We start from the raw sequence: 72,089 nt of genomic DNA, 5'->3' as shown, positions 1-72,089 counted from the left end.
TCCAAACATTGACTATGCTAGTTACTCTTATACTTATCAAGCTCTTAGTAAAGTGGTTACGGGATTTGTAGAAGTCACGTCATCACCATTATGGAGATTTGTGACATTTCATTCAGACACACAATTGGCAATGATATTGTCAAGCTTCAAGGGGAAAACAAATTCAAGGATGCAACTTACATGGTAAGACGTTTAAAATGTATATTTGATTAGTGTTGAAAAATTTATTTATGTACAAGTTAATTGAACTTTTATTATTTCATGTTATAGGCAAAAGTCAAATCTTCTTAACTGTGAAGATCAACTATTTATAAATGATTGTGAGTTCATTCATATTGATAGTTGGGCAAAATATGATAGCTATATGTCTATGATTTTTAATTGGGTAGACGGAAAGAGTCATAGCCAAATATTGACTTATGATGCTATTGTGAGAAAACTAACATATAAAGATAAAGCAACAAAAGGAGAGATAGTTAACATTTAACAAAAACCACAATTATTGATTAACTATCTTATAGACATATGTTCAAATGAAGGAGATTGGGTTCTGGATTTATTTTTTGGCTCAGTAAGTTTTATTATATGGAATTGAATTTCAATATGTTACATTTTAATTAATATGTCATTGTACTAATTTACTTCATTATTTATTTTGTGCTTGATAATTAGGTACAACACTAGCAAGTTTCCTTCAAAAAGGAAGAAATTGCATTGCAATTGAAAAAGATCCAATACAGTGCAATTTCATTCAACAAAGAATTAATGCTCTTCAATTTCTTCCAGATGCAATGCAAAAAATTGGGTTGAAGAAATGGGACTTTAGTGAATCATGTGTGGCCAAAAAGGCAAAGGAACCCCAACCACCATTACATGGAATGTTTGGAAAGGCATACATTGGGAGATTTGCAGACATCAAAGATCCATTAGAAGAGGAAAATGAGCAAAAGGAAGCAGAAAATATTGTGGAAGAAGATAATGATGAAACTCTAGAGGACAAAGAGTTTGGATTATGTGACATTGTTGATTAAATTTGAGTTATGCTTGGAAATCAAGCTCATTTTTTGTAACTATTAAGTAGTTGTACTTGTAATGTTTTGACTTTGACATTTTATGAGAAGAATATATACTTAATTAAGGTTGTTATGCGTTCAATATTTGTAATATATGATTTTCGCATTAATTTTTAAGTTAATTATTATTTTTTGAAAAAAAAGTGATTATTATTATTTTTTTGACATGAAATTCATAAAAAAACTATTATTTAACCATTTTAAGTTAAAATTTTCGTATAAAAATTGTGATTTTGACATGTCAATTCTAGCAAAAAATTATTAAAACGTGTAGTTTTTTAGTTATATTTATGTTAAAAATGGTTATTTTTATGTCAATTGTTAAAAATATTGTTTTTTAGAAACAATTATTTCATGTGGATTGAAAAATTAATTAATGATCTATAAATATGTAGAATATCAAAAATTCAAAATATTGACCTTCTTCTTTAAATATGCAAAACAATAAAAAACTCACTACAAAAGAATTAAAATTAAAATAAAAACAAGAAAATATGAAGAAAAAGACCACTTAAAAAATTATTAAATTTACAAAATAATTATTTACATTTCATACATTAAAAAATAAATAAAAAAATAAAAAAAAAAATCCTTTTAAAAAAAGGGCTTGGTGTAGAATTACCACTTTTTAAAATTATCATAAAAAACACTACCATTCTAAAAGGCAATGTACATAAAAAAATTATAGTGCCAAAAACTATGCTCTAAAAAAACATGTGTGTTCTGCATCACCCCTTTTCAAAATCAGGTCACTTTTTTGCTATCTCTACAAAACGGGTAACAATATGAGTTCCCGTTTCAAAGTTTACATTGTTTATAGATGTTCTCTTAGAGAATGAGGAAATAAAATGTCAAATTCGTGATCTTGTCCAAAAGGGCCACATTCAACCAAGATCCTCAACTTGTAGGAGCTCAATTGTGTCGGTGCAAAAGAAGAATGAGACATGGAGACTCTATATTGATTATAAAACCTTGAAAAAAATCATTGTTAAGAATATATACATGATTCCCCATATTCATAATATTATTGACCAACTTAACGCTACCAAGTTAAGTTATGAATATTGATCTAACATTAGGCTACCACTAAATTCCAATTGAACAAACCAATGTATGGAAGAAAACCTTCATAGATAAAGAAGGCATTTTTGAGTGCTTTCGCATTCCCTTTGGCTTGAATAATGCTCCAACTTCATTTGATGATGATGAATTATATCCTATGGTTGTTCAAAATCTCTTTGATGGTTGTATAATTGAATAAAATCATCATCTATAGGCACAGAACCTGGGAAGAACATTTGTAGCACATTTAGCAGGTCTTGAGCACCCTCTGACAACACAAGTGGTATGCCAATATAGTTAAATGCACATTCTTCAGGCAAAAAATCAATATTTGGGATAAATCATGAATGTATATGGGGTGCATGTGGACCCAGCCAAGATCCAAGTCATTTGGGATTCACTAGCGTGGTGACCCTAATAGAGCTTTGCAACTTCTTGGGTCTTGCTAATTTATACTGAAGGTTTATGTTGGGGCTGTCACATATCACTTGGACCTTAAGTCAAGTGACCAAGGGTGGAGGTAAAGAAATTTTTTCCCGGTCTAACCAATAACAAAAAGCATTTAAGGATCTAAAACATCACCTATACTCTGCACCAATCCTCACCATGTCAGACTTAAATGACCACTTAATATTGATATAGATGCTTGCAACAATGTTATTAGAGTAGTCGTCACTAAGAAGGACATTTAATGGCATATCACATTGGATCATACTCTTATATTATAAGGAGATACCCCACCTATGAAAAATAGATGTACATCATCATGTAGGCATTCAACAATGGAAGCATTATATTATGGGGAAGAAAACGATCATTTGCATCAAACATAGGCCTTTGCAATCATGTATACATAAGGAAATTTATATAATAACTACCATAAAAAAGGGTCCACATACCTATAGAAAATACATTTGAACATCACGTACAATAAGGGAAACACCAACTATGTTATAGATTACCTAAGTCAACCCCTGGTTGTGGTGCTAACCATAGTTCTTAACTCTTGTGGGAATGAGGCCTCTTGGTGACTAAAGTTATACAACAATGATTCTAACTTTCCATCTACACACTAGATGTTGATTGCAAGTAAACAAGTTCTATAATTACACCTCCAAGATGAACCCTTGTGCTACCCAGGCCACCTTTTTATTCATTCAAGTGAGTGTTCCAAGCTAATTTGGCAGGAACATTATGTCATTTGGTAAGGGAATTTGGTATCGAAAAGAAATTAGTATTATTTTAGAAGTAATTCTATTAGCCAAAGCTTCAACAAGGTGTCCACTAGTATATCACATTATGCACTTCTTGTGCCATTACTAAATCAACTATTGAGAAGAAAGGGTTGTACACCCGTATACCTACCCTTGAAAAAACCTAGGAGTTAGTCTCCATTGTTTACATGTTAGTTTTAACTTCCACCACACATGGTAATGGTTTTTGTTTGTGGTTGTCACTTGGTTCTTTAAGATTTCCATTCTTGCACCATACATGAAGAATATCACAACTAATGCCACTACTAAATTCTTCTTTAAGCATGTTTGGGTCCATTTTGGGATACCTTAGATCATTAATTTATATAGGGATAGTAGGTTCCTTAATACCTTTTGGTCTAGTCTATGGTATCTTATGGATACCAAGTTGGCCAAATCAACCACATTTCATCCATAACTAGATGGACAAACATAATTGGTCAACGAGATGATTTTGCATAACTTGAACATGTACAGCTCTAAGAATCCATGTACATGTGATGAAAGTCTTCCATATGTTCAACATAGCTATAAAAGAGCCATCCATAGCTCTATTGTCCACAGTCCTTTTAGGTGTGCTTAGGGTTCCAACCATTGGCCCCAATTGATGTAGTTATACCCATTGCATCTTCATCGACAAAGTCCTCCCATGATAATGTTGACACTGATAGAGTATTTTTTTTTTGAATGGATCCAACAACTACAACAGAAAATTCATGATATCCCATAGAAAGCCATTTCTAAGTAAAAGTAATGAAATGACCAACATTGGGTCCCGCACAAATTTTAGGTCAATGATAAGGTGTGGTTGCATTTGCAGAAATAACACTTCACAAAAACATATAGGAGGCTCAAACCACTCTAATATCTTCCTTACATAATCAAAAAAAGCTATGGGTGTTTTTTTTTTTGAATTTATTATTCCCCCTTTCCTTAGCTTGCACCTAGTTATTTAATGTGGAGCTATTTAGACCGTATTTTCCACCTCTGTTGAGGAACCTTAGCAATTGGCATCCATGGAACTCAATCCTCACTACATTGAATTGACTATTATTTATTGGATCATGGACACCAATATGAAGGTCATGCACTAGTAGAACATGCAACTCTATCGAGTTGTCAAAGTAGGGAAATTATTCACCAAGACAAGTGACTCACTAGGATCCAAATTCAACAAAATTTTCCTTGTATAATGAATTAAGTTGATGTAGTGGGTACCATTTATTCCTAATGATGGATGATTGTTCTAGGTGGATATTAGTGGTCACCCACCTCTTCCACTACCTCAATGTTTCCCTATATTCTTGGAAGTTGTCTATGGCTTTTCGGGTCCTATTGTGGTAAAATCACAACCCCACCATTTTTAATGTAACAATGGGGACCCTATATGTAAATTTTGGTCATATTACCTTTTAAATATTTCCTTTTGGTTAATTGTGCGACATTTTTGTGACAATTCCGTTGTCTTCGGATTTCCATTTTGATTATTTCAATGTGTTTGATTTTTTGCTAGCTTTCTATCGATTCGCGTTTTATCTCATTCAAAATCACAGTTTGCAAATAATTCTCATTCAAAATTTCAGTGATTTTTACTACCTAAACTAGAAAATATATATTATTTTAATTTTTATAAATTAATTAATTTTAAATGTAAATATTAATTTTTTATTAATTATTAATTTATTACTAATTGTGCTAAACTATAGCCAAAAACATATATATATAAAACTTTATATAAAATATATATGGAAATCTCGGATCCCAAAACTTTATATAAAATATATATGGAAATCTCGGATCCCAATCTCGGAAGATCATTTAAGAAAAAATAAGAAGTCCGAGATCCTGAAAACCATTGTTGTAGTTTTTATCATACGAAATAATATTAAAGTGGTACTAGTTTATTTTGGAGAGAGAAACCCACTCCACGTGGCTCTCCTCCCTCCTTCCATCCTCACTCCTCATCTCGTAACTCCATTCTTTATGACTCCTAAGACATACCATTCCTTTCGAGCTCATTTGAGATCTCCCTCCTCAGACCTCCTTCTCCCTCCTCTCCTTCACCTTATACATGTAAAAACCCTCCATTACTCTTTAAAGAGAGCCACCAATCCATTACTCCTCATTTCTTAAAATAAATTAAATCAATTTATACTAAATTAAATTATATTATATTATAATTAAAATTAAGTAATTAATTTAGTAAATTGTAATTATAATTTAATTTTATAATTATAATTAATTTAATTTCTACATTAATTAAAAGTCAATAATTAGTTAATTATAATGATTTCATTTATTGGAAATTTTTAATTTAATTTTAATTTAAATTTTTAATTAAAATTACCAAAATTTTGTTTAGGCATATATTCTTCTAAAATTCTGATAATTTTGACATTTTAACTTTGGAGAGTTTTATCTGGAGATCTACTTGACCAAATGAGGCCCATGATGGCTCATTGGAAAGCTAGAACCGAGGAGGAAGATATGGAAGTATCAAACCAACCAAATAAAAAGATTTACTATACCTAAAATTCAGTATAAAGTGGAGCTACGAAATTCTAACAAAAAATAATGCAACAAATTTTATTTGACTCGTTTTCATTTATCAAAACTTTTGTTGTTTCAAAATTGATTTGATAACAAATCCTTTTAGCCATAGAAGCTAAAGACCAACAAGAGCACAATTTTCCTTCTATTTTTTTATTTAATTTGATTTGATTGCAGAGTGTTGTTGATGCTTTTGTTGTTGGTGTTGTTGTTGATGCTTCTGTTGGTGCTTCCTCTTGGCTGGTCTCTTTAAACGAAGGCCCCAATTTAGGGACAAATTTGATGGTTTCTTGGCGGAATTGTGTGTAATCATTGAGCATTTTCTACCATTTTTCTGTGATAAAAAATTCTTGTCTGAGTAATTCAGATGTTGCTTCGGATGTCGTTTGGGATGGTCGTGTCATCAGTAAGGAAGTCCATTGTGTTTCCATGTCCTCACTTAGCTGTTGCAATGTCTCTAGGTGTGTTTGAGCCAAGGGACAAAGATCTCGGAGTATTTTCTTTGTCCCGACGGACTCATCTTCGATACGAAGAATATGGGGCTCCAAACCATCTATCTCTGCCTGGATTGTCTTCCTTTGACCTTGTCCTTAGTTTTATTGGCATCGGAGAGGATTTGATTAACCCAGTCGTGGAGAGGGTAGACCGGTTGGTTCTTCTTTGGAAGGCAGCCCAACAAGTTGTGAACTTGTTGTAGGAGAGTGTAGGCGTTGTTTAGAGCATTGGCAATGGAGTCTTTGAGGGTGGCTTTGATGGTTATCTTCTATTCTATTTCATTTGCATATGTCATGGCAGGGTCCGACAATGCACTTCTTATTGCAGTGATGGTTTATTGGGAATCACGATTTCCGTTAGACCAAAAACCGCAGGTGTTTGTCAATGATCACATCACCAGAGATAAGGATTCACGAGAGGCGGTTAGTCCATGTAATGAAACACACAGGGAACATTGGTTTATCCAACGTCCAACAATCTCCCCCACAATGTGAGCCAGGTGTGTATCTAACTTGTGACCTACACTTTGATACCACTTGTTGGGAATCACGATGTCGTTAGACCAAAAACTAGAGGTGTTAGTCAACGATCGCATCGCCAAAGATAAGGATCCATGGGAGGTGGTTAGTCCATGCCGCGAAACACATGAGGAGCATTGGTATATCCAACGTCCAACAAGGTTTTCTTGAGTTCTTGATTGGTGGAGATTAAATCATGGAATATGGCCTAGATATGGTCACAACATTCGACCAAAGTACAAGTTGAAAAGTCTTCTAGGGCATTAGTCACAACATCAGAAATTGATGGCCACAATACCTAGAATTTTGCGGTGATCTACTCTAGTTTCCCTTGGAGTTGTTGCTTATCTTGGTGGACCTGATCACGTTCGATTGTGAGTGCAGTAATTTGTTGTTTTTGTTGTTCATGCTCAACATTTAAATCCTTATGTAGTGCTATGGCCTTTTGTGCAACTTGTTGAATAAAAGTAAACAATCGAGTTGAGAACCAGCCCTAAATATCATCCGAGTGCATGGTGGAGGGATCTGGGATCTGACTCTACAACGGTTTATCATTGGCGACGAAATTGTCTGAGTGTCTATGGGGAGAGGTAGCCTACTATGACGGTTCAACAGATGGAGGAGAGGTTTGGAGGGAGACGGGGAATGGTGTAACTGGAGTAAATAGATGAAGTGGTAGTGACACTGGGTTGATAGTGGTGGTTAGTGGCTGGGTAATAATGGGTCTCGTTCCCAGTAGTGGATCTAACTCTAGAAATAAATACGTCATGGAAGTGGTGATGACTTCTCTACTAGAGATTGTCGTGATGGACTGGAGAATGGAGTCAACCTCCATGTCTTTCTCCATTCCCAATAGTGTCCCAAAGGGTATAGTGTCTTAGATGGTGGAAGATGTGGATTCAGTATGCGGTGATAGGTTGTGTGCACTAGGTGATGCAACTGAAGTGGAGAGTGGAATTTATTCAATGATGGGCAAGGTGGTATGTGATTGGGTTCTTCAATAGTGAGGTCGACAATGTCACTGGTAGGGTTCTATTTCTTCTTTTTGGCCCCAACTAGAGGTTTGGTAGCTTTTGATTTACATGGTTTTGGGATGGTAGGGTTGGAACATGAATGAGGTCCTACTACCGACATTGTAGCAGCTAGAGGGATAGTAATCAAAGGACCCTTATGTATTAATCCTTGAAACTTAGTAAAGGTAGAAACTGAACACGTTCATATCCCAATGTTGGCGATGGTTTCCTTCAAGGAGCTCATTTATTTTCTTCAGCTGTTTCATGAACAATTGTAGCTCCCCCTTGGCCAAGCGTTTTCTGGAATCCACAATTTTTTCTCCTGGAATTGGCTGAGGTCAAAGAAGTAGATGTGTTTACCTTCCCGAATCTCCCCTAAAATTCATGTCTACAAACCGACCTCTGTGTGGAAAGCTTCGACTGCCAGCATAAATTTGAGGGGACGCATGTGTAAAGTAAGGGGGTGAACATAGTGCGGCCTCACCCAAGTGCTGCCATGACTAACACCAAACCAAATATCTGACAAATATTCATCAAGTAGAGACCTTGGAACCCTTTCCATAGTGCTGATTACTCCCAACATTTTTATGTACCAACCGCTGAAAGAAGCCTCGTTTATCTCCTTGCTGCTTGGGCCCCTCAAAGTTCTCCAAGGCGCATACTTGAGGGAAAACGGGTGATCCTTTGTGATGGGAGCTAGCTCTTGGCCCTCTAGTGGGGAACCATTTCAACATTTCCATAGCAACAATGAGATATCCATAAAAAAAATTGGTGGACCGCTTGTAGACATCTTCACAGGCTTCGAACATTTCCTGGAGGAGGAAAGCACACCAATTCAGCTGGGCACCTTCTACGCAATGCTCTGTGATTGAAATTGTGTCCAGCGTGCACTCATTCTTGGAAATTTGGCACACCATCTTCCCCATAATAATGTAGCAAGAGAATTTTATTTTTGGTGAGTTGATCAAATCTATGTGTGTTCCCTTTCCTCCTCTCTTTGTATCATAATTAGTGTAGTAGTCATGATTCCTTGTCTTCCTCTGTATCTTGGATTTTTTCTAGAATACCGTTCAAACCACATCCCCTCCTGCCAATAAACATGTGAGCCTTTGAATGTCCACTGCATGAATTGGGTATTTGTCGAGCCAGAGCGATCCTCCATGAATTCTTCTGACCAATAACTTTGTGCATTGCATTGTTTACATTTTCGTGCCAATCATAGGAAAGCTTCTCAAATTCAGTAAGGTGAATCGTTGGATTCCTCTATAGTCAGTTTTGAATTTGATTGTTGGAATCCCATCTTCATTTGTGACCGATTCTATGTATACTTCTCATTACATGGATGGAAACTAGAAGGAGTCTGAGAGATGTTTTCGACCAACACAACCTTGTCATACTTTCCATAAAGTGATACCCTCAACAAAATTTTCTCATCCAACCCGAGCTCTGGAACATATACAATTTTCTTCATCATCTAGAAGCAACATTGATAAACACAAAACACAGGGGGCTACTATGAGTTTAGAACAATAGAACTTAGAACCAAACTGCAAACTAAATGACTCTACCACCTTGGATTCAAACTCTGAGGAATTTGGCAATGCCATGCAAATTAAGTAGACCATGTTGCCACAACATTTCTGACGATACCTCCTAACTAATTACTATGGTAATTTTCCCTATGCATACTCAATTTTGTTAATCTTGTCGTCGACTGAGCTATACCTAACTTGATGACGCAATTATGAAAAAGGAAAGGTGGAGTCGATGGGTAATAGTTTTATCATGATGGAAGACACTTAGGAATTAATTATTTCTACAATGGGAAGTATTTAACAGGAATTCAGGCTGACACCAAAATTATTGCCTAATTATTACGAAAAGGACTCTTAACATGTGTGCCCCCCCCAAAAAAATCAATTGCACTATGGTGAAAGGGAATCCACAATTGGGAATGACTTGGCAGGACTTTTATTGGGAAATGTAAAGAATTGACTAACCAATGAAAAAAAATGACTAACGCGACTAGTGACGACCCAACTAAATGACTCCTCCCTACTCTTACCCACTCCTACCTATGGTCTCATTTCAGATATCTAATCAATTATGAGTAAGATTGTTTGATTCATGGAAGGGTTTCAGGCATGCACCATTCACCCAACCTGGTAGCAGTACCCCATCTAGTTGTGAAAGCTTAACAATTCCTGACTCCCTCACTTCCCCAACAATAAATGACCCTAACCAATGCATTTGAAACTTTCTAAGAAACTTCAATATTTTTTTGTTATATAGCAAAACATGACCTCCAATGGTGAATGATTTCCTCTTAATATTCCTATCATGCCATTCCTTTTTCCTTTTCATTTCAGCCATTTGATGGAAGTCTACCATAAACCTTGCCTCATTGAGCTTTGAGAGTTCGTTTGGCCTCTTCTGAATTGATTCCTCCTCTATGATATGAGTGGACTAGGCTAAGAAAAGGATGGGAATATAAAATTCATCCCATACCACAGCTTCCCATCCATACATAAGATGGAAAGGTGTATGCTTGTGTAACCACTTAATAGTTATGTGGTATTCCCATAGAGTCGTTGACACTCTCTCATCCCAATCATCCTGATTGGTTGATCATATCTTGGCCAAACCCTTCTCCAATATCTTATTGAAGGCCTCTATGGTACCATTAGCCTTAGGGTGATATGGGTTTCTTCTGTGGTTATGTATCATGAAGTTTTGAAGGAGGAAATTGTTTAATTTATGAAGTGGGTCCCCTAATCACTAGTCAGACTCCTGGGGCACCCAAATCTAGATATGATATTCTCAAATATGAATCTAGTGGAAGTATCCATAGTACAGTCCTTAACCAGTGCTTCTTATGCCGATATGATGAGGTATTTTGTTGTTGTGATTATATACTTGGCATGAGAGTGACACGTCGGTAGATTGATAGGCCCTATAAAGTAAACTGCCCATTTCTCAAATATCTGCAGTGCACGTACCAGTTGCAATGGAATTTCATAGTGCTGTGATGGTCTTCCAACCCTTTGGAAAACATCACAGGTTCTGGCATATTCTTTCACATATTTGAAAACCATTGGCCATCATAGTCTTGCCTGCAACACTTTCCTTGCAATAGCCTTCCCCCCAACAAGGCCACTTGCAACTCTCAAATGACATTCCCATAGTACATCATGTCTCTCATGGTGAAGGAAATGTCTACACAACACCTGATCAAGGAATAATTTATATAGTTTCCCTGCAATCAATTGATAATCAACAACTCTGAAGACCATATGCCTCCTTTGTGTGGTTGTATAGTCATCTGGGCATCTTCTTGTAGCTAAAAAGGTTGCAATGTCTTCTAGGTAATTTGGTATTTCTTCAATCTGGAACAGATTGATGTCTGGTATATGATCATCTAGGGATCCTACACTTTCTCCTGATTCCAATCATGAGAGGTGATCAGGTCCCATATTCAATCTGACGGGCTTAACAATGACCTCAAAAGTGAATTCCTAGAATAACAACAACCACTTGGAAATTCTTCCTTCAAGCATAGGCTTGTTCACCAAATATTTCAAAGTGGAATGGTGAGTAGAAAACTTAAATGGTCCGCCCAACAAATAGCGTCTGAATTTTTGAAGTGAATATGCCATCCGCAGTGCCTCCCACTCCGTTGTGGTATAGTTATTTTCTGCTATGGACAATTTTCTGTTGGAAAAATAAATTGGGTGGTCGAGGCTCGCTTCCATCGGCTGAGCCATAACAACTCCCAGATTAATGCATGTTGCATCAATGTGGACATGAAACTGTTTATCCATTAGGGGTAAACCAAAATCCATGCACTCACTAGTTTTTATTTCATTATGTTGAGTGTAGCTTGAAATTCTTCCAACCACATGAATCGTTCAACCTTCCTCAGCAGTTTCTCCATAAGTGTAGTAATCGATGCATAGTTGCAGATAAATCTCTTGTAGTACCATGTATGTCCCAAGGTGGATATGAGCTATTTTACACTTATGGGTGGGTCCATATTCACTATCTCTGAAACCTTAGCATGATCTACACATACTCCTTATTTACACACTATGTGGTCCAAAAGCATGCCAAATGGGACTGCAAATATCCATTTCTTCAAATTCAGTGATATTTGTAGTTGTCTACATTGATCAAGCGTGATCCTGAGCAGACTGGGGTGTTTCTTCAGCAGACTATAGACTGGCCAGTCATCCGTATCGACTTGTAGCAACTTGTGGATGTAATCTCCAAAGGCGGAAATTACAATTCTTGAGAACGAATGATATAACATGATAGGCATAGGATCCCAATTCCGTAGTGAATGTAATTTATTCTTATCCTCCTCAGTGATTCTGACTTGGTGATAGCCAGAGAATCCTTCTATAAAAGAGTATGCTTCATTCCCTACTACATTATCTAGAAATTCATCACTAAATGGTGTAGGAAACGATTCATGCACACAAACATTGTTCAAACTGCGATTGTCCACAGAGACCTGTATCTCTGTAGCATATTTCTTGTTTTGTATCACAATCAAATTCACCATTCTACATCATCCACGGGAAATGTAAGCCATGTTGCTAGCATCCTGACTATCTCTTTCTTCACTTTCTCCTTAACCCTCATGTTCAATCTGTATGGTCGATGTTTTACTGGCTTTGCATCTAGTTTTAGCATGGTCTTCATCTCCCCTATATATCCATTGATACCTTTCAGTTTTGCAACCGATGAAGGGAACAAATCTTCATATTCTCTCAGGAGGTCAAAAATATATTTTGTAGTATGTTCATCCTAATAATCTCCAATTGAGGCCAACTTTGGTTTGACATCAGTCTTGATATTATGTTTCTGAAAATTTAGTGGGAATAAGTGTGGCACATCGATTATAGGTCCATCCTTGATGTCTTCTCCCCCTTTAGTTTCGTGGAATGATAGATGTAATTCCTCCATATCATCCTCATCCGGCTCTCTATACACCTTTCCAAGGGCCACTGCTTCATGATACCTAGACTCATAGATATGATCTAAGGTATTCTAATCAATGCACCCATTCATTAGCTGACCCGTTGTGAGCATAATCCTCTTGATAGCCTGCAATGCTCTAGTCATCCTCTTATCATTGTCTGAGAAAGAAAAGTTGCTAACAAACTGATCAGCAAAACTATCCCAGTCTCTCATTTGTCTCGTTATTTCTTCTTAGACATACCAATATTTTGGAAAGGTTCCCAGGGTGTGTATAAAACCATACACTCACAAATCCTTTGGAACTTCTTCCCTATTCCATTTGTCCTTACAACTTTTCAAATGTTGCCAACAGTCAAATTCCCTCTTATATTTGGCAAAATCGTGTGGGTACTCCCCCACTTTTCCGAATCTTACTTCCATGGCTATTTTGATCTTCTACCATTCTTGGAGGATGTTGTGGTGAACTCCCCACCATCTTTTTAGTGTCTCTTGTAACATGACATTTAGTAGAGGTACTTTATGTTCTTCAATAAAAGTTGCGTCAATATTGTTGATAAATGAATTTACTAACTCTATACCATTAAAGATAGGGAAATCCCTTACCTCAGTGCATATCCAATTGACCTGACAGATTGTGGCACAATGTCTAGTGTTGATCTCATATCCACTCTACTTCCAATCATCCCAAGCGACCTCTGAGCCAACCTCCAAAATCTGAATGTCCCGCCAGCTAATGGACCCTTCAGTCGTTGGGTTAATGTAGTCCTTCCTTTTTCCTGTTGTTAGTATATATAGTTGATCTAACATTCCTGGATCTTCTCTATCATCTATTAGTTCTATGAATCTCAGTCCCTAATACGGATCTAGAGGTTGAATCACCCTAACCCATTCTACCTCAAAAGTCATCAATTCCTTCTTCAAGTTGATTATGGCCTAGTTCTCAAAGGCCTAGTCTATCTTGAGCAGTGCTAGGTAGGGGTACTTATCTCCCATGATGTCTATTACCTTGAAATATACATGGGTCTTTACCCCTGCTACATCCATTTCCACGTCCTCTAGTTGCCCAAATGGAAGGATACAATATTGATTCACCATTCGCAATTGGATTGGTGAAATTTCAATTGAGGTTTTCCTAGTGCTTCCCATGTTTTCCTTGAAAATTGTTTGACATCGGAGCTTACATCCAAAATAGTGTCCTTAATCTGAAACCCTGCATTATAAGCATCAATCAAAAAATATCTTCTTGTTCTCTTCTTATTCCTTTGTACTCTCCTAGAGTGTCTTTTTGGTAGGTTAGCAGAGATGACTCCTCCTACAACCTCCTCTTCTGGGATGGCCGCTTTCAGACTCTTGTACAACTGCTCCAACATCTAGTCATCATTCACAATTTGCAGAAATAATCTGAACCAATCTTCAATGGGTCGGACTATGAAGGACTATGTTAGGTTTTGGCTCTTAGCTTTAAGATATTTTGGCTACTCCTTCTGTGACCCTCCAGCTCTAGTCAAATTGTCAAAAACTTTTTTTTCTTCCTTGTAATACTGCTTCTGTTTCTTAGGGTCATATGAGTGCTTTGGGGAGGTCAGTCTTAAAATTGTGAGTTGGTCTATGGATCCCTAATCAACCCCAGTCTTTTGCCTCCTTGTGTGACTATATTGATATTTGAGAGGGGGGTTTCATTTAATACTCTTGGCTCTACATTAATTAAATTGTATCCCCTTTGTCGATTCCTCTCTTCCCATCTTGCAATAAACTTTGTACAATCCTTTGTTGCATGCATGTTGACCCTTCACTAAGAGCACCATGGTCTTCTTGGTAGTGGTAAATCTAGCACAAAATTCCTTTCTTTATCATAGTTGTAACAATGAACTAGACCTCTACCTCTTGCCCTTCTGCCATTTGTTCCTCCTCCTCCTCACCATCGAGGAGTCTCATTGACTAGGAAGGTTGAGCAGTCTAACCTATCAACTAGATAATCTAGTTCCCTACACTGGTTGGTGTTGTGATTTGTTGAAGCACATAATTCATAGTAATTGTTGTTTGGAACATTGGAGTAGTTTTACAGTATTGGGCACAGACGAGGGGGGTGTCCATACCCCCTGCATACCTTACAATACTCCAATGGGTTATACCCAGGATATAAACCTTGTAACTGTAACTGTTGATTATTTGCATAGGATCCCATGCAGGTCTTAGTTACAACAACCCTTGTTGATTAGTTTTTGGAAGTTTAAATTCTTGTACAAATTCTCTTTTAACATCATCCACAATTGGATTCTAGTGTAACTCTGACCACTTTATGAACCATCTCAAGGCCCTTTCCCTAAGATTGGTCTGAAATTCAATTAACTTCACATCATCTTGCATCTGGAGGGCCCTTTAGATGGATTCACATAGATACCAGTTTTGTTTTATGTCGTTGTTCCCCTTGCCAGAGAACTCAGCATACCATGTCAATGGTCCTGCCATTTTTACCTGAGTTCATGCTAAGAGCACAAATCCTTGCCATCCAAGATGTAGCGATCCTTGTAAACTCGTAACACTATTACTAACTCCACTACTACTAGTACTAGAGTTATAATTAACATGCACACTATGAACTCTTATAGTTTTGATTAACTTAGACAGGAACTTGTCAGGATTGTGATCAAGTGTTTGGTCAATTCGATGTCCTTGACTTGGAAATCATAAATTGTCAACCAAGGTGCGCAAACTGACAAAGTATAGGTGCGCAGACTGACAAAGTATCTTACTATGTCGTTATGTATTTGTCACAGTCTAGTCCAAGGGTGGAGGTGATGTTGTTAGTTGAACTAATGTTGTCATTCTTAAGGATAAGTTTCCTAGGAATCAATCGTTGTTCAATCAGTTTGTGGATGATGTGAGGGTGGTTTTACTTATGTTAAGTTGTTTGGAGTTTGATTTTAAACCTCTTGCTGCAGCTCCTAATCTTCTAAGTGTAAAATAGAATCTTACTCTAGCATCTATGAAGGAATTACTTTTGAACTCAATTGTTTTAGGAGAAGTCTTCTCACTTGTTCAATTTCTATTCAAGCACTGTAATCCAAGCAACATTTCTGAATTGAACACACTCAATTATGCTGGATAATAAGAAAAGAAAATAACTGTGTAGTACCAGGTATAAAGCAAAGTAAACAATAGTCTAATCTAGGTATAAAGCAAAGTAGAATTCTTATGCAGGTAACGATTTGAAATCATTATACAACATATTCACACAAAACAGAGTAATTGAATAATTGAAAGAAATCAGATTGCATTCGATCAAAACCTGACACTGATTGCAAGGGCCCTCCACATAGCAGTTCAAAGCTTTAAACCAGTACAATACTTGCACACAGAAACCAAATTCATTCACACGGAAATCATAAATTGTTCAGAAAACATTTCATACAGCGCGCACCCAAATACCAGCATGGCCATTGAATTTATAACATGTCTTTTGCATAACTGTATGAGAATTCTAAGCCTAATATCTCTTAACCCTATCTAATATTATATTGTGAAACTGTTGTTTTTCTATTTTGAAAGAAAAAAGATAAGGTTTCATCTTATCTCAGCTCTTTGCTGTGTTAATTGGATGGTTGACTCAGGGTTTGACCGCAATCTCCTATGCCACCTTTGGAAAATGGTTTTAAGTGAATAGGAAGGTATTCATGAGGGAGTCACCTCCTATCCATCCACACCTTTTGTTACTGAACTGGATCTCTGAAACTTCGCGAACAATGAAGGCAACAACATAATCCTGGACTATGTTAGAAAATTATATATTACGGAGCAATGGAACACATAAAATATTGCAGAAATATAAACACAGAAAACACACAAAACAAGAGAGACAAAGATATACGTGGTTCACCCAGTTTGGGCTACGTCCACCCTGAACAGCCAGTCCTTCCTTTCTATTATCCAGCAAAATGAAGAGATACAACCTACAACAAAACCGCTGTAATATCCTCTGTTTTCTCTCACAGTCTCACCTCTATGTTTCTCGCTCACCGAATACACATCTCTATCACAGCCTCAAATACAATGCCCTCATATAAAGAGAGGGGTTGCCTTCTAGGGCAAAAAACCCTAAACTAAACATAAGTTCTACCGTCAGATCATCCGCCTAATGAACGGCCCAGATTGACTAGAAATTACTATACTTTTACAAGGCAATTTTACAGCTATTTTTAGCTTCGGGGGCGCTGCCCCCGAAACCCCCCCACCAGGGGGGGGCTCCATAAAGTCCCTGCCGCCCCCCCCTGGACCCCCCACGACAGCGATCATTTTACGGGCGGCGTTGCCGCCCCATTTTGAACTGGGGTCCAATATGTCGGTACTATAGAAGATAATCAGGCTCCACACCCAACAATCTCCCACTTGGAGACTGATCGTAGCAACTCCACCGCTGCTCCATTTGCTGGACAATGACTCCTCTTTGGACCTGGCTGTTTCTCATCTTCATCGTCATCCTTGAAGACCAACTGAAACTGAGCATATTCTCAGTTTCTCCCTGGTTACAACTTTTGTTAGCATATCTGCAGGGTTCTGGCTAGTGTGTATCTTTTCCAGCTTCAACTCTCCATCTTCCAATACTGATCGTATGAAATGGTACTTGAGCTATATGTGTTTTGTCCTGGAATTAAATGCTGAGTTCTTTGCAAGATGAATGGCACTTTGACTATCACTGTATAACGTGCCCATATCATGCTCCTTACCCAATACACCCATAAACCTTTGTAACCAAATCATTTCTTTACTAGCCTCTGTAGCAGCAACATACTCTGCTTCTGTTGTTGAAAGTGCAACAACACTTTTGATTTTTGAAACCCAACTGACAGTTGTTCCTCTGACAGTAAATACATATCCTGTAGTGCTCCTCCTATTATCTCTGTCACCTGCCATATTTGCATCAACATATCCTTGTAGGGATATGTTTGAACCACCAAAGCATAATGCCTGATTTGTGGTACCTCTCAAATATCTGAGAATCCATTTCACTGCCATCCAATGTTCCTTTCCTGGATTGTTCATGTACCTGCTTACAACTCCCACTACATGTGCAATATCAGGCCTTGTGCAGACCATTGCATACATTAAACTTCCAACTGCTGATGCATATGGAACTTTAGACATATAATCCATGTCTTCTTGGGTCTTTGGGCACATTTCTTTGCTAAGTTTGAAATGTCTAGCAAAAGGTGTACTAACTGGTTTTGCATTTTGCATGTTAAATCTTTTCAACACCTTTCGTATGTACTCATTCTGAGACAATGTTAATTTTCTATTTTTCCTGTCTCTAGTTATTCTCATACCAAGGATTTGTTTTGCAGCACCCAAATCCTTCATTGCAAATGAATTTGCCAATTTTCTTTTGAGCACATTTATTTCCTGCATGTTAGATCCTGCAACAAGCATGTCATCTACATACAATAACAATATAATATAGCTGCCATCATTTTGCTTTTTCAGATAAACACAATGATCAGAGTGACATCTAGTATAACCTTGTTCAGACATAAACTTGTCAAATTTTAGATACCACTGCCTTGGAGCCTGTTTTAAACCATACAAGCTCTTCTTCAACCTGCACACAAGTTTCTCCTTCCCTTTCACCTCATATCCTTGTGGCTGCTGCATATATATCTCTTCCTCCAAATCCCCATGGAGAAAGGTTGTCTTTACATCTAACTGCTCAAGATGCAAATCTTCAGCTGCTACAAGACTTAAAATAGTTCTGATTGAAGTCATTTTAACAACAGGAGAAAATATTTCATCAAAATCAATACCTTTCTTCTGTGCAAACCCCTTCACCACAAGTCTAGCTTTGTACCTTTGCTTTCCTCCATCTTCTTCCTTCAGCCTGTAAAACCATTTATTCTTCAATGTAGTTTTTCCTGTAGGCAACCTGACTAAATCCCAAGTCTGGTTATGCATTAAGGAGTCCATCTCTTCTTCCATGGCTACCTCCCACTTCTTCTTGTTTTCAACCTGCATTGCTTCTTCATAACATTCAGGTTCACCGGAATCAGTCAACAATAAATAATATAATGAAGGAGAGTATCGTTCAGGAGGTCTACCTATCCTGGTAGATCTTCTAACACCACTTTCAGGTGTTTGGGGTGCCTGTTGCTGTTGTTGTGGTTGTTGATTATTATTATTTTCAGGCACCTTTACTTTTTCAGTGATTTCATCAAGGACTGCGTATTCCTTGTTTTCTTTTTCCTGTTTCTTTTCCTGCAACTGATTCTTAAACAAGACCTTTTCATTGAATATTACATCTCTGCTCCTAATGATTTTGTGATTTTCGTAATCATATAAGCGATAACCAAAATCATTAACACCATATCCAATAAAGGTACATTTCTTTGACTTTGCCTCAAGCTTTGTTCTATTTTCTTTATCAATATGGACAAAGGCCTCACAACCAAAAGGCTTTAAAATAGAGTAATTTACCTTCTTACCTGTCCATGCTTCCTCTGGAACACCACCATCCAAGGAACTTGAAGGCCCTCTGTTTATTAGATAAACAGCAGTATCTACAGCATCTACCCAAAACTGTAAAGTCAATCCTGCATGCAATCTCATGCACCTTGCACGCTCCATGTTGTTCTGTTCATCCTTTCTGACACACCATTTTCTTGTGGTGTTCTTGGAACTGTCTTCTCTCTGCGAATTCCATGCTCTGAACAGTACCTATCAAACTCTTTGCTGCAATATTCACCTCCATTGTCTGATCTAAGACACTTCAATTTCTTTCCTGTCTCAATCTCAACCAAAGCTTTCCATTTCTTGAAAGTATCAAATACATCAGATTTATTCTTAATACAATAAATCCAAGTTTTTTCTAGTTGCATCATCAATAAAAGTAACATAATAACGAGAGCCACCAAGAAATGATACCTGAGCAGGTCCCCATACGTCTGTATGCACAAGCTCTAATTTTTCGTTCTTCTTTTCTTTCCCAACTCTGAGAAATCTGACTCTCTTCTGTTTTCCATAAATGCAGTTCTCACAGAAGTCCAAATCAACATTCTTCAAACCTGGCAACAAATTCCTTGAGTGAAGAATCTTCATCCCTTTTTCACTCATGTGTCCGAGCCTATGATGCCATAATGCTGCATCTACTCCTTTGGAAGTCAAAGCATTAACAGAGTTAGAAATACCATTGCATAAATACAATGTACCAACCTTTTCACCTTTTGCTATTACCAGGGCTCCTTTTGTGACCTTCCAAGCTTTATCTGTGAAAGTTGTCACACAACCTTCACTGCCTAACTGCCCTGTTGAAATCAAATTTTTCTTTAGATCTGGAACATGCCTTACCTCCTTTAGTAGCCATTGGTTTCCATTCTGCTGTTTTACAAGAACCTTACCCATTCCAACAATTTTACAGGGTTTGTCATCACCCAGACGAACTTGTCCAAAATCTCCTTGAACATAGTCATAAAAGTATTTCTTTTCAGGTGTGGCATGGAATGAGGCCCCTGAATCTACCACCCAGGAATCAGTAATATTTTCGAAAGAAAGAATCAAAGCATCTTGTAACACCTCACCTGTCACATTTGCTTCATGATTGTTTTCTTGCTGTGCATCTCCTTCATTTCCCTTCCGAGATCTACAGTCTTTCTTTAGGTGTCCTTTCTTTCCACATTTCCAGCACACTATCCCCGATCTGGACTTGGATATGCCTTTCCTTGATTTACTGCGATATCCTGAGCTCTTTCCTCTTTCCATTTTTCTTCCTCTAGACTCTGCACTCAAAGCATTTCCCGATGTCTCACCGAAGCTTTTCCGTCGCATTTCCTCGCTAAGGATAGCACCAACAACATCATCAAACTTTAAAGTACTAGATCCAGAAACGGAGTTACTAATGGCCATTACCAAACCATTCCAACTTTCTGGTAATGAGCGCAAGAATAATAGAGCTCTAACTTCATCATCAAAGTTTACCCCTACAGAACTTAACTGGCTTGTAACTGTATTAAAATCATTTAAATGGTTTGCAACAGATCCACCTTCCGACATATTCATATTAAATAGCCGTTTCATAAGAAATACCTTGTTTGAGGCCGAGGGTTTTTCATATAGTTTCGACAATGTCTGCATCAAACCCTCTGTCGTGGTTTCCTTCGAAATGTTGAAGGCGACTGACGCAGCAAGACACAACCGTATTGTTCCGAGTGCCTTTCTATCGAGAAGGTTCCATTCTTCGTCTTTCATACCCGTCGGCATCTTTGTTTTTCCGCCCAATGGTAGGTATAGATCTTTCTGATACAGATAATCTTCCATCTGCATCTTCCACAGCGAGAAGTTTTGGCCGTTAAATTTCTCAACCATAAACTTACCATCTTCCGCCATTGCTCCCACTCAAACCAGGAACCCTTCTTTCCTGCGAGTTTATCAGCCAAATAGACCTTCGGCTCTGATACCAGTTGTTAGAAAATTATATATTACGGAGCAATGGAACACATAAAATATTGCAGAAATATAAACACAGAAAACGCACAAAATAAGAGAGACACAGATATACGTGGTTCACCCAGTTTGGGCTACGTCCACCCCGAACAGCCAGTCCTTCCTTTCTATTATCCAGCAAAATGAAGAGATACAACCTACAACAAAACCGCTGTAATATCCTCTGTTTTCTCTCACAGTCTCACCTCTATGTTTCTCGCTCACCGAATACACATCTCTATCACAGCCTCAAATACAATGCCCTCATATAAAGAGAGGGGTTGCCTTCTAGGGCAAAAAACCCTAAACTAAACATAAGTTCTACCGTCAGATCATCCGCCTAATGAACGGCCCAGATTGACTAGAAATTACTATACTTTTACAAGGCAATTTTACAGCTGTTTTTAGCTTCGGGGGCGCTGCCCCCGAAACCCCCCGCTAGGGGGGGCTCCATAAAGTCGCTGCCGCCCCCCCCTGGACCCCCCACGGCAGCGATCATTTTACGGGCGACGTTGCCACCCCATTTTGAACTGGGGTCCAATATGTCGGTACTATAGAATATAATCAGGCTCCACACCCAACAGACTAGTTGCGAAAACACGTCAATTCGGTAGCTAATTGCAACTTTAATTAAAAAAATAGGGTATTCAGCTAAATATGAACAAGAAAACATACTAATGCATACCTTCATCAAAACCTTGGAGATATGGCTTTATTAAGTGGTGCATATATATGAAAAAGAGAGGATTATTGGGCAAAAAGGATGTCATGGTAGGGCAATCTTTAGACTCTACATTCCCCCAGACTGGAGATGTTGTATGTCCTCATACACTTCCTCTTTGTCTTCTGTTGTGTCTCTTGTTTGTTATTTCCCTTTTTCATTGCTTTCTTCTTTTTGGAAAAGATTGGAATTCTGGGCTTCCTCATTAAGATTTTGTACTTTAAACTGATTATCTCTCTCTCCATAATCTTGTTCTCCTTTTCTAGCTTCTTGTTTTTCTTATACCACAGGCTTAGATGTAAGATTAAATTATCACTCTTGGTGATCTGTATTTCACTTTGTGTCTTCAGGGCTTGATTTTCATTTTTAAGATATCGATTCAATGTTTCCAGTTCAAAGATCTCCTGCTTCAAGATGTTTGAGGCCGATTGTTCATTTACTTGGTTGCTTCCTTCTCTAGGGCTAGATATTGTTTCCTTTGTTGATGTCGCCTTCCTTTCCAGTGATTCTATGTAGTCATATATTTCATGTTGTGCAAGGTCAATACTTGGACTACGTATCAGGCTCCCTAGAGGTGAGCTGTAAGGCTGTGGTGATGATCTTGGTGACCCTTTTGGAGAATCCCCAGGGCTTCCAATTGGCTCATCCTCTATTGGTTCAATCTCTGTCGGAGTGTTTTCTGTTGGCTCTTCTTCAGTCGGCTCATTTTCCTCCAGGTTGATGTATTCTGTAATTTTTGGTGTGGTTTGTTGAGTTGTGCTCAACCTTGTGCTTCTTCTCAACCCTGGGGTTTGTGTTTTCTGCACTTTCCTCCTTTTATCCTCTGATTTTCCTTTTAGAGGAGAGGTTTCAATTCGTGAGAGTTCTTCCTTTCCTAGGCTAGCTTTCTTTCTTCTAGGGTTTCCCCTCTTCATTCTCTACAAAATCTTGACTATGGGAAGCTCTTCTTCTGTTACCTCTGTCTGAGTTTGAGGTGCCTGTTCTTTTGTCATTTCTATGGTTCTTTTTCTCCCCCTGAGGGTCCTGCTGCTACTTGGTTTTTCTGGGGATCTTTCCTCGAAATGATTCCTTATCAAGAAACTTTCCCAGTCATCCCCTGTACTTTGGAGGTGAAATTCAACCAATATTTTCACTAGACCATGATGGTACATGGTGTTTTCTATGCATTGAACTTTCTTTTGAACATTTGTAGCCATTTTCCTGAGGCTATTCAAGAGAAAATAGGGAATATTCATTCGATGATCCTCCAGGAAGTGTATCATCACTCTAATATGATAAAAGTACATCTACCCAAATCTACCCTCACAAGTGATAAACTTCTGAAGCACAAGCAATAAGTTTCTCCATTTACCTTTAAGAGCAGAGCTTGGAATACCTTTCTTGTAGACTGTCGTGTCCATGCTTGGATTCTTAAGAAAAACCCTCCAGTCTTCACTATCAATCCCTCTATTTTTAAACCATTTTTCTCCATGCCTTGGCAACTCAGTGGCCTCAGCGATCATAGACTCCATTACTGTGAGCTTGATATCCCCAATTTCGGCGTCCATTCCATCGAAGGAACATGTGAATGTCTTGGTTACCTCTTTGTGGAAACCGCTAAACTTCTCAATGAACTGCAACCATTGTCTTCTTTGTAGCAGCTCCCTAGTTTGTGGGTACCCTTCTAGGAATTGCTTTCCTACTGGCTCTGTTCGAACAATTACCCCCATGCTGAAGGATGCTTCACCTTGAAGATTGGTTACCTTGATAGGAAAATGGGACTGGTGGGGTTTGCTAACTGGCAGAAAGATGGAGTGATGGTGAACGAATAGAGGAGTGTAGGAATAGGGAAGAATGGATGGATTATCAAAAGGATTATGGAAATGGATTCAACTATTGGGCGCATTCAAACTTATGATTTGGTAATTAAGTTGGAAGATTTGGTGCAAGGTCATGATATGACTTCTAGAGTGGTGGCATATGATATTTTGTTAAATGGCCATTACCCTTAGGTTATAATGATTGCACTTTAGTACTGTATTTTCTTATTCATACATGCCATATATCTTTCCCTATTGTTAAATTAAAGTAACACGTACCTTTAATTTTCTATTTCTAACCTCATTTGCGTTCCTTTGATCTTCTATAGGTGCATCCTTGTCAACTGTCCTTTAATCCAGATCACCAAGCATTCTTTTATTTTTTAAAATTATTAGGCTGTAGAAATTTGTTTGGCTGCGGAAACTTGTCCAAGCTACAGAAAGCTGGACGAGCTGTGGAAAGTTGTTGTTCCTGCAACTTAAGAGAAAGAAAACTTTAGTAGATGAGATTTATTATATATATTTTTTTGAAAAGAAAATTTGAAGTGCCAATAAATTGGTTTTCACTTTAAATTTTTTGTATAAACATGCCAACAACATGTTGGTTTTCATGTTTATACATTTTTTTTTCACATATAATTTATTTATTATATTATGTTTTATATATATATATATATATATATATATATATATATATATATATATATATATATATATATATATATATATATATATATATATATATATATATATATATATATATATATATATATATACAGAGAGAGAGAGAGAGAGAGAGAGAGAGAACAAACTGAATGAAAAATTCTAAGGTGGAAAAGAAGAATAATTCTTCTTGACCATCTTCAGTTCTGAATTATCCTGAAATATTTTGACAAATTCCTCTCTTGTTAATGCTTTATGATAAATCTTGAGTCAATGTCCATTTACTAATAGAGGAGTTCTTTCTTCATCAATAGTTCTGATTCTAACTACACCATTATCAAAGATATTATCAACCTCATAAGGTCCAAGCCAATGGGTTTGAAATTTCCCTTGAAATTTTTTGAATTTTGAATCAAAGAGAAATTCCCATTCACTTGGATGAAACTTCCTCTCTTTAATATACTTATCATGCCATCTTGACCTTTGTTGTTTCACTAAGCTGGTCCTCTGAAATGCTTCTTGTCGGATTTCATCGAGCTCATTTAATTGTATCATCCTTTGCTTCTGGGCTTCTGACAAGTCAAGATCTAATTGATGTCTTATAGATCTGGATCTGGAACTCTATTGGAAGTAAGACTTGCTTCCCATAAACAAGTTCATAGGGAGTATGTCCTGTAGTGTTCCTCCATGTAGTCCTATAGGCCCATAAGGCTCCTGGAAGTTTTTCCACCTAGTCTTTCCTGTGTAGATGTATAGTCTTTGTAAGGATAACTTCAATCACTTTATTTGTGGACTCAAGTTGTCCATTGGCTTGTGGATGATATCGAGTTGACTTCCGATGTTTTATCTTGTATTGGTCCACAAGCTTCTGCACTAGTCAGGATGTGAACTGTGTCCCTTGATCTGTTACAATTTCTCTTGGCACACCAAAGCAGTAAAAATATGCTATTAAAGAAATGAAACTATAGTATTTTCAGTAGCAAAAGGAAGTTCTTTAGCTTCTACCCATTTAATGACATAATCAGTACATACCAAAATATACTTCTTTTGCTTTGAAGGTGGACTGATTGGTCCAACAAAATCTAGTGCCCATTTTTCAAATGGTTCAGTAAGTACCTGTGGTTGCAATGGAATTTCATTTGAAAGAGTAGGTTTGCCCATTCTATGACAATTGTCACATCTCTTAACATATTCCTATTCCTTGGTGTCCCTAAAAATTGAAGAATCCATGAGTAGGATGTGCTATTGTGGACTATTCTTCTTTTTTATTTGGGGGTTAAATGAAATGGCATTTTTCCTGTGGCCAAATAATTAGCAATTTCTACCAGGGAAAATTTTAAGAACCCCCCTAAATTTATAAATATAATAAATGGGCGAATCTCCATGGTATATAGGAAAAATGGAAGGCGATTTTATCAATAATATAATATGTATATATAATTTTTTGGCGAATCTCTCACCAGACATGGCGAATATTTTACTTAATTATAAAATCTTGTAAGATCTTGGCGAGTCTTTCACTAAATAATAAAACTTTGTAAATTCCCAGTGAATCTTAGCATAGGCTACACGCTGGTTTAATTCCCCCATTTAAATAGGCTACACGCTGGTTTAATTCCCCCATTTAAATAGGCTACATTCCAGGTGAATACCATGGGTCAATACCATGTGCCATTTTGGTGAATACCATGGGTCAATACCATGTGCCATTTTTGTTTTTATTAATTCTAATATTAGGGTTAATAATGGTTTTTTACGTGGTATTAATAGAAATCTAGTCCATGGTATTTGTCCCATAGTATTTTGGCCATAGGTTTCACCTAAATATAACCCATTTTTTGAGTGTTCGTAAATATAAGGTGACTTATGGAGTAAATATAAAAAAACGTTTTATTTGTTTACCATACATCTCGTTTATTTATATTTTTATTAATTTACCATACCTTTTTTACAAATATGGTATTTGGCCCATAGGATTCACTTAAATAAAACCTCTTTCTTGAGCCTTCATAAATAGAACGAGGGTTATGGACTAAATATAAAAAGAGGTTTTATTTAGATACGTCTAGTTTATTTATATTTTTATTTATTTACCATACCTCCACTTTACTTATATTTTTATTTGTTTACACCCTTACATGTATATAAGGTGACTTATGGAGTAAATATAAAAAATGTTTTATTTATTTACCATACCTCTCATTTATTTATATTTTTATTAATTTACCATACCTCTTTTATAAATATGGTATTTGGCCCATAGGATTCACTTAAATAAAACCTATTCTTGAAAATGGGCGAATGGATTCACTTAAATAAAACCTATTCTTGAAAATCGGCGAATGGAAGGTTGTAAGTCCTAATTTCAAGGGCTAAATTTACCTTTTTTACCCTCTCCCTTAAAATAAGGTGGGCTATTTGAGGTGATTTGTAAAAATGTACTATGATACAAAATATTCGCCCACTAAAAATTTAAAACCCCTTAATTTCGCCAAAGGGTGAACATTCGCCCCTAAAATTATCCTTGATTTCTACATACCAAGGTGATTTAGTAGATACTGTAAAAATATATCCATTAGGAAATTTATCTTCTACGGGTTGATCATTGTTTTCATTTTGTACTCTAGATAGAAAATCGGCAATTGTGTTTTGTTTTCCTGGCCTATCTAGAATGGTTATGTTAAATTCTTGTAAAAGTAGGAGCCATCTGGTTATTCTTCCATTACTAACCGGTTTATTCATTAAGTATCTAATGGCATAATGGTCTATGTGGACAAAAGTTTCATAGCCAGTTATATAATGTCTGAACTTATTAATGGCATGAATCATAGCTAAGAACTCCTTCTCGATTACAATATAATTCAACTCTGCAGGGGTTAAATTTTTAGTGGTATAATAAATGGAATAAGGAGTGAGATCTATTTTGTCCCAAAACAACTCCTAAGGCTGAATCTGAAGCATCTGTTGAGATATGGAAAGGTAATTTCTAGTTAGGTTCTTTTAAGATGGGTGATTTAGAAATTCTCTTTTTCAATGTTTCAAAGGCAACACATTCCGTATCCCAACTGAATTCACAGTGTTTTGTAAGTAGTTTAAAGAGTGGAGATGCAATTTTTGTGAAGTTTTGTATAAATCTTCTATAATATCCAGTAAAACCAATAAAACTTCTAATGTCCTTTTGACAACTTAGCACTGATAACTTGGAAATGATTTCTAACTTAGATGAGTCTACCTTAATTCCATCTCCAGAAATATGGTGACCTAAAACAATTCCTTCGTTAAAAATCATGAAACATTTTTCATGGCTTAATGAGAGGTTTGTTTTTTGACATCTTATTAAAAATTTCTCCAAGTTCCCTAGTGCTTCGTTGAAAGAATCCCCATAGACTGTGAAATCATCCATGTATACCTCCACACAATCATGGATAAGGTCATAGAAAATGCCAAGGACTACCCTTTGGAATTTTGCAGGAGCATTATATAACCTAAAGGGAAGTACTCGATAAGAATAAGTTCCCCATGGACAAGTGAATGTGGTTTTATCTTGATCTTCAGGGGCCACCTGAATCTAGTTGTATCCACTAAACCCATCCAGGAAGGAAAAATATCTATTTCTCGCTAGAGTGTCTAAGCCCTCATCTATGAAAGGTAGGGGAAAGTGGTCTTTTAATGTTACTTTATTCAATTCCCTGTAATCGATGCATACTCTCCATTTTCCATTTTTTTAGAGACGATTACCAGGGTGAAATGCACTGACTATTAGATATTGGATAAATCAAATTTGCATTCAATAATTTCTGCAATTCTTCTTTAACAATTTCTTTTAGATTTGGGTTCATTCTTCGCTGAGGTTTTCTAACTGGTCTTGCATTTTTTTCAATGTAGATATGATGTATGCAAGTTTTAGGATCAATCCCTCTCATGTTAGTATATTCCCATGCAAAAGCAGAATAATGTTTTTGTAAAATTTCTATTAATTTTTTCTTTTGAATGTCTTCCAAGTTTTCATTGATATTTAAGGTTTTTCCTGGAAAGATTTCTATCGAGGAATTCCCAAATTTCTCCATGGACAACAATGATACTTGTTTAGAATAGAGACATTCATTTTGACTACACTCATAATGTGAGGAAGATTCATTATTTTCTAACAAGTTTAAAAGTTTGTCTTCCTATTTTACTTGTTCAGTGATAAAAATAGGTTGGATGTCTTCTCCATCTTCCATCCATTCTTCAAATTTTGTATCTATTGTTGTTCTTGTAGGGGGGTATAATGTAAATTTCTTTGTAGAATTTCCATCTGATATAAACATATCTCCTGGCCTACAACCGATGAAAGTATATGATGTGGCTAACCAAAGTCTTCCTATAATTAAGGGATGTCATCCTATATTTCTCTTGGGTGTTAAGACCATGAAATCAATAGGATATTCCCAAGAATCTAAGGATACACAAACATCCTATAACACACCATCTAGTTTAATAACATATCTATCTACTAATTGCAACAAAGTTGGTGTGTATTGAATATTAGGAAGCCTAAGTGTATCCATCACCTGTTTGCTCATTATGTTTATAGCGCTCCTAGGTCAATCAGTGTGTTTGGTATTTCAGTTCCATTGATGTGAATTTTTACAATGGGGCTTCCTGGGTCTAGATACTTTTGGATTATCGTTTTTCCCATCATAATGTCTGCAATTTTTCTGACTAATTGAATTTTTTTAATATCTTTTCTTTTTCTTCCTGATCGTTGTGTACTTAATTCCTTAATTGTTTTTGCAAAAATTGGTATTTCTTTTATGGCTTGCAATAAAGGAATCTTAATACAGACATTTCTCAATTCATCCATCATATTATAATCAGGCAAGATAATTTGTTTCTCTACTCCTTCATCGATTTTTAATCTTTCTGGGAAAGGTGGCTTAACTGATATTGAAGGTTGTTCTATGATAGGAGTATTTATTGGAATTTCTTCTGTTTGTCTAGTTTCTTTTTGTGGAAGAGAGGTCTCTCCTTCTTCTGACTGATTCTTATATTTTTGAAGATCCGATTTTGTTTTCTGAATGACAACGGGAGGGTTTTTTGGTAATACCCTTCCAGACCTCAATTGAACATTGTTTAGGTCTAGTGGGGTTATTACATAAGTTTGAGGATTCTGACCCTCCATGTTGTATACTGGTTGTTGTGGTACTTTATTATTAGGATTTGGAAGTGGTTGAGCAAGTAGTTGATTTGATTTTTGTGGAAATGGTAGGGAAAGTTGCGGATTTTGACTCTGTACTGGGACTTGTGGTAATTGATTAGTTTGAGGAATTTGATTGGATGGGTTTAAGAATTGTGGTGGAATATAGGATGGCGAGTATTGTTGATATTGAGCATAGGCTCCATAAGTATTTTTCCATCCTTGATTCCAAGGTTGTGATTGTGGGAGAGCCCAAGACTGCCAAGCTGGATTCCAATCACTTTGTGAATATTGGGAAAATTGTTGTGGTCTAAATCCTTGTGGTTGATTTGGTTGGGGGTTTTTCCATGGTATTTTAGCTAAAAAGTAGAGAGGGTCTACTAGTTCTGAGATTCCTTCATCATTGAATACAACCTTGAGACCTAGTAAGGATGGACATTCCTTTGTATCATGATTATCCGCACATATGACACGGGTTTCTCTAACTTTTGAGTCTAAGGGACATTCTCTTAGAGCATGTTTCTTCCGACATTTGGGACAGAAGATAGATAATGCAACATTTTCTGAATTTTTCTTGTTCTGTATTTTAAGGGTGTCTATTTGTTCACTTAAGCTCCCTAAAATATCTGTCTTAAAGGTATCAAACAGGTTCCCTATTTTTTCCCTACCAATTGTTCCAGCTGTAGACTTGTTTATTCTTGATAAGAGAGGGTCACTAGGACTCTTTCCAACTCTTGTTTTTCCCCTTGAGATATGTACACACAAATCACAAATATCTGCAAATGGGAGTTGGGAGATATCTCCTTTCCCTGTCAGGTTAAGTAGATCGATCCATTCATCTTTAACAGCTCTGAGTAAAAGAGCTTTTAAGGTTTCTTCATCCAAATTATCCATTTTTTCTCTTTTAACATTATAAACAAATCTTTCTACTAAGTCTTCAAGATTCTCATCTTCTTTCTGTGTCATCTTGAAGACTTCATCCTTAAGGTTGCTAGGCATACAATAGTCTCTGTACTTTCCCAAGAAAGCCTCCTTCATCTGTGCCCATGTTGCTATAGAATGCACTCCCAAACTCATAAACCATTTTAATGTTGAGTCTTTTAATGTGGCAGGGAATAATTTCAACTTTTGAGCATCATGCAGATAGTCATATGATCTGCACAATACTTCAAATTCAAAGAGAAATGTCTCTGGATCCTCGTTTCTTTTCCCATGGAAATTAGGAAGAATCGAGGGTGATATATTTTTCATTGTGAGGGTTGTATCCTCATCAAGGATAGGGAATCCTGAAAGATCTTGATTCCCCCTGCCTCTACCCCCTCTTCTAGCTCTGCCTCTTCCTCTTCTTCTTCCTCCAATATTATCCTCTTCACCATGGACATTATGTACTGCTCCTTCTTCTTCAGCCATGATTGATTCTTTCGAACTAAGATAGTGTTCTTCTAATCTTTCTGGTTCCTCTATCAATGGTTGTTCAGAATAAGTTTCCAATCCCTCTTCTTCATTGGGAATTTCTAATTCTTCTCCCTCAATTTGTTCACCAGTGGAGGACAGAAAGATTACTCCTGTGGTTGGGGATGTAGGATTTTCTTCAATTACAGCCTCAGTAGAGGAAGTAGGTGAAGTTTTGGATTGAATTTCCAATCTTGAGACTTCAGGAAGTCTTTGTTGTCCCCTAAATGGAATTTGGGTTTGAGTAGGTGGTGTTGAATCTCAAAATCGTGGTGGAGTGAGTGGATTTGTGGGAATTAAAGTTCTTCCTCGTCATACAAATCTACATCTAGAGTATCTATCCCTATGTATATCATGTTTTTAAATTAATGATGGTTTTGTTTGTTGTTTTTTTTATTTATGGTTTCTAATTATACTTCCCCAGCAACGGTGCCAAAATGTTTGGTCAATTCAATGTCCTTGAATTGACAATCATAAATTGTCAACTAGGGTGCGTAGAATGATGAAGTATAGGTGCACAATATGTGCTTAGAAGCTATCTTAGTATGTTGTTATGTATTTGTCAAAGTCTAGTCTGAGGGTGGAGGTGATGTTGTTAGTTGAACTAATGTTGTCATTCTTAAGGATAAGTTTCCTAAGAATGAATCGTTGTTCAATCAGTTTGTGGATGACGTGAAGGTAGTTTTACTTATGTTAAGTTGTTTGGAGTTTGATTTTAAACCTCTTGTTGTAGCTCCTAATATTCTAAGTGTAAAATAGAATCTTACTCTAGCATCTATGAAGGAATTACTTTTGAACTCAATTGTTTTAGGAGAAATCTTCTCACTTGTTCAATTTCTGTTCAAGCATTGTAATCCAAGAAACATTTCTGAATTTAACACACTTAATTATGCTGGATAATAAGCAAAGAAAATAACTGTGTAGTACCAGGTATAAATGATCCGAATTGGATCCATAGAAAGACTGTCAAGAACCATGACTGAATCAGGTTAAAAACACCCTGAACTAGTGGCCATGGCAACTGACGTGGAACGAGGACCTCGGTCAAAGCACGCTGACCAAGTCCCATGGAGACCATGTAGGAGGCCAAAGTAGCCCCTGGGAGCCCCGGAATGGGAAAAGGGCGAAGTTTTTGATGCCCGATTAGCACTAATCGCACATCGCTAAGTGAACAAGGCCAAAATGGGAAAGCCTGAGCACCCGGTCACGTGGGGGAACTAGATGACCGTGGGTGGGAATAGGTAAAAGTGATAAAGTACAAGGTGGGATCTGTGCTCTGGAAAACCGGTGGTTTTGATCGGGGTGCCCTTGAACGGTAAGAGGTTTTGGACAGAACCAGAACGATTCCATACACCGATCAATGCGTGGCAGGCGGAGGCGAGAGAAAACCACCGTTGATCGCGCGCTATCAGTCGATCAAGTCAACCACGCGAAACATGCGTATGGCATCGGATCTAGAGGGCCTAGATCGGACGACTGAGATTGCGCTCGATGGAAAGAAGCGGAATCAACAGGGTATTAAGCTGCGTTCTAAAGGGATTTGGAATTTGTTTGACCACCACGGTGGAGGAAGAACGCATCCATGGCGTAACTGAAGAAATGAGCTGACGAAGCATGCTGGCACCATTTAGAGGAGGAAAAGTGGCCACTCCCTGAGCATTTGTGATGATGCCAAATGCAGGGAACTCCAAGTGTAGTTGCAGAAGGTGAATCGACACAGGCAGAAGAGGAACTGAACAGGCATAGGGGTCGAATGGCTAAAGCCATGAACAGAGACAGTCGAACAAACAAGGGGGAATCAAAATTGAGAAGAGTCCAAGCGACCAAGAGAGACAGTGAACAGTGAACCCTGAGAGGAGGACAGAACACAGAGAGCAGTAAAGCCAAGCAGAAGAGACAGAGGGCCGAGTTGACCACAGGTAGCGTCAAGCACCAAAGATATTGAAGATTCAAGCCTTCCTATAGAGGAAATTGTCCGGACTGAGCATCACATTTGGCTCTTTCCATTGTATACCAAGGGTCACAGAGCTGGTAGGAAGAAGAAGAGTCCATGTACTTTGAGTGGCTTGGGGAATCCAAGAACCACCATGCCAAGCAAAATCTATTTCAGGAGAACTCATATTGAGTCCCTATATTGTAATTTCTCTGCTGAAAGACACAATAAAACAAGGCCACCATTGAAGCTGGACATAGCCTTGGAGAATAGGGTGAACTCCTTATTAAAACTGTTTGTGTCTTTGTGTTGCTTACTGTATTTCTCTACTGTCTTTCCATTTTATTTTCTGTGTATTAGCAATCTAATCGATCCATTGTTTCAATAACACAGAACACACACAACAACACATGAGTCTGTAATACCTTTAGTTTAATCAATCTTTAACTGATGGCACTCATAGGGTGAATATCAGAGCAAGTGGTATCAGAGCATAAGGTTGTATGGTTAGACAAGCTTGTGTTGGTATAACTATGAATGCTCACAAGATCAAAGCTCAAATTAGGAGAAGGAGAGTTGGCGGAAACTAATCTTGAAATTGGAAGAGTCTATCCTCGAAAGACCATGTTAGAAGAAATTTCTATGGGGTCAAACCCTCAATTCATAGAGAGTTTCCTAGCTATGAAGTCCATGGTTGAAGAAATGTACCGAGACTTTAGAAAGCAAAAGGTGGAAGATGCATCAGGCTCTAAGCAAGGGAAAGGAGAATATGAATCTCACTTCCATGACAACTCCAAAGGAAAAGGAAAAGAGGAAAACTTTCTCACACCTCCTAATAGCCCTGTACATAATAAGAAAGCATCTTTGATTAAGTTAGATGTTAAATTTGATTTTCCTATATATGATGGAAAGCCAAATGCCGAGAAATTGGACAATTGGATTAGACAAATTGATGTGTATTGCAGGGTACAAAACATAAACTCAGACAAGAGTAAGATTCAGCTGGCAAGCCTATGCCTAGGAGGCACTGCCTTGGTTTGGTGGGAAGGTAGAACCCAAGCTAATATGAAAAGCAATGGTAAGACCATCTCTGTCTAGAGTGACTTTGTTTCTGCAATCAGGAAATAGTTCTATCCATTGGCCTACATGTAGCAGGCCATGATGAGTTGGCAAACTCTTCAGCAGTTGAAGGGGCAAAGTGTACAAGGGTATACTCAAGAGTTCAGAAAGACAGTATTGACGTTGGGTATTTCACTAGACTCATCAGAGACTCTTTTGAAGTACATTGGTGGTCTACACAGCTACATGAGGCATACCATCCTCATGTTTAATCCCACTAGTATAGATGAGATATCTATACAGGCTACTCATCTAGAGGCTAGAGGAAATAATGGCAATTTAGAAGTTCAGGGATCATCCCAACCCACTATAAGAAAGAGCAAAGAGAAAAGAAAACATAAGTGGAAAGCAAGGAAGGCTAACACTGCATAGAAAGCCAAAGCTTAATGCACTCACTATAAAAAGGAGGGGCATGATGATGAGCATTGTTGGATTCTACATCCAGAGCTGAGACCTAAGAAGTCTGAGGGTAAGAAGAAGACAGCTGTAGTTATTCAGAGATATTTGGGGTCAGACTCGGGAGATGAAACAACCATAGTAGCCACAGGTATAAAAGGTTGTCTATCTTAGAGAATGCTGAAATCAAGAAGCAGGTGCAGGAGTTGCTCAAGAAGGGCTTCATCAGGCCTAGCACATCACCATGTGCATAGAAAATTTTAGGGGCGAATGTTCGCCCTTTGGCGAAATTAAGGGGTTTTAAATTTTTAGTGGGTGAATATTTTGTATCATAGTACATTTTTACAAATCACCTCATATAGCCCACCTTATTTTAAGGGAGAGGGTAAAAAAGGTAAATTTAGCCCTTGAAATTAGGAGTTACAACCTTCCATTCGCCCATTTTCAAGAACAGGTTTTATTTAAGTGAATCCATTCACCCATTTTCAAGAATAGGTTTTATTTAAGTGAATCCTATGGGCCAAAGGCCCAAATACCATATTTATAAAAGAGGTATGGTAAATTAATAAAAATATAAATAAATGAGAGGTATGGTAAATAAATAAAACATTTTTTATGTTTACTCCATAAGTCACCTTATATACATGCAAGGGTGTAAAAAAATAAAAATATAAGTAAAGTGGAGGTATGGTAAATAAATAAAACGTCTTTTTATACTTACTCAAAAGGTATGGTAAATAAATAAAAATATAAATAAACTAGACGCATGGTAAATAAATAAAACCTCTTTTTATATTTATTCCATAAGCGTTGTATTTAGGTGAAACCTATGGGCAAAATACTATGGGACAAATACCATGGACTAGATTGTTATTAATACCATGCAAAAAAACATTATTAACCCTAATATTAGTATTAATAAAAATAAAAATGGCACATGGTATTGACCCATGGTATTCACCAAAATGGCACATGGTATTGACCCATGGTATTCACCTGGAATGTAGCCTATTTAAATGGGGGAATTAAACCAGCATAGATCCATCTTTACTCTGGATCTACTAACCCCCGAGAGGTATCAAATATCATGATATGCAAACTAGCATAGAGTGAAAAAATATTTGATCCGATCAAGAGTAAAAAGGGATGTTGTAATTTAATGTATGCAAAACATTTTAGCTTGGTTAAAATAAAAAATAAAATAAAAATCAACTATTAATTTTATTAATTTTGATAAATTACTAATAGTAATTTTTAAGCTCCAGGTTTATGATAACCCATGGTAATACCATGGTATTCATGTGAGCATAGACTATTTAAAGGGAAAATTCTATCATCTTAGATCCATCTTAATTCTGGGTCTACCAAGTGCTCAGAGGGATAAATAGATTTCATCCCCCTAAGAGTGGTAGATGTGGAGTTAAGATGGATATAAGTTGGTTTTTATGATAACGAAGATATTAAATAGACTTAGGAAATTATATTGTAAAAACATCTTAAGGTGAATGGTTAAAGCATAGACATTGGACAAGTATATTTGTATACTTCTGTTTTAAACTGAAACAAATCTAGGGCTAAAAGGAATGGATTGATTGCACTAGTCATCCTTCTATAACTTTCCAACATATGCTGGAGTAAAGATATTGTAATTTGGGTAATTTTTCTAATTGCAAATAGGAACATAGTTGTGTATTGGCAGGGTGGTTATGAGGTCCCTAGAAGTGATGAACTTGAATTTTTCTTGGTTTTATATATAGTATTAGGTTTTTTCTCATGCTTTCTGTGAATGGCACGGGTGAATTTTATCCTACACCCACTAGGTTATCAATATGTAATTTCGGTAATTTTGATTTCAAAAGATATTTTAAAGAAATGTAATGATTTCATTTGTGTATTCAATAAACAAAAGATTTTATAATTGAGTAAAATATTCGCCATGCCTGGTGAGAGATTCGCCAAAAAATTATATATACATATCATATTATTGATAAAATCGCCTTCTATTTTTCCTATATACCATGGAGATTCGCCAATTTATTATAAATGTAAATTTGGGGGGGTTCTTAAAATTTTCCCTGACCATGTGGGTCACCAATCATTTTGGTGAGAAAGAAAGATGGCTTGTGGAGAATGTGCATTGATTACCGAGCACTGAATAAGATAACAATCAAGAATCATTATCCCCTTCCTTGCATAGATGATCTCTTAGATTAATTAAAAGAAGCTGTTTATTTCACCAAGCTAGATTTGCACAGTCGATACCATCAGGTCAGAGTTGCAGAGCAAGATGCATGGAAGACTACTTTCGAAACAAAGTAGGGATTGTATGAATGGCTAGTTATGCCTTTTGGCTTAACTAATGCTCCTGCTACTTTCATGAGATTAATGAATGATGTACTCCAACCTTTTCTTGATGATTTTGTTATTGTGTATCTGGATGACATTCTGATTTTTAGTAAAACATGAGAAGAACATTTAAAGCATGTTAAGAATACACTAGATGTTTTGAAAAGAGAAAAAACTTATGTTAAACTCTCAAAATGTGAATTTGGAGAAACATCTCTAAACTACTTGGGTCACATAGTAGGGGGAGGTGAATTGAAAATAGATCCCTCTAAAGTGGTAGTCATTGTAAACTGGCCTAAACCCAGGTCTACTATAGAAGTGAGAAGCTTCTTAGGAGCAGCACAATATTGGAGGAAGTTCATCTCTAACTTCTCCATTATTGCAGCTCCCTTACATGCTTTAAAAGGATTGAATAAGGTGTTTCAGTGGGGAGGCAAACACCAGAAAGCCTTCGACACCTTGAAAGAAAAAATAAGTGCAACACCTGTACTAGCACTGCTAGATTTGCAAAGACCATTTGAGACCCAAACTGATGCCAGTGACTATGCCATGTGAGTAGTGTTGACACAACACGAAAAACCCATATGCTATCATTCTGAGACTTTTAATCCTGCAGTAGTTAACTATCCTACATATGATAAAGAATTGTATGCATTAGTTCAAAATGTGAAAAGTGGAAACATTATTTAATGGGAAAAGAGACAGTAATACATACTGATCATCAGCCACTTCAATATCTACACTCCCAAACTAAGTTGCAACAATAAAGACATTACAGGTGGATGGTTTTTCTACAACAGTTTCACTTAGTCATTAGATATAAAAAGGGCATCCATAACAAGGTTGCAGACATGTTATCTAGACCCATTATAAATGCATCTACCATACTTAAGCATAATTGTGTACTACATGAATGATATATAGAACAATATGCTCAGGATATGGATTTTAAAGATGTATATGCAACTTTGAGTCAAGGCAAAAGAGGAGAAGAAATAGAGTATCATATAAAGGACCGACTCTTATACCATTGCAGGAAACTCTGCATTCCACAAACTAAGAGGATAAAGATGATTAGGGAAGCACAAACGTCTCTAATATCATGTCACTTTGGGGTAAGCAAAACAGTTGCATAGCTGCAAAGATTCTGCTATTGGCTGAAGATGAATGAGACAGTTTCTAGATATGTAAGAGGGTGTTCCATGTGTGCTTAAAGCAAGCCCAACAATAGAAAACTGGGCTTGTACACTCCATTCCCAGTCCCTTCTCACCCCTGGGAAAGCGTTTCCATGGATTTTGTAGGAGGACTGCCTAAATCTAGGAAAGGTCATGATTATGTATACGTTGTTTTGGATAGGTTTAGCAAAATGTGCATTTTGATACCTTGTAGTAAACATGTCATAGCTGAACAGATTGCAAAATTGTTCTTTGAACATGTATGGGTTCATTTCAGAGTACCCACTTCTATTGTATCTGATCGAGACACCTGATTTGTGGGGAATTTTTGGTCTAGTCTGTGGGGACTGATGGACACCAAATTAAATAAAAGCACAACTTTTCATCCACAAACAGATGGCCAGATAGAGTAGTAAATAGGACTGTGATCCAGTTACTGAGAGAATATTGCAGTAAACATCCTAAGATTTGGGATGAACACTTGTGTTATGTGCAACATGCTTACAATAGAGCCAAACACTTTTCTACACAAAGATCTCCTTTTGAGACCTGCTTTGGTTTCACACCAAGGTCTCCTTTGGATTTTGTCTTCGGTAAAGATACCATGGTTAATGGGCACAATGATGTGGATAACGTAGCCAAGTTCATTGAACAGATCCAGGAGATCCATCACGCAGTACAGGAATAGCTAGAAAAGAGCCATGCCAAGTATAAGGCTAGGCATGATAAGCATCGGATGGAGCATAGTTTTCAAGTTGGAGACCAAGTCTGGCTGTATATCAGTAAGGACCAGATGCAAGGTGAAGGTAAAAAGCTAAATCCTATCAGGTATGGACCTTTCAGGATACTTGAGAAGATTGGTGAAAATGCATTTCACCTTGATCTACCAGCTTACATGCACATCTACTCAGTCATAAATGCAGATTATTTGAGATTGTTTGAACCTTCAATGATTGAGGACCTTGAAGAGCAAAGTAAATTCCATTCTATTGATGACCTGCTACCTGAATACCTCAATGAGTTGCAAGAAGACACAGTGCTGGATAGGAAGGTGAGGACAACGCGTAGGGGAGAAGTTGAGTACCTTAGGATTGGGCTCAAAGGTTCAAAGCTGAGCAGCGCAAAGTGGATTGAGATTGGACAAGTGAAGAAACAAAATCCTCACTTAATCAATTCTTGAAAACCAAATTTTGGTGGTCCAAAATCTTTTTCAGTAGGGAGGCCGTGATCCGAATTGGATCCATAGAAAGATTGTCAAGAACCATGACTGAATCAGGTCGAAAAAATCTCTAACAAAATCCAAAATAGTACCAAAAACACCCTAAACTAGTGACCATGGCAACCGATGTGGAATGACGAGGATCTCGATCAAAGCAAGCTAACCAAGGCCCATGGAGACCGCGCAGGAGGCCAAAGTAGCCCCTGGGAGCCCCAAAATGGGAAAGGGGCAAAGTTTTTGATGCGCGCTTAGCGCTAATCGCGCATCGTTAAGCGAATAGGGCCAAAATGGGAAAACCAGAGCACCTGATTGTGTGGGGGAACCGGAGGACCGTGGGCGGGAAAAGGTAAAAGCGCTAAAGTACAAGGTGGGATCCGCGCTATGGAAAACCGGTGGTTTTGATCAGGGCACCCTTGAACGATAAGAGGTTTTGGATAGAAGCGGAGTGATTCCATATATCGATCGACGCGTGGCAGGTGGAGGTGAGAGAAAACTGCCATTGATCACGCACTATCCGTCGAGCAAGTCAACCACGCGAAACGTGCTTATGGCATCAGATCTGGAGGGCCCAAATCAAACGGCTGAGATTGCGCTCGATGGAAAGAAGTAGAATCAACAGGGAATTAAGCCATGTTCTAAAGGGATTTGGAATCCATTTGACCGCCATAGTGGAGGAAGAACGCATCCATGGCGTAACTGAAGAAATGAGCCGACAAAGCATGCTGGCACTATTTAGAGGAGGAAAAGTGGCCACTCCTTGAACATTCGTGATGATGCCGAATGTAGGGAACTCCAAGCACAGTTGCAGAAGGTGAATCGACACAGGTGGAAGAGGAACTGAATAGGCGTAGGGGTCGAATGGCTAAAGCCATGAACAGAGACAGTCGAACAAACAAGGGGGAATCAAAATTGAGAAGAGTCCAAGCGACCAAGAGAGACAGTGAACAGTGAACCCTGAGAGGAGGATTAACAGAGAGCAGTAAAGCCAAGCAGAAGAGACAAAGGGCCGATCTGACCACAGGCAGCGTCGAGCACCAGAGAGCTTGAAGATTCAAACCTTCCCATAGAGGAATCTATCTGGATTGAGCATCACATTTGGCTCTTTCCATTGTAGACCAAGGGTGACAGAGCTGGTAGGAAGAAGAAGTGTCTGTGTACTCCGAGTGGCTTGGGGAATCCAAGAACCACCTTGCCAAGCAAAATCTACTTCAGGAGAACTCATATTGAGTCCCTGTATTGTAATTTCTCTACTGAAAGACACAATAAAAGAAGGCCACCACTGAAGCTGGACCGGAGACATAGCCCTGGAGAATAGGGTGAACTCCTTATTAAAACTATTTGTGTCTTTGTGTTGCTTACTATATTCCTCCACTGTCTTTCCATTTTATTTTATGTGTATTGGAAATCTGATCGATTCGTTGTTTCAATAACACATAACACACACACCAGCACATGAGTTTGTAATACCTCTAGTTTAATAAATCTTTAATTGATGGCACTCATAGGGTGAATGTCAGATCAATAAAGCAAAGTAAACAATGGTCTAATCTAGGTATAAAGCAAAGTAGAATTCTTATGCAGGTAACGATTTGAAATCATTATACAACATATTCACACAAAACAAAGTAATTGAATAATTGAAAGAAATCATATTGCATTCGATCAAAACTTGACACTGATTGCAGGGGCCCTCCACATAGCAGTTCAGATCTTTAAACCAGTACAGTACTTGCACATAAACCAAATTCATTCACACGGAAATCATAAAATGTTCTGAAAACATTTCATACAGCACGCACCCAAATACCAGCGCAGAAATTAAATTTATAACATGTCTTTTGAATAACTATATGATAATTCTAAGCCTAATATATCTTAACCCTATCTAATCTTATATCGTGAAACTGTCATTTTTCTATTTCGAAAGAAAAACGATAAGGTTTTAGCTTATCTCGGCTCTGTGCTGTGTTAATTTGACGGTTGACTTGGGGTTTGACCACGATCTCCTGTGCCACCTTTGGAAAATGGTTTCGAGTGAATAGGAAGGTATTCATGAGGGAATCACCTTCTATCCATCCACACCTTTCGTTACTGAACTAGAGCTCTGAAACCTCGCGAACAATGAAGGCAACTACGGAATCCTGGACTAGCTGTGGAAACACGTCAATTCGGTAGCTAATTGCAACTTTAATTAAAACAATAGGGTATTCAACTGAATATGAACAAGAAAACATACTAATGCATACCTTCATCAAAACCTTGGAGATATGGCTTTATTAAGTGGTGCATATATATGAAAAAGAGAGGATTATTGGGCAAAAAGGATGTCATGGTAGGGCAATCTTCAGACTGTACATAGAGTACGAGGGGAAGGTTGGGGGAGAAACTACCTGAAATTCAAGGAGGAAGATCGTTGATTCCTTTAGAAACCTCATCTTCATTAAAAAATCTCTGTATAGCAAAATGCATGTCATATTCTAGGATTTCCTCCAAGCCTAAGTGGCCCTTTCCATCCAACATATCCATCTCGACTAGTGATGGTGGGTCCCTGTCACCTTCCGAACCCACTGTGGTTGCGGTTTTCTTTTCCCCTACCACTGAGATTCCTTCCACATTATCTCCTTCTTCCGAATCTCTCAACACCACTCCTGCTTGGTGAAATCCCTTCTGTCACCTTTCAATTGTCTGTATGGCCCTTTCCTGCCATTTCTATGCTATCTGCGCTCTCATTTGCGCTCTTAGATCATTGGCCTTTCAAGAGTCATCTGCGTCCATCCTCGTGATAGTTTCATAGTTCCCCACTTGGTAACATCCCTCCCTTTAGATCCTCCCCCCCTAGTACTAGGTGTTTACACTGCTATGTTTTGGTTTTGGAACATCAGAAAGCCTTCTTCCATGTTATAGACATTTTTCGGCACTGCAACCCCAATCAAACATGTCCATAAACCAAGGGCTCCTAAGTCCCTAAAAGTGTTGTTCCATCCCCTAAAATAACAAGGTTAGCTGATTACATCATCTCCCAAAAGTTCTCCATGAAAAACTACTCAGAACTGGTCAAAACTGGACCATCTCACCTGCTCCATGGTCAAAGTGCGCTGCATCCCACCTAAATGCACATGGGAGGTGCGATGCATAATGAAAATCCCTTCTATGGGGTGTGATGGGTGAGAGTGGACAAATGGCAGAGTCAATTTGCGAGGTGGATGATCATGGAATCTTCTAGAAACTTCTCCTGTGACACTTGCCTCTCTGCATTCACCCGGGGATGAGTAAGAGATCATCAATCTCCAAGTGGAATCAAGAACTATTAGAGAGAGGACACTAATCAAATCTCAGAAGCTCACTCACCCCTCTTGCAAACATATATATATGGATCCCTCATCCCAGAGATCCAGGGGCTGGAATTTTGTATCTTGTAAGGAAGTGTTGCTGGTTTCTTGGTGTAACATCATAGTGTTGGGTGATCTAAGCTTTTCATGAGGTGAAGAAGGGCTTTCTTGCTGAGAGGGTGATGCTGGGTCAGAAAAATTGGTTGTAACCCTCTTTTCTATTATTGATATTAATAAAGCTATTCAAGCTTTCCTCCACTTTCCTATATGATTGATGATATATGCATTTGTGTGGTCAATATATATTTGGTCCTATATTGTTTATGTTAGTAGATCTCTGTTCTTGGATAGTGTTATGCTACTTTGATTCCACATGTGCTCTTTGAAGCTGGATAGACAAGGAAGCGAGTAGCAAATATCTATCAGAAGGGAGAGGAATCAAGCAAGGAACCAAGCGCAAGACAGAGGTTGGTCTCCTTTGTTCCCCTCTTATCTACTTCTCATAAAGGAAAGTGAAAGTAGTTTTAGTTTGTTTGTTTCTAAGATAGCTACCAGTCTTAGTGGGACTAGCAGCTCTGCATAGACACTAGATTTCCCGATAAAAGAATGGCGACTTCGCTGGGGAGCGAATAACTTGTTTGCTTTTCTATACTTGTTTGTTTTATAAACTTATAGACGGAGCCTGAATTCGAGCCAGCTAGCCTTTGAACTGGATTTGCTATGCAAGTGAAAAGTAGATCAATGTTGCTTCAGTCTATCTCTGGGTTTTGTTTATAAGCTGAAAAATTGATTTGTAAACATCCTAACTACCCTTGTGGTGGCTCTAGTAACCTCCTTAGATCTACTCCTGTAATTTATTTACTTATTATCACTTGCTCGGCCTAAATCCCTGAACTCTGCTGCAAACTATGATCAAGAACTGGATCAAAAGTCTCGCACTGTACCATCGCACCCTCTCTTAAAGGATATCAGTATGCATCGCACTTCCCGTGTGCAGTAGGTGGGATGCATACTGGAATCCCTGTGTAACAGGTGCGATGGTTAGAGAAGGCTAATTTTGCCTCCAGACTTTGGTTTTTCTTCACTCTTTTTCAGCTCTATTCAGGAGTTTTGCTGTCTGTAGTGAGTATACCTCTGTGGAAACCCCCTTCCTTGCCATTATTCTGCCTCCATCGTGCAAAGAACTATAAATTTTTTTATGTATTGTGAACCATTTTCAGTTCTCTTTTACAAAGAAGTAGCGTAATTGAACTATTGTTTCTTGATTTGGAAGTGTCACAAGTGTCGTTTTCAGTCATACAAGAGAATCTGATTGTTCTTGATAGTCGATTACACTGTTACTCTTGTATTTGATTTGAATTAGTAGTTTTTCAAGTGTCGAAAGCAAGTTTTCAATTCCAAATTGCAAAGTGTCGTCATTGTCTTCATTTTGTCTTGAAAAGAAGCTTGTTAGTAATGTCGCTTTGAAAAATAATTCAGATTTGCGCTTAGCTTTCTTTTTATCATTCACACATTAAGAAGGCTGAAAACAAATACATGCATGTGCATTTGCATTTACACTATTTGTTGGTTTGATTTAGGACAGTGCATATAGTGTGTGCTCTCTGCTCTATGTTGAAAGAATATTCTTTAGTAGCTAGGATTTTCATTGCAAAAAGAAGATTAAACGATTGTTTATCATCTTAGATTGCATTTTAGGAATTGTATATCTACATCACGTGGTGAACCAGAAAGGCAAATTTCTTAAACAAGATCAACTGTAAAGTAAATTTAATTAATTTAAAAACAATTTGGAACCTAATGCACAACATTTAGAAGTCTAGGCTAGAGACGTATTCTGGCATCGTAAAGCCTGGTAACTGTTGTTTTCATGGATGGTTGGGTGATTCCTCCACTTTGAGATGACAAGTGCCAGTACGGACTTGTGCTCCCACGTACCGTCGAGTATATATTGGGAGACCTCAATAGGCTATATCCTTTATCCATAGGAAGCCGTGTCTGTCGCCCTATCAATCGCAATGCATTGAACACAACATTCGGGAAGATTGACTACCGTACCGTAAAAATTATTTTGCAGTTTTGCGATTGGTTTGGTAATCCCTCTTTCTAGATTTCCAGAGTAGTCTCTTTCATCCCTTTTCAGACTCCTTAAAGGAAAAGGTCCATCTGAGCACTTGTCACTTCAGGATCATTAAAAATCAAAGGCGACTAGAGTCATCTTTTCTTTTTTCTCGAATCTTAAAAGTTGAAAAAACAAGTTGTGTCAAAGCGTCTAAAATTCATTTAATTCAGAATCATTTTCCCCTTTATTTTGAGTTGATTGAGTAATCCGCAATCGTGGAAGAAAGTCAATCGAAATCGCTAGAAAATCTTTTGGATAGACTAGATATGTCTGAACAACTGTCGACATCCAGGACTGTGTCATCTGATGCATCAGCGGTAGAGCCTCCTGCTGCTACTCCAACGATGTTCGCCAGTATAGCATATGTCTCGAAAATTTATCAACAACAAGCCGGAGTCCAATCAGGGACTGTTTCGACGACATGGTCAATTCCTATTTCTTCATCCGGATTATCATATGGTATTTCTTATGTTGAAACTCAACAAATTGATCCAATGTGTCTTCAAAGGCCAATCCACCCTTTAAGTACTAGATTGCCACCATATGGAGGGCAATATGCCTTTTCATTGTTCCCTCCCGGAGAACAACCATATGGGAGTTTACAACAAAGTTCAGGTCAAACTGGAATTACATCTAGCAGTTGGGTACCAATACTGCCTCAGCAACCAAGGGTTGTATATTCAATGCAACTAGTCCACCCTGTGTCGAATATTCCCACTATACCTGATATGGTGACTGCATCGCAAGTACAAGCGCTACTTGTTGTATGTCAACCCCAAGTTTCTCAGGTTGCAATACAACAGCCTCTTGTCCCAACGAATCAATCACAACCTCAGGTTAGTGCCTCCTTATCTGGAGTGACTCAGGCTCAAACAAGTACTATGACTCCTCATCTTGGTCAATCATCCAGTATTGGACAACAGCAAATGGTCCAACAACCATGGCTGGTTCAATCTCAACAACTGCAATTCCAGCAATCATATCAAGGGCCTGAGCAAAAAGTCTTTGTAAGTAATGGGCAACCGCATTTCCAAAGAAGTTATCAACAACCATACTATAATGGTTATGCCCATCAACCTTATCAAAGTTACCAACATCAAATACATTATGCTGGTATGCAAAGACCCACTGCTCAGGCGATTTCATCTTATCCTGGGTATGCTTCGCCTAACCTGAATCAACAGTTGCCCTTTGTAGCAACTCTAGAATTACCAGATCTAAACCGGCTGACGAATGATCCAATTGCTTATGCCCCTTGGTGGCCGGCGATTCCGCATAAACTTCCATTAGATATTCCTAAATTTAATGGAAATCTGGGTGAAGACCCGTCGAATCATGTGATGACCTTTCATCTATGGTGTTCATCTAACACTCTAAATGATGATTCGATTAGGCTTCGCCTTTTTTAGCGAACGTTAACTGGTCCAGCAGCAAAATGGTATATCGACTTGCCTAGAACTTCATTCGCTAACTTCAGCACCCTAGCCACAACCTTTTTAACCCATTTTCAGTTACCAATAAGGTACGAAACAGGAACAGAGCTTCTTACCAATTTCAAATAGACAACGGGCACTCACATATTTGATCATATTCATGAGTGGCGACATTGTCGTAGAATGGTAAAAACATATGTTCCTGATCAACTGCTAGCTGAATGGTTTATTAAGTCATTATTACCTTCCATCACAGAAGATGTGGCAAAGGGAGGAGTCATCACTAAAGAGCAAGTTATTGCTCGTGCACAATATCTAGACTTGATCTATACTCAGTCTGGCACGCTCTAAGATAAAATACTTGATGCTCCTAGACCAGAATTTTTCGTTCCTCCCCCTCCTAAATTAAACAAAGACTCTCATTCCAGAAATGGTGTGATAGGTACGACAAGCATGAAATTGACAAAGGCTACATCTAAGAAAGTCTGTAAGATTTCTGATCAAAATGCAAATGAAGAACTTCTCGCCTCAGAGGTAAATGTCGTGTCGACCGACAAGGGCAAACAACTGAAGCAACCAGGGGGCAAGAAGAAAAAGAAAGGGAGAAAAAAGAAGCAGGATGAGTCATCTCCTGAAAAACCTTTTGAAAACCCTTTTGGACAAAGGAAACCCCCTGCGGGGTGTCAGATATGCGATGAGGATCATCGGACGAGAGATTGTCCACATAAAGCCGAAGTTAAGAAACTCTTTAAGAGTTCAAAAACCTCAGCAATATTGACCGATCCGTTTCCAAATCCAGGAAACAAACTGGTTGCTAATCAAAATGCTTCCCGATCCCAAGTGCTTATGTTGTCCATTTCAAAACAGCAAAATGATGCTTTGATATCGACAAGGAATAAAGATTACGGGAATCCACAGTTGTTGAACAACAAGGCTACTAATCAACTGAGTAGTTCGACAACAACTTCAACCAAAGTTGTGCCACCCATCATTCCTGAGCTAACGATAAAGCTGCCAAAGGGAGTAGTACAAAAATCAACATTTAATCCTCATGCTAAAGTAGCATAGAATTATAATATAGTAGAGGACCTAGCCCAATCGCCATCCGCTATGTCGACACTTGAGGTACCGCAAAATTTCCCCTCCCAAAAGCAGGCTCTATTATCAGTAATAGGTGGGATTGAGCCAACGGATTCCAATCTTGTATCCTTTAATCACAAAGGATATAACCCTCGGTTACCAGCTCAACTAGCTTTCCTTATTCAAGTGAAAGCCCTCAACAAAACTGTTCATCGAACAATTATTGATGAGGGGGCATCTACATGTATTATGTCGATGAGTTGCTGGAAAAATTTAGGCTCACCACCCTTGTCGTGATTGTCAATGATGTTAAAAGCATTTGATGGACGATCATACACTCCATACGGGATTTTAAGTAACTTTCAAGTTGAACTGGGGAGTAAATAGTAGAAATTGATGTTGAAGTAATCGACGGAAACCTTGATTACAAAATCCTACTGGGAAGGCCCTGGATATATGCCATGGCCATAGTTGTGTCGACCTACTTCAGGAAGATTGCATTTCCCTTCCAAGGAGGAATTACAATCATCGACCAACAAACATTTCTCCCCAATAGTTCACAAATTACGGGAAGCATTCCAATGATCCATGGAAGCAATCATTCGCTTCAAAATATTGGAGTAGGCCTCCTAAAAGACCCTGCCTTAATGGGTACTTTTTCCCTATTGCCTCTGAGTAATCTGGCGGAAGTGGCCACAGTGGAAACCTACAATATGAAATCTTCTATATCTAATAGATTTGGAAGATTCCTAAACATTTTGTCAGCATGGATCGTTGCCATTTTAGAAATATTTTAGCAATCAATTTTCTTGGCCCGGGGGGAAAACCCAAATCCACGCTCATCGAGTGTTTAGATAGATAGGTCTAAGGAATATGGCACCTCTTCAAATCCTTGGTCGCATATACATTCTACAGACGAAGGAATCATTCAATCAATGATGATAGGAGAGGCACCATGGGAATATTACCACCATCGCTCCCATCTTCCGGATTACCACGAAGATTATCCCAGCAACCTTAATCATCCTTCAGTTTTTGATTTTCTATCAAATACTATAAATACAGTGGATTTCAAGGATGGTTCTTATCTCGTGTCGACCTCGTTAAAAAATGAAACAAGGAGTCATAAGGATAGTTCTTTTACTGTGTCAACCTCATTAAAAAATGAAATGACTCCCTTTCCAAATCGAGTCTTTGATTACGATTTCGTAAAATCAAAGTCGAGTCTGTTGAAGATCTCGAAGGTAAACCTTCATTCCAACCACTGAGATGAATGCAATGAAGCTTGGGGGGCATGCACCTTGATTTGCGTTATTATGCTGGGGGCATGCAAACTTATCATGAGCAGTGTTACCATAGGGTTCAAGCTCATTAAAAAATAACCCTGCCACGAGAAGTGTTATCGCAGGGTTAAAGCTCGCTAAAAAATAAACCCGCCACGAGCAGTTTTTATGTGAAGTTCAAGCTCATTAAAAATTAAACATAAGTAGTGAGAAAATGTTTTCCCTAGAGTTTAAGCTCATTCATTAAAAAATGAACCAATTTCCAGTAAATAACCATCGTGAATGCGTTATCATCAGCCTTTGAAACCTTGGTCGTGTTCTCATCATCACCTCCACTCTATTTTGGCTGATCATTCACCTCCATTTGATTGTTTACCTTTTTTTGAGGAATAGTTGTGAAGAGTAATCCTGTTAGCCATCCTTGTGACACTGCCATGATTGGAAAATTCCAAACCTTACCTGGAATTAGCTGCTACCGGAATTTATCACTCGTTCCTAAAAAAACGAGTCTCCTTAAGCTCCTTTCATCTGACTCGTAAAATATGAAACGATTGTCGAGTAATTGGCCTCTCTAGCTTGTTAAAGTGACCGGGAATGCTATCCCTCCTCTAGATTTTAATATTTTTGGACCTGAGGGATTATTACACAAAAAGATCGAGCGCTTGTTTTGTTCGGATCGTTAAAATTACCAAAAATTCATCCCTTTTGTATTATTTTATACTTTTTCGGACTTAAGGGATTATATGATGAAAAAGGATTGTTGGATTTTTCTTTACGTCCCTTTTTAGACTCTCTAAAATTGAAAAGGACTGAGTTATCTTTGTTGTTAAACTCGTTAAAACCGAATAGCGACAAACTTGTCCATACAGACAAGAACGAGTTTCACTATCGCTAGGCTCGTTAAAACATAGCGATGGGTTTTCCCGAAGGGAAAATTATAGAAAAAGCATATGTTATCCTCCTCAAGCTTGAAAAAAATAAAGAGGTACTGGTCAGCAATGACTGGGGAAAATTGGGAAGAAAACTTGAAGAAACTTTATTGGTAGTAAGTCGCTCTTGAACATGACACTTTCACTTCGCATCCGAGTCGGGTTGGGTTGTTCCGTTCACTGGTCATATCACCATTGGTCCATCACACCATCCATATTTGGGGTTAACACTACCAATCCATCATGTCAGTGTCGCTGGTATGTTCAAGAGAAGTCGCTCAGAGAATTCACCTGTGTCTCATCCACTGCAATACATTTATGCTCCATTCTTTCATGACCACCACCCTGAACCTTATATCATCAGATCGTTTTCACCTCCATTAAAATCATTTGCTTCGTTTCGTGTCATAGATGTGGGATTCACTAAGGTCCTCCTATGATGGATCGATTCTTGTCGACATCAGCTCATTATCCAGGAAGTCGATCATGGAACAACCCTTTCAGTACTTTGAAGCTTGCATGCCTCAATGGCAGGTTTCTCACTTTCGGCGACAGGTTGACATCAATGGCCTTCAATTGAAAGATTTTGTGTGGTGTTCGACGCCAAGTCCCTTATTCACACCACGTGAATTTTACTGTAGTAGCTTGAGGGTCATCATCATTATCGGTGATTCCTCTCGCGCCTGTTAACAGCTTACAATATTGGTTGGTAATCAGGTGATGTATTTCCATGTTCGACTCCAAAACATCCCTCACATGGATCGACTTGTACTTTGAGTGAATATCGAATGAGATTGAAGACCCCGGATCTAGTTTCATCGATCCGGGCTACGATATATATTCAACAGAATAAAGACATCAAATGTACATCATTGCTGCACAGATAATCATCCAATCAAAGGGATGATGGCTCTACTAGAATCATCATTCTGCACTCAGACGATTGTTTGTCTTATGTACATGAAAGTGAATTTATAAAGCTGAGCATGGGAATGCCCGCCTCAGCTATATCATGAAAATTTTATGAAGATAATGTATTGTATTGTATCTTATTACAGGTCACCTTCCAGCTCGAAAAAACTTCGGATCCTCATGATAAAGCATTTCACCCGGCATCAAAAGATTAATGACCTCATGCTTTAGGGGGCAGCTGTTATAGAAATTTTTTCGCACTGCAACCCCAATCAAACATGTCCATAAACCAAGGGCTCCTAAGTCCCTAAAAGTGTTGTTCCATCCCCTAAAAGAACAAGGTCATCTGAGTACATCATCTCCCAGAAGTTCTCCATGAAAAACTACTCAGAATTGGTCAAAACTGGACCATCCCACCTGCTCCAAGGTCAAAGCATGCTGCATCCCACCTAAATGCACACGGGAGGTGCGATGCATACTGAAAATCCCTTCTATGGGGTGCGATGGGCGAGAGTGGACAAATGGCAGAGTCAATTTGCGAGGTGGATGATCATGGAATCTTCCAGAAACTTCTCCTGTGACACTTGCCTCTTTGCATTCACCCAGGGATGAGTAAGAGATCATCAATATCCAAGTGGAATAAAGAAATATCAGAGAGAGGACACTAATCAAATCTCAGAAGCTGACTCACCCCCCTTTCAAACATCTATATATGGATCCCTCATCCCAGAAATCCAGGGGCTGGAATTTTGTATCTTGTAAGGAAGTGTTGTTGGTTTCTTGGTGTAACATCATAGTGTTGGGTGATCTAAGCTTTTCATGAGGTGAAGAAGGGCTTTCTTGCTGAGAGGGTGACGCTGGGTTAGAAAAATTGGTTGTAATCCTCTTTTCTATTCTTGATATTAATAAAGCTATTCAAGTTTTCCTCCACATTTCTGTATGATTGATGATATATGCATTTGCATGGTCAATATATATCTGGTCCTATATTGTTTATGTTAGTAGATCTCTGTTCTTGGATAGTGTTATGCTACTTTGATTCCACAGGTGCTCTTTGAAGCTGGGTAGACAAGGAAGCGAGTAGCAAAGATCTATCAGAAGGGAGAGGAATCAAGCAAGGAACCAAGCGCAAGACAGAGGTTGGTCTCCTTTGTTCCCCTCTTATCTACTTCTCATAAAGGAAAATGAAAGTAGTTTTAGTTTGTTTGTTTCTAAGATAACTACTAGTCTTAGTGGGACTAGCAGCTCTGCATAGACACTAGATTTGCCGATAACATCCCACCAATAGAACCTTGATCCACTGGGTGACCTCTTTTAGTAGCTTCCTTGCAAACCTGATCAGAACACAACTTTAAACTTCGAAAATATTTATGGATTTCTACTTAAAATTCAATAATATATCCTTCCAGCATGGTTTGTACCTAGAAATATACCACTCTCATCATATCTGTATCAAGACAATGTAGCACAGTGAGATCTACTTGAGTCCAGGTGCAACAAGATTGGTTTTGTTCCTGGAATTTCCTTTCACCTGCAATCTCCACAACCAGTTGTAAATTTCTTCTGGGAACTTGCACCAGAAGATCTCGTATTGATCACTAGCCGGCTTTGAATACAATATTTCCTCCTTCAACTTCCCAATAGTTCATCGGTGGAGTTGAGCTTGCTGAGAAACAAATTGGTCCACTTGCTCATCCCACTAGTTTCACAGTTCTTTATTAAATATCCTCAATACCATATTCCAAACCCCCTTTTTGAATCTTAGGTCCCAAAAACAAAAGCATTTGTTAGCGCAGAAATAGCAACAGGGTCAAGACTCTAGGTTCAAGTGTAGAGGATAACAAGGCTCCATTGTAGTCTAGCACAATGCTGACATTTTCACCTTACCCAGAATGGGTAAGGAGTCTCACCCGAGGGATGCCACAACCTTAGTTAGATGAAGGTTGGAATCTAGTATCAGGGAGAACCATATTAGAGAATAAAGATTATAGAACATTGAATTATTCTACAAGGAAGTCAAATTGCAACAGGCCATGATACATGATGTAATAGAGTGACTACTTACATATGTGCATACATAAAAAAATTAAAGAACCAAAATAACATACAACTAACACCCTATGATTGCAATAATAGTATTCATTATCAATATGAAAGGTGAATAAATTAAATTAGGCTCAAGGTCTCTTCCTCAGCATATAGTACTCTAACAAGACATAATACAAGCTTATGGAATGATAGACACAGAGCGATTCTCATAGCTCTTCAACACAACAGTAACAGTATCAACGAATACAAAAATAACCCTTTTGAGTTCTCCTTTCTACCTTTTGTCTTCTCCCGCCTTCTCTCTACTTGCCAACCTAAACTACCACTTCCTTTCTAGTCTCTCTACCTTCTCCTTTGCTCAATTGTCTCCATTCCTCGGTTGTCCTTGATCTTTTCCCTCTCAGTTGTATATGTTCCTTCCCTCTGTCCCTTTGGAATTGCCAGTCTTCCATAAGTTCCTTTCCCTTTTTCCTGGTTTTTATTTCTACAGCTCTCCAATGGCAATTTCTGCCACTTGTCTCTAGCATTTTTAATTCTCTTTAAAACATCTTAATTCCTCCAAAAATGAAGGCCCCAACACATGTTAAAATCCCAATAATTTAGTTACCTTGCTTTCAGTTGGGTTAGATGTACATCTTCCTAATTGAGATAGATTTAGGATTTCTTTCATTTTCATTTGCATCTTAGAAATAATTTACATATTATATTAATCACTGCATTTCTAGAAGTCCCCTTATGCAGGGTAAAATCTTAGTTGTGGCTTGGCTGAGCTCTCAAGTAAGATTAAGGATTTTCTTGCTTTCATGTGCACAAGACGAGGGTATATTTGATTTCTCTTTTTCGATTCGTAAGTAATAGATAAATGATGTGCTAACAGGGAGAGAGGGGGTAACTGGACCTAATAGAACTAATTAGAACCACCAAATCAAATGGATAAGGGCTTAGTTGGAGCTCTAACTAGGTGGTCTCCCTTACATGTTGATGATGTCATTTTTGGCCATCAACAAGTCCCCAACTTTCTTGTCCATTTCCAGAACCTAAATGATGTTTTTTGGCCATTCAAGGGGCCACAGGTCGATATGGTATCCCATTTTCCTAGCCAAAATATGTAACCCTTGGATTTTTCTTTCCAATGAGTTCTTGTGCACCCTAAATGGAAATTTTATGCAAACTTTGTGCCCCTAAAAAGTTGATGTACCAACTAACCACCTTGGGTCCTATAAAAATTTTGGTGTTTCATATTCTATGTTTATGTTTTGAACCATTAAGGTTATTTATTTATGTTTAAAGGTGATTATTTCAGCCTTTTATATTAGATTTTTGTGAATGCATGTAGTTCCCATCTCTCTCTCTTTAAAGATAACTACCACCATTCTAGCCAGTTTGTGTTCTACAATATTATTTTATTTTATTTATTAGTAGAAGTTTGGTTTTCACTATATTATTGTGCTCTATACTATATTTTTCTATGTATGTGTTTCATTTTCTTTCTTACCTTTCATTTTATTTTTTATACAATCCAGATCAGGCATTATCTCTCTTAATGTTAGGATGAATCATCACCCAATCCCATGATGGAGATAAGTGGTGGTGATAGTTTCAGGTGATTGAGAGGAACAAAAATTATATGTAGGTTCTCAAGAAAAAACTTCATGATATGCCATGCAAGTTTCAATATGAGACATTGGGTAAACAAACTTCAATCTGCAATGGAAATTGGAGCATGATCCTTTCCTGTGTGGAATTGGTTAGGGAAAGTTTCGATTTGGTTTCTACTACAAGCCAAACGAAACCCCTCCATTGTTGAAACTAGTAGCACAATCAAACTCCCAAGGGTGTAGTATCCATTCTCTCCATGGGTGGATAACAACTCTCTTGAAGTTGAGACTTAGTGTATGCAATTTCAAAAGGGACCTATCCTAACATGTTTGTATATGTTCAAGGGTTTCTATGGAAACTTAACTGATGTGGTCTAGTGCTTTAGGCATCTTGATTGGGAATGGTCAGAGGAATTCAATGAGGGATATGGTGATAACATTGATGAATCTGGTGAAAGGGTGGTAAGGAATGCCTTTCTCTCTATTGGAACAAATTTTGTTCTTTCACTAGTTCCTTTGTGTTATTTTATTAGAGTTGCCACTCTTTTCACCTATTACACAGTATTTTGTCACACTTCCCGTCCCATATACTAAAATGTCAAAATTACAAAATTTTCAATGTATTCACCATGAAACACATACAAAAGCATCCTTGAAGAAGACAAGAAAAGTTTCCTAGAAAGAGTTCTGAAGAAGTTTTCCTAAGAACCTAGTTTTGAGGATCAATGCTTTTTTCATCACTGGTGGCCTGTGCTGATGGCTTGTTGAAGCATAATAACATAGCATTTCCAACGCGTATTTTGATAGGAAAAATCACACTGAACCTATTCTGGAAGTTTTTCCTAAAGTGGAGAAGAAGCTTCTCTTACTATAAACCTCAAGAACGATGAGCTGGATATTGTTGAATAAGGATATGGTTGAGTTCTCCCATTTTGAGCCCTTGATCCTACCTTTAGGGATATTCCCCTTAATATGTGGACCTTCTTTCCCCTTTTGTGGATCCCTGACTCCCTCTCCTTTCCTATAAATGAAATCCCTTCTATCCCCAACTGGTTTATCAATGCTTGGCTGCATTCCTATGTTAAAACTATGCCTAAATGTTGCCCATCTTACAAAGGAGGAGTGCTTGGACACCTTGGCTTGGACTTGTAAACTCATCCAAAATAGGCTTCCAACATCAAGGCTCATATGGTTGTATGCTTCCCTCATTTTTTATTAATAAATACATCAGGTGTTTAATTTCGATAAGTGTATACATAATTATTCACTTAGTATGATATTCCTTGATCTGTCGTATAGTTTATATTAGAATGAATTATGTTATGTATTCTATTGTCTCTTTTTGTTTATCTTCCTTGCAGGTACTCATCCAGAATGTAAAGCGGATTGAAATTGGAAGCGAGAAGATCGTGGAGGACGTCAATGGGCATTTAGCATCCGAGTGAGGTAGGTCATCTATATTACTTTGTAATTTCTGATATAAACCAGGAAAGTATGCACGTTTCTGTCTAGTTTGTTGCTAGATCCTTTTATTGGATTAGAGAGATTGATTTTGTGCGCAGAAGGGATTGCCTTCACAAAACAATGACGACTCTATTGGGGAGCCTATAGCCCTTTCAACCTCCTTTTTGTGTTTGGTCTACTTGATTAGTTTGGCCAACTATTTAGTCATCAGTCATTTAGATTATGTATAGGTTTGCATCTTGAGTAATCAGTCCTTTAGAGTGTTAATTCTGGACTTCCTTTTGAAATTCTTTTTATTTTTCTAAGTTTTTTTAGTCCAACGCCGCTTTTTCCATAACAGTAGCGTTGAAAGCCCTGTTAGCATGGATTTTCACTGTCATAGTCACGTCGATCCTTGAAACCTGAGGAATTTTAGGGTTTTTGTGAGTAGGGTCCAGTGTGTCTTGACCTTTGAGGTATCCTCCCATTCTCTATGCTTTGGATTTGTCAGTATTTTGACTAATTGTGACTTATTTTCTTGTTGATATAAAAAATCCATCTCGTTGCTTTGGACTAGTGGAAGTGAAGTTTGACTAAGTCCTTAGGGTTTTAGATCAATTGGATTTATTTCTTACTACTTGTTTGTTCCATTGGGATACCGATTTTGTTGTTGATTAAGCATTGTTTGTTCTTTTGGAAATCATAAAGAAACAACATTTGCATTTTTTTTTAACTTTTACTTCAAGATTTACTTTTCGAATTGCAGTAGGTTAATTTTCATTGAAAAGTCATTTTTGGTTTATAATTGAGCATAGATCACATTGCTTGATTATGAAAGCTTAAAGAAGTGCATGATCATTCATTCAAAAAAAAAAGTGAAAAAAAATAATGTAGGTGCATTTGAATTGCATTCCATTTTATTTTGGTGAGTGCATTGAAAAGGAAAGTGAAAGATTCATATAGTTGCATGTTAATGAATTGAATCTCATTTTTCTTTTGTTGGGATCATTGAAATAGTGAAGGTGAAATCTCTAGTTAGAAGAATTTGTTTGTTGCATACTTGATTGTTACATTAGTGTGTGAACCTCTTCCCTATGTTAGATACATTTCATTGAATTGAAAGGAATCATTTTTTTCATGCTAGTTACATCATAGGTGTTCAGGTTGTTGGAAATACAGAGAGGGGGGGTGAATTCATATTCCTTAGCAATTAAAACTTTTAAATGTTTTCGTAGCATTAGTTAATATTCAATTATTATTAATGTTTATGCAGTAATAACAATAAATAAAACAACACAGTAGGCACAAGAATTTTAGGTGGAAAACCCCCTCTGGGTCAAAAACCACTGAATTCTTTTCTAATAAATTCTTTAATCTTCAGCCCCACTTGAAATGAAAGCAACAATGTCCTAGAATTCTAGAAAAGCATTATTCTCCAACTCCCACTGGAAGGACGCCCCAACGCCTTGGTTTCTTCAGTAATCAATTGAATGGATGCCCCAACACCCTAGCAAGCCACAACTCGCCCTAGCACCACCCTACCACCCTGAAGTGTTCACAGGTCCCAATCTGTAGGTGAATTCATACACTTGCCTAGCACCTCCCTGCCACCCTATAATGACTGAAAGAAGAAAAGAATATGGATTCCCAAACCAAGGACAACAATCCATGATACAATAAGATGTACATTGATTTTTATGTACTTGACCAAATACCCAATCACTCTATGACCTGCAACCCAACCATGACATCATCCCAACAGTGACTCCTATACCTCCCAACACTACCTCTTTGACTCTAGGCAAAATGACTCTTTTACAAACTTTACAATGATGACTCTTTTACAACTTTACAATGCTCACTCTTTTACAAATGACTCATTTACAATGATGACTCTTTTACAACTTCACAATGATGACTCTTGGCCCTAACAGTACTTCACGATATCTGGATGGTTGTCATGTCTTCAAGAATGTCCAGCTACAATGCTTTGTTTGATTTGATACTTCTGCTCTTGAATTCATGCTTGATGTTGTACTTGAATCTTCTTCTACCTGCATGCACAATTTTCCCGGTGAAACCAATCCCAAAACAAAACAAAATACCCTTCAACTTACCTTTGCCTGCAAAACACATGTAAGTGCATAATAATGAATAAATACAAATTAAAATTACAATACGTACCTGAAGTGTGCTTGTCACTTTTTTTTTTGACTTGTTACAATAGTAGAAAAAGAATCCCACTCTTGATATAGGCTTGGACTCTATGCGATACTATATCCAAAACTGACCTAAAGATATATACAATAAAAACTGATGACAGGCCCTAGACTTGTGATGGACCAAGTTCTAAGTACAACAACATATACCATTCTATCAACTATGACAAGACAAGTAACATGAACCTACAACATTATATAGATTTAGTATACTTGGTGTAGCATCAAGAATATGTAGCACCAAATGTGTAGTATCGAGAATAGGACATCCGAAATGTGGTATCGAAACTAACTATGACATATAAAGACAGAGATATAACTGAGACCTTGTATACGCTTACGTTGTCTTAAAAAAATATATGTCAGAGATGATACTAAAAATTCAAATGTAAACACCATACATACCTTTTTGTAGGAGACTTACCCTTGATTGTTGATGTGTGGTCCTTACTGCCATGTTCCTTGAATGCATGTTTTTTCTTGCCTTGTAGGAGCTCTATATTGAATATGTTGTATCTATGTAATTTTGGATCTCCAAGGTCTGAAATTTCATGTTGTGGTAGCCCTCTGAGTCCTCTTTCCAACCCCATAGGTCTGATAAATATTGGATTATTCAAGAAATAGTTATACCCAATCTCCCATATGACCTGATTATAGACTGATTCAGTAGAGCGAATTTGTATGAAGTGCCATGTGTCACTGTTGCCACCTTTGGCTTTGAAAACGATACCAAGCAAACTAAATTTTGTCCTCTTTCTGGCACTATTTATGAAATTTTATTCCAATGCTCAGATATAAATTTATGATGATTTCCCCAACATCACCTATTTGACATGGAATTTGGGAGCCTGCAAATACCCTAACTTCCTCATATCATATCTCCGAAAATATAGTCAAAAAATATCTGAAATTTAGTCACGAGGTTCATCGAGATTGCGGCTCAAATGGGTTTTAATTTCAGCTTCTGAAGCTTCGCAGAAAAAACGTTATAGAGAAAATTCCACAATTACCTGTTTGAAGCCACAAAATCCCTACTAGAGGAGGATATGATGGTCACTATTTATATGAATGTCTTGAGTTGAGAAGGTCCTCAACAAGTGAATGTTGCAGGGATTTTAGGAGAAAAAAAATTATTAATTATTGACTATTCAATGACCACAACCAATCATAAGTGCCATGCCACAACCCCATAGGGTTTTAGCCCACTAACTGGGGTTACTAACATCAAACATGAATATCCCCATGAAGAATTACGTGGTGTGCCATAAATCAACGGAAACATCTTGATGAGTAGAATCTATCTAGAAGATCCTTGAATCGGAATAGAGTAACCTTTTCAAGTCAAAATTCCCACGTAAGATCGGGGTAGCCCATGGTGCTTCTTGGGTTAACATCAATGACAGCCACTGATAAAAATTCTCCCCCTTTGGCATTTATGGCAACAAAATTACTCCCTTTGCGATCATTAAACCTCTCCCTACTTCCTTCTCTCCCCCTTTTTCATCAATGGCAAAGGGTAACCCCCCCTGACAAACTGTCATCCTGTGGACCTGTACACACCTCCACTCCCCCTTTCTACTTAGTTAGATAAGAGAAAGATTATAATGAGAACGTGGGATATTCCAAAAGTTTTGGAAAAGATAATCAAATGCTTCATGAGGTAATGGTTTGGTAAAGATGTTAGCAATTTGTTCCTTTGTGCCAACATATTCAACCTTGATATTCTTTTCGGCGACCTGCTCTCTAACGAAATGATATTTGATTAGAATGTGCTTTTTGATTTGGAATTAATCACAAGATTTTTGGAGATACTTATGGCATTGATGCTATCATAGAAGATGGGAATAGGCTCATCATACTTAACTTGAATATCTTGCAAGTTTTTCTTCATCCATAGAACTTGAGTACAACGAGTTGCTTCCGTAATGTATTTTTCTTCCGCTGTGGATAATGAGATTGAAGACTACTTTTTACTTAACCATAAGACAAGGAAACCACCTAGATAGAACGTTGCTCCACTGGTACTCTTACGATCATCAACACTTCTGCCCAATCTGCATTTGTATAAGTTTGGATAACCAGATCATTTCCTTTGGGATACCATAGACCATATTCCATTATACCCTTAAGGTACGAAGAATTCTTTTGACGGAAATAATATGAGATTATTTTGGTGCTTCTTGGAATCATGCTACTTGTCTAATTGCCTGCATGACATCTGGTAGGGAGACTGTCACATATAGGAGACTACCAATCATGGATCTATACAACCTTTGGTCCACATCCGTTGACGAATATTCTTGTAACCTATTACCATGGGGGTAGGGATAGTCTTGCAATCTTCCATCTTGAATTTCTTGAGCATTTCCTTGATGTACTTGATTTGATATATGAATATTCCTTTATCCTGCTGAGATATCTCGATAATCATTAGATTGTCTTGATCCACTTTCCCATAAAGATTGTGTGTCAACGTTTCCTTTCTTGAATCTATAATACTTCAAGTATTCTTCTCCCCCTGAACATGTAATGAAACTACCATCTTGTTCAAACTACTTGTCTGTCAATCATAGACTTGTGTCATATACTGTTGCATAGACTCTTCATCTTCAAATTTCTAGAAGTCAATAAGCTGAATTGTTCAGAATAGTGTGTCATTTAATGGATTGCCTTGACTCGAGTCATTAACCAAAGTAGCTGTTGATTTCTCACATTCTATTGGGACCTTATTTCCTTGTTCCTTTTCTTTCTTACATTGTACTTGTTCATCCTATACCTTTTTTCCTTTCCAAACCTTATTATTCTTGTCGTCAAGCTTTTCATTCATAGTTGATTCCATCTTGTACATGCAATTACGAGCTATGTGTCATAGTTATGACATTTGTAAAATTTGATGTTATTAATAGAAGATCCCATTTGGTGTCTATCTCGTAATCCTGCAAATTTTCTTCCAAGATTTTGTTGATGATAGTCGTACATGTCTGGAACTTCACAATCTCTAGCCACATGTCCAAAATTGTTACATTTGTGACATTCGACATGATCTATCAAATGATAAAATTTGTTGATATTATGCTGAGTTCTAGAATATCCATTTTTGATGGATCTCCTGGAATTATATTCATTCCAAACATACATGTGACAATCTGCAGCTCTTTCCAAACCTTCCACATGAATAGCAATGACCATAAAAGATAGGTTGGTAGATTTTGCATATCAATCTTCTTTAATTTTCATAGAAGGACTTGATCTCTTTTCGAATTTTTATTTGTAACCCAGACCAGTCTTGTTGTTGTATGATTGTTGGTTGCTGATGAGTTCATCCAAAGTCTTTGAACTATTATCGTAGGTTTGAAATTTTTTTCCATTTTTTACTTCTTTATGTAGAGCAACTATTTCAACTTCCAATGCTTCTCTTTCCTTGTTGTTTTCCTTTAATTCTTTCCTGAGAGATTCTTCAATTCACTTGTATTATTCAACCTTGATTTGAAGGTTGATGACCTATTCTCTTTCTGTCTTCAATTCATCTTCAAGACTATTGACATGCTTCTTCTTGGCTTTGAGCTCTTTTATAACCTTGATCACTTCATTTTGAAATTCAACCTCAATAATTTCTCATTCTTCGTCTCCTTTGTCAGGTGACTCTTGCTTATTATGCTTGGCCATAAACAATACTCTTCCATTGAATTCTTCTTCGTTATCACTGTCTTCTTCAGATGACTATCTTCTTTGGTGAAGAAACCTTTCTTAGACCATTTCTTCTTTCCTTTCTTGTTGAACTTCCTAGGACCTTTCATTCCATTCATAACAACCTCATTTTTGTGAGGACATTTTCCTGCAAAATTCCCAACCTCAACATAGTCAAAACATATTAATGGAAGTTTACATTTGAATTTTCCCGTACCTATTCTCATTTTCCACATGAAGTAGTAAAATTATTTATCTGAGAATTCTTCTTCATCTTCTTCCTTTTCCTCATTCTTACAATTCCAAGTTTTTTCTTTCGGAGTCTGCTTGTCCTTACTATTGTTCTTGGATGCAACAAATGTTGTTTATAAGTGAGATGTGTCATCCTCCTCTTCAATCCTCATTTCATATGCCATAACAATTCCATGAAATTCATCATACTGAGATTGGTCAGATTCGATCTATCTTCCAAGACAGATACCTTAGGGTTAAATCTTGAGGGAAAGGTTTTGAGGATCTTTCAGACAACAATTTTTGTTTCAATAGGTTCTCCTAAACCTTCCAATGTATTTTTTTTTCATCAACACATTGAAAGTATGCAGAAATATCTTCATCTTCCCTCATTTTGAGTTGCTCAAATTTTTCCCTAAAAAATTTGAAGCTTTCATTCTTTCACCTTTTAGTCACCTGCATATATATTTTCAAGCTTGCCCAATACCTATTTAGTAGTTTTGCAACTCAATACCTTAAGATAAATAGATTTGATAAGTCCACTGATAATAAGATCTTTAGCCTTTGCATCATATACCATATTTTTCTTACCTTATTCATCCTGGGTCGGTGTGAAGCCTTTGTCAATGATTTCCCATACTTTGTATCCTTGCGCCAGTAAATGAACTTGCATTCTTCCACTCCAAAGTGCATAGTTATTTCCGTTGAACAAAGGAACTTTGTTCTTAATATACTCCATGATCTCCTTTCAGTTGTTAGACTTATATTGAAGGAACCATGCTCTAATACCAATTGTTGGAAATACTAAGGGGGGGTGAATCAATATTCCTTAGAAATTAACACTTTTAAATCTTTTCAGATCATTAGTTAATATTCAATTATTATTAATTTTTATGCAGTAATAACATTAAATAAAATAACACAATAGGCATAAGAATTTTAGGTGGAAAACCCCCTTCGGTTCAAAAAACACCAAATTCTTTTCTAATAAATTCTTTAATCTTCAGCCCCAACTAAAATGAAAGCAACAACTTCCTAGAATTTTAGAAAATCATTCTTCTCCAGCTCCCATTGGAAGGACACCCCAACGCCTTGGCTTCTTTAGTAATCAACTGAATGGATGCCCCAACACCCTAGCAAGCCACAACTCACCCTAGAACTACCCTACCACCCTGAAGTGTTCATAGGCCCCAACCTGTAGGCGACTTCATACACCTTTCTAGCACCTACCTGCCACCCTATAATGACTGAAATAAGACAATATTGTGGATTCCCAAACCAAGGACAATAATCCATGATACAATAAGATGTACAATGATTTTCTTATACTGAACCAAATACCCAATCACTCTATGACCTGCAACCCAACCATGACATCATCCCAATAGTGACTCCTACACCTCCCAACACTACCTCTTTAACTCTATGCAGAATGACTCTATCACAAATGACTCTTTTACAATATTTACAATGATGACTCTTTTAAAACTTCCATGACATCATCCCAATAGTGACTCCTACACCTCCCAACACTACCTCTTTGACTCTATGCAGAATGACTCTGTCACAAATGACTCTTTTACAATCTTTACAATGATGACTCTTTTACAACTTTATAATGCTGACTCTTTTACAACTTTACAATGATGACTCTTGGCATTAACAATACTTTACGATATTGTTGGGTGTAATATAGGGCACATTAATGGACCAACATTTAATTGCCAATTCGGGAGTTCATAAACTTGGAGGTGAAACATTGGAAATGATAGAGAAGGAGTTCAACAGGCTACAAAACCTACTTGTATCTTTCCTCATTACACTTGTGGAATCAAAAGTATGGAAAGAAAATAGCACCAAAAGGATTCTTGTGCCAGAATAAAAAGGAAAATACTTTACAAAAACTCAATAAAAGGAAATTCAAATCAGCATGAACAATCCTGATAAATGAAAGAAAGAAAAGTATATATCTGAGACTAAATGCCAGTGCAATCATAAGATAGAGAAATAATTAGGCTGTGAAGTGCATTTTTCTTTGTTACAAGTTTTCCTTCCTAGTATAAATAATCTTTCCTACACCATAAAAATGTTCCTGTACTGGAACATAGTTCATGCATTGGAACGATATTCTTGTACTAAAGTGATGTTCCTATACTGGAAGTATGTTTTGTTCCTTCACTGAGTATTTTGGGTTCCTGTACCAGGGTACTCTGTTCTTGTACCAGGGTATCAATTCCTGTATTGAAATAGAGATTCTTGTACTAAGAAATCAGTATTCTTATACTGAGTTTTCAAACCACTTGCATGAAATGTAGGGTGTGCTAACTAGAAATTAACTTAAAAGGAAAACTAGGGCAGATAAATAATTGCATATAATAAAAAATACTCCTTATCTAATCATTCATTCGAAAGTGAAAAGTACTTCAAAAGCCAAAGGAAATATTTACTATAACATAAAGCTTCTTCATGTGAAAATGATCATCTACTCTAAATACAAAGAACCCCATATTTCCTAGATGATTGTGCTGATATTAACCATATATGTACTTTTACCGAATAGAAGTTTCAGTTCAAAGGTTCCTTCACTAAATTCCAGCCTTAAACTGAACTATTCCTACAAGAAAATAAGCATAATCACATATCCTCATAATAGACAACATTTCATTAATGCTCAGGGAAATACAAATAAATTAACCCCAAGTTAAAGGAAAATTCACTTGCATACTAAGGAATGAAATGCACTTGCATAAGGAGAATAAATCCACTTGCATAAGCAACCCTTGTAGAAATAAAACACATTGATGCAAGTAAACCGAAATGCACCTTTTTCATAAAGAAAACTACTCATCAAAGGAAATAAATGCTACTATAATCTTTAGTAAATGAACATGCCCACACCTTCACACTTCGGATCTGAGTCACACAGTTTATGAAGAAGGAAAAAATCGGTTAGCTATATAAAAGAAATGAAATACTTCTTTCTCCAACCCTACACATGAAAATACATCTAACACACCTTATGAAAGAGGGAGAATGATATGGGTTGGTTGGGCCCTAGCCAACCAACTCATTTCCCTATTACAAGATCTAGAAAATCAACTGCTCAAGTAACGCATCACATAAAATATTGGAACAAGGAATGACTAACTAGCATAGATCCTTATATTAAACTCAGTAATTTCAATTGTACAACGTGGATTACTGGATCCAACCCAGAATTATGCCATCACAAAAATTACAGTATGATCCAAAATTTCACTAGAGTATTGCCCTCTTGGTCTACCCTAGAATCCCTAATTTATACATAAAACTCTGCTCTCGATCGTAATGAAACTTAACAGAAAATTAGGATTGAACAATGACCAACCTCCCTCTTTAGTGCATTCATAACACTCCAAGCCTAATGCAGAGAATGGAACAAACCCTTGATGAGAGATGTATGCCAATCTTTAACAGATATGATATTTATGGAGTCAATCCAGAATGAATCGGTGCTATCCACCTGGTACAGTAATGGCGTATGATACAGGAACGGTGGTCGGTACAGGAATGACAAACGATACAGGAACGGTGGATAGTACAAGAAATTTAGATCCTACATCTTTATCACATCCATAACACCCCAATATTGATGCAGAAAATGGAACAAACTCTCAACAGTAGGTACGCACCATTCCTTAACAAATATGATATTTTTGGAGTCAATCCGGAATGAATCTGTTGATGGTGTTGGACCCACCAACATGTTATGGGATCTCCCCGGTAAGAAGTCTCAACTAGACCTCAAACTATTTGGTGTAGGAGTCCTAGTAGTGGGTCGTACGATATCGCCTTGACCGTGGTTGCACACAGAGGCAAGTAAGATGTCCCTGTTAGTAGCAAGGGCGTGACATGTGCAGCAAGCCAAGGAAGTTGCATGAATGGTTCTAACACACAGAAGGTGGAATGAGTGCGCCCTTTGGAAACCTGTGTAAACACATAGCTTAGAAGGGAACACATGAGCAACTATGCATCACAAACTAGAAGGAAAGTGAACCAACAATCCAAAGTGATGGTTAAACCAACAACACATTTCAGTAAGATTCATACATACATATATAGAAAGAATCTATACACACATGTGTAAAAAAACATATACATATATCATTAGAGTAAACAAGTTAATTGAAATACAATAACAACATATCCATGAAATGCATTGGCTCTGTTATATTAAGAAGTAAAAGTTCCAATCATAGAGTACAACCATTAACAACCACTAGTCCTGATAATAGAACGTTCCAGTCACTGCCGCCTCCACCTCCAAAGAGATGTACTAGCTCTACACTATGGAGAAGCTAAGGCTTGTTACAATACTCCCCAATCTTTCTCTAAGATACTCCTATTAGACGCTTGGCTGACCAAAATCATATACAATGAGTTATGAGGTACTATATATATCAAAGAGTGGGGTGACCCTTGACATTCCCCTTTGTGACTGTTCATCTACCCTCATGACTCTTCAACTACTCTATGATTGTTACATTCAACTATCGACGTTTTTACTTCCACTTGACAAGATGTTACATACAATATTCACATGTACCCATGTGAGACAAAATAGGCTTGAGTCAGCCATGCAAGATATCACTATGACATGGAAAACTGTAGGAAGACCAACTCTTTGACATCCTCATGATGGTAAAACACTGATGCCAAGCTTGGTAGTCCGCGATGTTTTCCATGTACTCTATGGTGACATCTTTCTGGAAATGAACTCTTGCCTCTAATGCATCTGGGTACACTACTTTGGCTCCTCTATCGAACTCATTTGATAACATGTGCATCATTGTCTTGAGTGCGGCTGGACCAGTGACATACTAATGCATAGTGTCTACACTGATATCCAAGTTTGCAATGGTGGTTATGCATATCAACTTGTCAAAGTACGAGTTTAGCTCTAGTTAGACTTGTCCCTTTGTCTTTGCCTCAGTGAGTGTCCCAATAGATGGGATCACAGGTGCATGAACAACAACATCCATACTTAACACTCGTTCATGGGAAGCCTGTAAACTAGTGATGAGCTGCGGGAGTTCTTCATAGTTTTGGATCTAACTTTGGATGTGTGCGTTCAACTCGACCGCTTTGGGCTTCATCATCTTGAGCAAGTGTAATGAGGCTCCCTTGTATCTCATTGTCCATATTTGCATGCGGTCAACAACAATATGAAAGTTTGACAAGATACGTGATCTCTTAGCACATCGCTACTGCCAACCGTTGAGATGGACAACTGCCTTATGCATGGTACCAAATCTGGAATACAATGCCCACATGAATTTCTCAAGGGATGATTCTTCATCTAGTATCACCTTCTTTAACTCTACTCGGGCGGATGCTGTAACCAGTTCTCATCCCTGCTTGGACGTATTTAACTCCTTAGCCATTCGCTCATTTTTTGTGTGTTCTCTGCTATCAAGAAGCGAACACTCGAGCTAGTGGCTTTGGCATAAGCTCTGGTAGCATCGACCAATGTTGTTGGATGCTTGTGCACGTCAGATATGATCACTCTTTCCTCAAATTGCACAAGAGATGTGTGATCATCCAGACTAGACACTCTGTGTGATTGCACAACTTGATGTCGCGACTCACCGAATGATATGTTGTGCATCTCTTCTTCTGGATTGTCTCCAAGGATCTCAATATCTCCTTGTTCGCTTAGGACTTGCTTTGCTTTCAGATCTGGTGAAGCCAATGGATCAAACTCTTGGGGTTAAGGCATGAGGTTGATGTCTCGCTCTAACTCTGGTTACTTGATCTCTGTATCCATCTACTCAAGTACTCGTTCAATCTCCTGAGCGAAGTTCTGCTCCTTCAACTGCTCAACCTGTTTGCTTTGCGCTGGCTGCTTAGATGAGTCTACCACCTGTATTGATGCAGTTTCATCAATATATGCATGTTGCACCCTATGCTGCGACTGTCCCTACTGCACTTCCTTCTCTTGTCTGCACAGCTCCTATTCCTTCCATAGTTTCTCCTTAAGCTCTTGCAACTCCAATATTTCCTCCATCCTCTATTTTTTTGTTTGCCTTTGCACAGTCCTCTTGTCGTGATGTTGCCCCTTTGCCTCTATTGTCAAAGTTTCTTTCTGCACAAGTGGGTCTACACTGAACTTGCAGCTTTGTTCTACCTTTACATTATCGACAATCTTCCTCTTGCCTTTGTCATGTGCCGATATGTTAACCTTTGTTTTTGCCCTCCTAGATGCTGCTTTGCTAACCATTTCATATCGATGTTGACCGGTTCATTGGGCTTGGAGAAGCTGTGACAATATCTCCATGGGTCTTCCTCAGTCCAATGACACACCCCGTGGATCCATGGAAATTTCACTCTCATGCAGTGATCCTTCACAAATCAATGCAGGTCATACAGATTGAAGCGTCTGGTGCCAAAAGTAAATTTCTTGAACTCTTCTATTTCGGCATCTGCATGCTTGAGATTTCGTATCTCGTACAACTCGATCCGCAATGGAAGATTGGGCCAAGGTGCCTTCTTCTTCCAGTGTAGCCGAGCTAACAATATTGCCCAGATGCATGACGAGCTTGTCCATGGCAAACTTTGGAAAAACATACAGAGGATTCTCCGCGCTGTACATCCGTATGAAGGTGCCAAAAGGTGAGGCATACCAATCCACTATGTCGACCAGTGCGTCCATTGTTTCCTTCAACATGCAAGGTGGAGCCTACTCAAATATCATCTTGTACACCGGGGTGACAAAACGATCTGAAAACTATGTGATTACCCTGCAAAAGCTGCATTCGGAAAAAAAATTTACAATAAGTGTTCACAGAGGTTTCTGTTGATGTCCATCCCACTTCAAGCCTAGGAACTGCTGATAGGAATATATTGCATCCAAGATGTAAGTGGACAAGTATAATTCTACTTGTTGACCTTTGGGCGACTGCCGAGCTCCTATTACCTGTTCCTTCAACTTGTGAGCTAAAATTTCATACCAGTTGCATGCTTTGCCTTCATTGGCCAATTGGTCCAACGCGATCACCCAACTCTACGGCAAGGTCTCTGTGCTCTCTTGGCCATACAAGAAACATGCAAAGATGACCAAGTACTAATACGACTTCCGCAATATCTTTGTCTCGTAAATATGGTTGGGTGTGTTGACAGGGCAAATTTTCGCTATGCCAACAAGGGGAAGTAACCCGATTGTAGATTCCAATTAGATCTACTTTCGTTTGGAATGGCTAGTTCTGATGGGATTTAAAGGACCCTGTAAACTGTTATATGTGTTGAAATATTGCCTCTTGGAGGAAGACTTCAATTAAATCAACAAAGAGAAATAGCTAACCTATAAGTATCAAATCCTATCTACACTAATTTTAACTACTTATGCTAATCCTAAATATTCTAAGCTATCTTGTAGGAGCATAACAAAAGAGATTAAACATCATATATAGATTCCAAGTCCGAATGAATCAATCAGTGGTTTATATATGAACAAGGTTGTATTAAACCTTAATTGCAATCTAATTACTTATACAGGAATACACATTCCTTTCCATACAAATAAAAATTTTAACTGATGTTTAACAAGGTCTCAAATCAGTAATCGCTCATGAAATTACCATGGTAACAAATCATATTTGAATAACCAACACTAGTCATGTACTGTCTATTATCAATATGCACAAAACAAATCACATTTATATTTATACCAACAACAACATCCTGATTCTAAACACATGAAATGAGAGGCAAATGAATTTGAAAGAGGCTCTTTATCAACCAAACAGTCTTCTTTATTCACAATAAATCAAAGCTGTCCTCCAAACAAAAAGCCCTCCTCTCATCTTCGAAGGCAACACTTATGCAGAAGCCCCTGACCCTCACTCTCCCCTGACTTTTCCCCTCCCTCCTCTTTTCAATATACAAATTAAAATATAAAGGCATCGAATTGATCAGTGAAATGAATGGATGCCAATTGAAAGGAGGAGGTATGCATTTCATTTATTCATGATGAGGCTCAAGACCACATGACCTTCAGAACACACAGGTAACACATAGGAAACATGACTGCCAACACCTAAAACCAAATCTTTAAATAAAACATATCCGCATAGATAAACTCTTCGGATCCGCTCATGCATCTTTTATCTAGAGCCATACTTGATGCTTATACATCCGTTCTTTGAACTCACTTGCCTTCTCTCGGTCCTTGCTTGCAGAGATAACAGACATCATCTATGCTTATGAAACTATGATAGAAAATCTTAAAAAACACAAGTCTTGCCTTCATTAAACGTTTATAACATCAAAAGGAACAAATGTGAAAGAATTGGCCCCTGTTTTTTAATTCATGCATTGATTAAGTCCCATAAGCGTAAACTCGATTTACATTGAAAATCATCGCATAACACAAAACTAGATACGAGATCCAGACTTGAAATATTATAGACAGGGACCCATACCCTATCAGGTTCGCTAATCGCATCACGCCTTATGTTTAAGCTTTGGGGTCTACCGGTTACGACTTGCGATTGGCCGGACCCGAAATATATATGTGTTGCGGTTCATAATCCCCTCAAGTCCACCATATAAGATTTCCTTTGAAAACCGAGACTGGAACACTTTATCGAAAACACAGGGAAAACACGGGAAAACCCACGACCGTACCATAAGGCCTAACTTCAAATGATATACACCTGGGTCTGTAGCTATCATCGGGTCTGCCATATTGCATTGTAATGCTTCAATGGCGAGTGAATGGACCTTGGGTTTCATCGAAGCCTAATTGTGATATGCAATGGGCTCTGGACTTGAAATATATATGTGCAACGCTTAATAGTCCCAGTGGGTCCGTCCTATGGGCTTTTCCTTTTAAATACTAGACCACAACACTTTATTGAAAACATGGGAATACATGGGAAAAACCCGCATCTGACCATAAGGCTAGACTTGAAATACTATATACCCAAATTCATAGTTATCGGCGGGTTTGGTATATCACATCACACCTTATATATAACCCTTGGGTCCCGCCAATTGCGATATGCAATTGGGGAAGCAGACCCAATAATGTATGTATTATACTTGATAGTCCTATCAGGTTCGCTATATCGCATCAGCCTTATGGCTTGGCTTTGAATCCCACCGATTGCGATATGCAGAAGGCTCCAGACCCGAAAATATATATATTATGGTTAATAATGCTGTTAGGTCTGGTGTATCATGGTACGCATTGTGTGTCAATGTTGATTGTGATAAGCGAAAAAGGGTGAGTTATGCATGTTTTGTGAAGCATTTCCATTATAAGGAGTTATAATGGGAATAAAGGTGTGATAGAAGGTTTTGTGGGTTGAATCCAAATACAACCATAATAAAGAGTGGGGGTTGGTTATATGCGTGAGCATAGAGCACCGTGAAGGTTTACGGGGATTGAAAAGTCCCAATGAAGGAAATGAATGAAGGGTTGGGTTGGGTCATGAATGAACCATGCGGCAGAGATCTATAAAAGGGGGTCTTGACCATTAAAAATTGAAGATTTGACTCAGCACAGAGTTAACAAATCATTCAGAGAGTGTAGGATCAAACTTCCAGGGACCCATTCAAATTTGCTGGCAGAGCAGGTTTTAATAGTGTGGTGGTTGTGGCCACAACAAATGGTGAACCTCTAGGCGAACCAATTATCTCTTTTTCCAAATAAACCTTGGATCAATAGAACATCGAGATGTTAAGATAAACATTAAATTCAAACTGTATATATGGAATGGCATGGGTTCCACTTCAACATTAATTGCTTTAGGTGGGATAAAGAAAAATAGCTTCAACTTACTAATAGGGTTTTGACAGGCATTCTCCAATGGTAGTATTATGGGATTTATTGACCTTCCTTTACTTTTTTTCTACTTTCAAATTCCTTTCAGGGCCATCACTGGTTTTCCAATTCCTGTTTAGGTGTGTACCTCAGCTCTTTATTGCATCATCAAACTTGATGTAGATATGTTTATTTTCACTTTATGAAATAATTTCAGTGCTATATTTTCGTATGATTGAATGGGGCGCAGTAATGGATCATGCCATATTTTTAAACCACTTAAGTGAGGTTGGGCTTGCTGTGCCAACTGATACTCTAAGCCCAACAATAGTCCCTACTCTAATTGGCTTCCAAAACAACCTGTCCTTCTAGATTGGCACAAGGACTTGACATTTCAGTTTCTTTTAAATAAGTCCTTCCAGTTTTAGGCACAAGGACTAGAGCAAAATTGGATTTTCCATAGGGTGTATGACAGTGAGCTTAGCCCATGAAAGGAGGTATACTTGTAGATGACAGGTATTGGAGAATTTAGTGTGGTGGATGGGACCAATGGAGA

This window comes from Pinus tabuliformis, chromosome J (genome assembly GCF_031772625.1).
Source record: "Pinus tabuliformis cultivar Carrire ecotype Pingquan chromosome J, CPIR1, whole genome shotgun sequence".
NCBI classification, from domain to species: Eukaryota; Viridiplantae; Streptophyta; class Pinopsida; order Pinales; family Pinaceae; genus Pinus; species Pinus tabuliformis.
This window is presented reverse-complemented; position numbering follows the sequence as displayed.